Consider the following 64,244-nt stretch of genomic DNA (forward strand, 5'->3'; position numbering starts at 1 on the left):
AGCACCAGCAGAGGAGCCACAAAGAAAAAGAGTCATAAAATTCATTTCACTTGCCCTCAAACTTGGTGCTTCACCAGAACCCTGTGGATGGGAGACTGCAGCTCTTGCTGTGCCTGTCAGCTGGTGGCTCAGGCAACTGCTGCTGCTCCTCTTCCTCTTCCTCCCCGCTTCATGCCTGCCCTGCTCCCCATCCACAAAACCTTCCCACCCAGCAGCGCCAACCCCAGCTGCTGAGACCACGGAGTCCAACGATTCCTCAGCTCTGCCAAGGCCACCCGCGCTGTCCCATGTCCCCAAGTGCTGTGTCAGACACAGCGGCAGCACCCAGGGACACAGAGCTGCATCAGCACCCGGTGGGTTCCTCAAATGACTCACCAGAAGCCCTGGGGCAGCCCCAGGCGGGGTCCCTCCCCCGCTGCGGCCCGGACCCGTCCCATGTCCCCGTTCCCATGGCCCCGCCGCCCCAGCCCGGCCCCGGGGGCTGGCAGCGCAGGGGACAACGGGACACGGATCACTCCCATCCCACCTGCAGCCAGAGCGACCCTGCAGCTGCCCGGCCACAGAGGTTTGTTTGTTTTAGAGAGAATCTCGGCCTGAAGGGGAAAAAATACCTCTAAAAAAAAAAAAAAAAACCAGACAAGAAAAAGAAGCCACGGCCACATCCTGCCTGAACTGTCACCCGTGCTGGGTGCGTGCCGAGAGGGTGCTCGGGCAGCAGCGCTGGGGGCGGGGGCTCTGCTCCACCTGCCCAGGGACCCCTCAGCTCTGAGTCACGGCACCGGAGCCACAAATCCACTTGATGTGAGCAGGAAACCACAGCAGCCCCTGGTGCTGCTCAGGGCCACGTGTGCCACCACCTGCTGCCACGAGGAGCTCTCTGGTGGCCAGCGGGACACTGCAGGGACCATGGGGGAGCTCTGAGGTGACCAGGGGTCTGCAGAGCACCCTGTGAGCCAATCCTGGAGCTCCTCTGGGCTGGGACCACGAGGTGTGACGGGGGCTGAGCCCTCCCAGCACAGGCTGCAGGGCTGGAGCACTGCTGTGAGCAAGGTGGGAGCAGAAAACTGGAAAATCATGGAATCACAGAGTGGCTTGGGCTGGAAGGGACTCCAAAGGCAACCTAGATCCAGGCCCTTTCCCAGCCCATCTCTGCCACGGCATCCCTGTGAGCAGCCTGGGCTCCCTGACCCATCCCCATGGCCATGCCCGGCAGTGGCACAGGGATCTCACCTGTACCAGGTGCCAGCCCACGCCCCCAAGCCCCCCAGTGACAGGCACAGTCGGGCCCTGCACCCCTTGGAGAGGGGCTGGGTGGGGGGAGGCTCCTGGAACGAAGCTTTGGAATGTGGGTGCTTTTCCCTGTGGGGTCAGAGACGCTTGATGTGGGTGGCTCTGGCTCCTGGGCCCTGCTGCAGCCCCATGGGTGCTGCTGGTGAGGGGAAATCCAGCAGAGGAGAAATCCAGAGGTGCTGGAAAACAGAGAGCAGTTAGGGGCTGCAACCACTGGCCAGCTGGGACCCCGGGAGGGGCTCTGGAGTCCCCCTCGGTGTGACAGTGGGGGGACACAAACACCCCAGCAAACAGCCCCAGCTCCACTCATCCACCCCGGCCACCCCTGGCCCCTCGAGCAATGCCAGCAGGGCAGGGGCCCCCAGGCCACTGCAGAGTGACCCCCAGGGCTGCTCACGGCGGGGCACAGCCATCAAACCCCCCGGCCAACCCCTGTCACCACGGGAGCTCTGTCCCCAGGAGGGCTCCTCGCAGTCAGGGCAGGGCCTGGGTGGCTTTGGGCACCACAGCCATGCCAGGCTCAAGCACTGGCACTGCAAATCTTCCCCTAATAACACCTGGGGGTTGTGGGAAGGGCTCAGAGACCACACAGGCACCACACAGCCTCCTGCAGGCTGCTCAAACACCCCCACTGCTGCTGTGGGTTGGGAGCCAGGTGCCCCCATGCCCCTGGGCACGGCCCCGCTCCCCGCAGCCAGGATGGCTCAGCTCCCCAAAAGCAGGCCCCGGGCTCACACACGCAGCACCTCCTCCCCCCGAGCCAGCGTTCTGCTCGGCAGCACAATTAGGAAGAGAGGAGTAATTACGCGGTAGAAAAACATGAGAGAGAGAGAGCAAAGCGTGTTTTGGGGGGAGATGTTATCTGTGGAGCAGGATTGTGCTCTCGGGAGCTTTGACAGGTTTGGAATGTTTCACTGGGGCACCACAGCACTGGAATAAACCCTGGATTGTCAGGCAGAGCCACATCCCTGCCACCAGAGAGGCTGGCTCTGCTCCATTCCCAGCCGGACACGCACAGCCTGGGTGGACACTCACAGCCAGGCTGGACACTCCCAACCCGATTGGACACTCCCAGCCCTTCCACAGACACTCACATCCAGCCTTTTTCCACCCAAAACCTCCCCCCAGCAGCAGCAGGAGCAACTGAGCTCTGTCTGTGCAGACCCAGAGCAAACCAACCCATCTCCAAGGGGCCGCCGAGCGCTCCGGGGCAGGAATACCGAGCACCCATCCTGTGCTGTTTCATTAAAGCAGCGCTGCTGGAGCTGCTGGAGCTGCTGCAGCCGCCACGTGCAGCTCTCCCTGCCCAGGGTTTTGCTCCTGGCTCAGGTGATCCAACCTGTGCCCCGAGTTGGCTCAGCAGGAGCAGCACCCACTTCAAAACCCGGGCTGGGCTGGCATTCGCCGCCAGCAGCGCTGCCCCGGGAGGAACACGGAGTCTCTCCCCTCCCTGCCGCCTGCCTTTCTCTTTCTTAACCTTTTTGGCTCCTTTATTAAAGCAACTGAACAGTTTAGAGGGTTTTTTTTCCCTCCCCCCTCCTCCTGTGTGGATCTCGGTGTAATCTGCCTTGAATATTTGATGTGGAATCTCTCGTGAGAGCGAGCAGGGTTTTTATGGGCGCTGGAGGAAAACTCTTGCAAGGCAGAAGTGGTAATGAGCACCCCTGAGTACCCTCTCGCTTTCACAACCGCCTGTCTTTAAAAATGAGCAGGAATTGGGCAAGTGGTTCTCATGTGGGAGCGGCGCAGCCTCGCGCTCCCAGCCCTGCTCTGCCTTCCAGGAGCTCGCAGCAGCCCAGCAACACTTGTTTATTCCAATTGAAGCTGACACCAGCAGCAGGCCAGACCAACCAGATGAGCTCGTGTGTGTCCTGTTTTATTTCCAACTCGGATTAACAGCATCTCTTTAATTCCTAATGGCCCGTTCTGGGATTTGCAGGCGCTGTTCAAACACCAGCCCGGGCTGTGGCACTCGTGTCCCTCCTCTCGTGTGTCCCCTCCATGCCCAGCTCCGTGATTTCACACCCGGAGAGAGCTCCCAGCCCAATTACATGGGATGAACTCCTGGGAAGCTTTTCATCACACCCACACGCGGTTTTTTTTCCACATCCAGGTCTCTGAATTTAACACAGCAGACACGATTCCTCTCCTTTTCAAAGGCAAAATATTCCCTTTCATTTCCAGCCCTCTGTACATCATAACCCTGAGCAAACTCCGCGGGAGCTGCTCGACAACACTGCAGCTCCAGGTCGGGATAAACAGCGAGGAGAGTCCTGGGGGGTCCCTGCTCATCCCGAGAGGAGTTTGCCCCCAAAGCACACACCTGTGGAGCACCTGGCCAGGCTGGCAGGGCTGGGATGCAGGGAGCCAGGGCTGGGCTCTGGCAGGGCCGATGGCCCAGAGGTTGGGGTGATGCTCTGTGGGTGTTGGGGCTCCCTGTGCCTGCAGCAGCTCCCTGCACCCCAACAGGATCACCTACATCCCAACAGCACAGTCTGCACCCCCACAGGATCACCTGCACCCCAACAGGGCCGGCTGCCACATGGGCCCAAAAGAAAGCAGGATCTCGGATCCTTCCAGAGCAGCGGGGTCCCCCCTCACCAGGAAGCCCAGGGAGAGGGGCTGACCAGCAGATGCTGTTCCAGGGCTGTGGCTCATTCACAGGGACAATGGCAAAGCAGCCACCGAGTGGGAGGAGAGGCCAATCCGTGGGACAAATGAGGCCTCGCTGGGATCCTGCCAGAGCCTTGTCCCTGCCCACACCGGCTGCAGGAACTGCTGGAGCCAGGGCTCGGTGCCCACAGGGATGCCCGGCTGGGCAGCCAAGCCCAGCACCGAGTTCTGCAAGGGCCAGGGGTCCCTCTCGGCCAGGCAGGGGCTGATTATCGTAACGAGGATTAACGAGTTGATTAGTGCAGCTTGGGCAGGGCTGGGGGCTCCCGCGGCTGCCGGGCTTTGTGCCGGAGCAGCCCCGGCACCTCGTCCTTCCTGTGCCCCGGGGGGCAGCCACGGCCCCTCACCCAAGCGAGACCCAGGCGGGATTTTCTGGCTGCTCCGGACAAAGCCCGGCTCGGCCATGCCAAGGCTGTCTCCAGGAGCTGGCTGTGTCCAGGAAGCCCCCGCAGAGCCCCGGGGTCACACCCGGTGCCCGCAGCCCCCACACCCTCGGGGACAGGGAAAGGGGCATTTCACAGCCCTGGTCCCCATGAGGGCTCCAGCCTCCCGGAATTGGTTGGAGGGACAACACAGCAGGACATAAGGGATCCAGGATTTTCCTGCGATGTGCTGAGGATAATTTCCTTCTCCAAGTGTCCAAGGCCAGGTTGGACAGGGCTTGGAGCAACCTGGGATAGTGGAAGGGGTCCCTGCCCAAAGGGCAGGGGTTGGAACGGGGTGAGCTTTAAGGTCCATTCTGACCCAAACTATTCCAAGATTTTCTGATTCCATGTCCAGCACCCTCTGTGCCAGCTGCACCCTCCTTGCTCCATGATCCAGACCAAGCTGGGCAGCTGAGGGAACACCAGGCCTCAGCCAGACTCTCAGCTGATCCAGCACGTTGCAGAAACATGGGAAGGAGATTTGGTTTCCCCTGAGCTTGCTCCAGCCCCTCCCTGCTGTGCTGCAGCAGGATCAGAGAACATTATTAAAATAGTGTCATGTTACCTATCAATAATAAATGACCCGAATAAATTCACTGCTCCCTGCTTAATAACCCTGCCAGATTTCCATATAAATATCTGCACAGAAATGGGTCCTCATTCCAGGAGCCCTTCAGATGGACACCAGTGCCGCATCTCGGACACAGCCCAGGAGCACCCAGCCCAGCTTTAATGGGAAAGTGCTTTTTTCTGCTACACAGGGAGGAAGGGGAACTTGGCATTGATGAAGTGAATCCAATATCAGTGATGTGCTCCTGTTCAGATGCAGCCCAAGCATCCCCACTCTCAACTCCCCACCAGGTATTTGCAGTTGGGAAGTGCTACCCCTGCAAATCCCTGGATCCCTTGGCCAGCAGCACCCTCAGGGATTCATTCCCAGGGATGGCATCTGGGGCCAGCAGAGATGGATCTCTCTCATTCTCAGAGATTCAGCAGAATGGCAAAGCTGCCCTAAGGTTCCTCCAGCTCACAAGAGGCTGTGGTAGAGTCCCCAGGGCCCCTAGGGCAAAGGACGGAACGAAGCCCCCAAAGCCCTTTTGACCTGCCCAGCACAAGGAGCAGCAGTGCTGGGAGAGCCTGGTCCGTCCTGCTGCTCCTCAGCCTTGCTGATCCCAAACCCATGGCCCTGGGGATGCTCTGCTCTTTCCCAGGCCTGTTTAGCTCAGATGGCTCTTGGTGTTAACCATGCCCCAGGCCCGAGGGGGCTGTTTGGCAGCTGCAGCTCCTCGAGGGTGATGGAGCCGTACCTGGGTGGGAGGTGCTTTACAGCCCAAGAAATCCCCTTTTCTACCACTGCCAAGTGGGACACAAGCAGGGGCCAGCACAAACAGCCCCCTGGCAAGGCCCAGCCGGCCTCTGGCCTCCTCCTGTGGCACAGCCCATCCCAACCCCGCTGTGCCCTGCACAAGGGTGGCGGGGCAGAGCCAGCGCCCTCCAAGTGCCCACACGGGGCTGTGACCCAGAGACCCCCGGGTGCACAGAAAACCCTGGCTCTTCCTCCCTTCCTAGGAGCACTGAGGGGCAATGCCACACCAGGCAGGGAATGCCCAGCTCAGAATCTGTCCTGCACTGGGACACGTCCAGTCCCAAGAGCAGCAAACACAGGGCTGGAGGGTCAGAGCTGAGCCCCTGATCCCAGCAAACTCCAGCTCGGAGCCGGGTGCTGCCGTGCCGCTCCATCCGTGCAGCCCAGCGTGCCAGGGGGCTCTTGCGTGCCTTTCATTTGGCTTTTTCAACATGTCAAAGCAGACTGCTTCCCTCCCAGCGCTCTCAGATGTGGTCGGATTGTTTTCGCCAAAACTTCCCAAATACAAAGTTTCAACCTAAAGCAGACGCTGCCCACAGAAAGCTTTCCCCCCGAGCTAACTGTGAAGTTATAAGCAAATAAAACTGGATTTAATAATGGGAAATATTCCTCATTCTTGTGCATACGCCTCTGAAGTCAAACCACCCTCGTTGAAGACGTCCTTCTCCAGCAAAGGGGGTCTGTGCTGGATGCTCGCTGCTCTTTGGACCAAAGCACATGGAAAACCGGGTTTGTTTCCCTTCATGTGGGCACAACCTCCTGGCAGTATTTAAATCTCCTTCCCTTACAGTCTCAAAATTACTGAGGGGTTGCTTTGTTGCAACCTTTTTTCCAAGGGCTCCCCAAGCCAGTCTCTCCCAGAAGCTTCCCAGCCCTCGGGTCCGCCAGCATCCCAAATCCCACCGGGCAGCTCATGGACACAGGAGGATCCTCCTCCAGTTTTCAGTTAAAAACCAGGAATGAGGGGTATGAGGGCACCTGACAGCAGCTGCAGGAGGGGGTGGCAGGAGGGCAGTGTGGAAATACCCGGTGGAGCAGGCAAAGAGCATCCCTGGCATGTCCCACCCCACCTCCCCACCACCACTGCCACAGCCAGCAAGATTTGGATTCGCTGTGGTCCTCAGCACCTCTGAGCTCTTTGTTCTTCCCATCTATAACCTAATTAAACCCGACCAACGCTGGGTTTTCCACATTCTCTGCCTTTTTTTATGCTATATATCATGGGAGAAACACCCCTAAGTGCAAAAGCCCAACGCAGAGCCTCAGCAGCCACGCAAACATCCACGGGCAGCTTCTCACGACACGGAGTCGTCAGGCCTTTCCTAAATGCTGTTAATGAAATGGTTGGAATGACAGAGCCTCGTTAATGCCAGGCTCCCACAAGAGCTGGGCGCAGCGCCGGCCCCGGCGGGCAGGATCAGGCAGGAACATGTGTTTGGAGTGGGAGGCTCCGGCCCGGCCCGGGAGCTGCTGCAATTTGTTACGGGGCCTTGCGCAAGCGGCACCATCGGGCTTGTGGCTTTGTCTGGGGGGCCACTGCGCACCCCCTGTGGTGGGGCTGTGGGAAGGGCAGCCCGAGGTGCCCGGGGCACCCGTGGAAGTGCTGCCAGGCTGCTCCGACCCCCAGGCATCCCTGTGCCCCTCCAGTGCCACCCAGGCACTGGGGCGGGACTCGATTTGGGGTTTCACAGCTCGAGGTGTTCACCAGTGTGAGGTTTACCAAGGGGGTTGGAGACGGGAAAATAAGCAGGAAGATAAAAGTCCACTTCAATCAAGCACAGTGTACAGACAAATCTCTCCCAGGACGTGAGAAGGGAGGAAAACCAACAGTGCTCCAGGCTGTTTTTCTCTCCCAGGGATCTGGAGCAATGCAGAGGACCACAGCCAGTCAGAACAGCGCTGCACACACCAGGTGCATTGGAAATTCGGGATGGGAATGGCACTTTGCCATGTCCAATAAAACCTTCAGCTCTTCACCCCTCAGCCCTGGGTCAGTGGGACTGAGCTGAGCCCGTATCTGCTGGAGGTGGCACTGGTGCAGGTCCTCGTGTCCCCAGACCCTGGGGAGGGGACGTGGCGAGGCCAAGGTTCAGCGTGACGGCACATCCCTGCTGAGTGTCCCAAACAGAGCCCTTAGAGACCCCCAGGTCACACCCCCAGGCTCCTTTCACCCCAAAAATAATGCAAGAGGTGAGAAGAGCTCACCTGACACAGGGACAATCTCACCCTCTTTCATCCAGGAGGCCACACGTGCCCGGAGCATGCACACGTGTCCAGCAGGACACACATCCCAGCTGTGGCGAGGAGGAGGAGGACGAGGAGGCTGAGGAAGGACACAGAACACTGCGAGGAGTTCTGCCTCTCTGACACTGTTTGTCTCACTCTTTCCCAATCGCATCCACCACGTGCTCGTGCTCTGCCATCGCAGGGACAGGAGCCTGGGGGAAGGTCGTGCTCCATAACCCCACATCAAGGCACCTCCCCAGCCGGGGAATTCATTATTCTTCCCGATAAGCTATGATCCCCTTAAAGACACTTCCCTGTATCCTTCCATCTTACACAGCTCTTCCCTGCCAGCCTGGGAGGTGCTTTGAGCTGCTGCCTCTGGTTTAAATGGAGGATCACAGGCGCGGGTGGAAACGCAGCGATAGGGAAGTGACAAATCTCCCGTTTCCCCAGGAGCATCCGCAAAGCATGAGCCTCCAAGCAAAGCTCCTCTTCCCTGAAAAGGAAGAGAAGGAAAAGAGCAATGCTTCAAAAATCAGAGCTTCCTTTACAGGGATTTAAAAGGGAAAAGATGCAAAACACCCCATAAATTCCCCTCTGTGTGAGGCAGAGCTGTGAAGGTGAGAGCGCAGTCGCCTGACAAGGGCAGCAGGGCAGAGTCCCCCCTCTGGAACACCTTCTCCCTGGAGCCTGGAGATCCATTCATTTCCACACTAGAGACAGGGATTCTTTGAGAGCATTAGGAAGGACAACATCGGCTTTATCCGAAAATCCTGGATCCCTTTGGAGCTGCCAAAAGCGCTCGCCATGTCCTCCCCTCAGCCCTGCCCATGGCAGTGAGGGGGGTGTGGAGCTGTCAGGAAGGGCCAGGAGGCTGAAGGGACTGGAGGGATTGGGATGAGCTGCTGGGATGAGCTGCTGGGATGCCTGGAGCACATCCAGCCATGAGCTGAGCTCTGGCTCCCGTCACAGCTGTGGTGGTACCTGAGGGATGACTGACACACGCGACACCGGGTCCTGCGGGGCTCTGGTCCCTCCTGGTGCCAAGGGCAGTCCCAGGGATGGGTGACACAGGGAAGAGCCACCAGGACACTGCACAAGCTACCCTGATGCTGGGGGTTGGAAGAGGGAGGAACACGAGGGCCTCTCTGCCCCTTATTGATTTTGCATTCTGAGCCACCACTGCAAAACAAGCCCAAGCCGTGAATCCAGCTGGAACAGGCTGTCCCGTATCCCAGGCACTCCTCTGCAGGGAAGGATTTACAGAAATCAAGAATTCAAGCCTGGGAATAATGTATCAATCTCTTCTTTTGGGCTCACCGAGTGGCATTCAAAGCGCTCAGAAAAAAACCAGTGATTCATCTGTGATGCTATTGTTAAAATCCACACCAAGGTGCTTTTAACAAATATCAAGTGCTCTGAGGAAGAGCATCAGGAATAAAGTCCTTTAAAAAATTAGTATTTCTTTCAAAGGAGAGGTGATTTCTTCCATTTTAATCCTAAAAATCCATAGTCAGAGAGTCCAGAGGAGACCATGGGGAGGCCCTGGCACAGAGTGCTCAGAGAAGCTGCGGCTGCCCCTGGATCGCTGGAATTGTCCAAGGCCAGGTTGGACGGGGCTTGGAGCGCCCTGGGACAGTGGGACAGTGCCCTGGCAGGGTTGGCACTGGATGAGCTCTAAGGATCCCAACCCAATCCATTCCAGGATTCCAAGCAGCGCAGGGGCTCCTGTGAGTGCTGCCCAGCAGATGGGGAGGGATGGAGGGATTGTTCCTGCGCCTCTGGAGCTTCCCACGTGCTGCTGAGCCCCTGGCACAGCACGGCCCGACCAGGAACACCCAGGATCTGGGATCAGGCCCAGAACCAGGCGCTGCACAAGCCCATCATTACCCCTGTCTGGGATCCTGGAGGCCTCTGCCAGCAGAGCCGCTGGGGAGGGGAGCTGAGGGCAAAATGCAGAGGGCTCCAGGATCCCTCCCCCATCCCCTCCCCAGCACGGGCAGCCCCACATGCTAATGCAGATGCCAAACCCGTGTAAAATGCCTGCTGAATTCTGGGGAATTAGGAAATTTCCATTTCAATTCAAATACAAATTAAACTCCAAGTTGTCATCAAAGAAAAGAAGAAGATGAGGATCAAAGTGATGCAACACTCTGGGAAAGGAAAAGATTAAAGAAAGTAAATTGAACAAGATTTTAAAGAGATATTAAAAGGTGTTAATGCAAGCTAATGCGGCTAATGAAGAGAAAGGGAGGCTATTCAATTAACATTTGCAGCAAGGAGAGGAGAGCTTTCTACACCTCCGCTACAACATCAAAGGCTGGATGCTACCTCTTATTAAAAGGGAACATAGAATATTTAAAAGGCAGAATAGATTAAAATAGATTTCAGATAATTACGTCTACCCCCATAATGGCAACAGTTTATCATTATATTCCAAAAACAAATCTAATAATATGTGCCACATACTGCGGTTAGAAACATTCTTTGAAGTGTTCCAGAAAAGCAGCAATTAAACCCGAGCACAGACGGGTCTGTGGTTTCTCTGGGCAATGGGAACCTCGGGATGTCCAGCTGGAGCTGGGAATGGTGCCCTTGGCCGCCCCAGGGCCGGTGCCGGGCAGGATGCTCCGCACGGAGCCGGGATGTTCCCGGGATGGGCTGTGAGCAGGAGCTGAGGGCCTGTGCTGGCACAGCCCAGCCTGCGCTCACGGGGACACTTGGCTGGGATTAGGGGCTGCCTGTTATCCCAAAGGCACCGACTGCTCCGCTCCCACCTCTGAGCCACACGTCCCGCTGCCCTCCCGCTCCGACGGGGCACGGGAAGGGGGGAAAACCCTGGGGAACACCCACAGCCAGAGCCCAGCCTGGCTACCCACCGGGGACAAGCCAAAGCCTCCTCCTGACAGCCCCTGCGGGTTCTGGTGCTGCCGGCAGCGGGAAGCTCCCCCTCGCTCCCAGCGCAGCCCGGCACAGGAAGGCAGCGCTGGTTAACCCGGCAGAGGCTGGCTGGGCGGTGTTCTGCAATAATTACAGATAATTTGGGTATTTGCAGACACCTCCAAACCAAACAGTGCGGCCCCAGGACAACCCTGCATCCCTGGCGGGCGGGTGCTCCGTGGGTTGGGATTTTACCTGCAGGGTAAAATCCTCTGCATTCCCGCAGGGATCTGATTGTCACACGACAACACCAGGAAGAGAAATGGCAAGCTTGAGTCCTGGGAAGAGCAGAGAGCCACGGAGCTCCCACTCAGAGGGAGCAACAAAGCTCCAAACCCAGGATGGGAGCAGCCAGGGCAAGGCTGGAGAGCACACGTAGGAAGTGGGGGGTCTGTGCTGGAATCGGCTCCCAGCTGGAATCTCATTGAGAGGCTACAGGTGTGGTTTGTGCAGAAGACAGGCTCTGAAGCCATGCCTTGTTCCCCTGTCCCCCGTCCCCGTGTCTCTCTGCTGCCCATGCCAGGCTGCAGCCAGAAGGAGGCAGGGAGATGCCGAGCTCCAGCCACAGCCCACCCCACCCCACCCCATCCCTCCCACGGCACAGACTTTCCCAGCACACAGCAGACACCAAAGCCTTCCAAAAGTGATTTCCTCTCTGGTTCAGGGGGGAAAGAACAGACACAGCGTTAACCCCCGGGCGAGCTGTCTGGGAAGCAGAATCGATGTGGTTTTAATTTCCACCCGAGAGGCTCAGCTCCATCCTGGCTTCTGGGAGCTGCTCACATGTCCCTGGGTGTGGACACCTGAGCCAGGCAGGACTCGGCAGTTCCAGAGACTTGGACAAACCTGTCACCTGCTCCTGCAGCTGCTGGAGCCCTCGGTGTCTTCAGAGACTCTCAGCATTTCCCCTAATTTAGCTGGAGAGAGGAGCAGGGAAAGGGCCTCCTTGGCTCTGTTTTGGGGTGGGGCTTTGGCTTCATTTGACAGAGAGAACAGAGCAGCACGTGCCGAACTGGAGGTACCTGGCAGACCCCACGCAGAGGCAGTGGTTTAGAGGTGCTCCAGACAGCTGGAAAGTCGCTCTCATGCAGCTCCCTGCTGTCCTTGGGGGCACTTGTTGGCTCCCACAGAGCCCCTCACCTGCACAAAGGTGTCAGAGCCAGGGCAGCGGGATCTGGCACTGGATTGAGGCACCAGCTCCTGCTGCTGGATATGGGCACTGCTGGTGTCTCATCCTCACCCTTCCCCTGGGCCAGCCATGCCTAGAGCAGCTCGGTCCCACGGAGGCACAGGCAGCTCCAGATCCCACAGCAGACCCCCTTTCCCAAGAGCGTTTCTGCCCTCTCCTGCCTTTGAACACTTCCAGCTCATTGCTCTTGCCATGCAGAGGATTCACTTTGTCAAGATCTCCTTTAGCCTTCCCAGGTAATGCTCCTGCCCCCCACTGCTGTCCAGCTTGGAGCTGCCTCCATCCAACAGGGAGAGGAATGGGTGGAGCTGTGGTCCAGACTCAGCAGGACCCCTCAGGGTAGGGACACCAAGGACCAGGCACAGATCTCCATGCTCGGGAAGCTCCTGGTTCTGCTCCTCCTCTGATCCCCTGCACGGAGAGGGAGGTGGCAAAGGGATGGAGCTTCCCCAGCCCTCCCCATCCTGCAGGCACCGCTGGGACCCCGAGCAGGAGAGAATTGCTCCCGGCCCACGCTGGCTCCAGCTGGCACGAGGTGTCAGTCCCCATCTCATCCCGCTCCCTCGCCCTTCCCAGGACCTGCTCCCGCCCGTCACAGCTGCTCAGCCTCAGCCGTGGCCATGCCATGGCCCTGGAGCAGGAGCAAACTGTGCCACGGGAGCGCGGGGGGATGAGGGAACCTCACACGCGGCAGGCGGCGGGGGCGAGAAATCCTCCCCAGCACGTGGGACATCCTGCTCCTTTCTCCCTGCAATCGCCACCGAGTCTGGCTGGAGCCCTGTGGGAGGGACATCCTGCTGCTGCTGCCCAGTGCCCTGTCCTGCCCAGGTGCCCTGCACCAAAGCTCACCTGTGCTCCACAGGACGCAAGCGTTTCCCTGAGATGGAATCAGTGATGCCCAGGCCTGGGGCCAGAGCGCTTGGCCTGGAGGAAAGGCCGGACCTCTCCATCCCAGCAAGGGGGGGAAAATACTGGGAACGAGCAGAGCTCATTATTTCACATGCCAGAGGATCTGGTGGAGATCCTCTCAGCTCCAGCAGCTCAGGAGCTCAGCATCACCCTGTGACCGGCTCAGCTCCACCACAGAGCCTCATCTGACAGCAGCCAGAGTGGCCGGAGCGGGCTTGGCCACCAACACCCCAAGGATCCCCCTCCAAATCCCACCATCACCTGCAGAGCCTGTCCAGACACCACCCTGGAAATCCTTCTCACCCCTGCTTGGAGAAACCCCCCGGTTTTGGGAATCTTTCACAGGCAAATGTCAGCTCTGCTGAAACATTTAAATTTTCCCATGGGAGACGTCTAAACAAAACATTAACATTTTGACTTAAAATGTCATTTCATTCTGGTTCTTCAATTAAAAACAAAATGACATTTCAAGTCAAAACGTTGATTTGAAACGGATTTTTTTTTGTTGTTTTACTTCAGGAACCAAAATTCAACTTCAAGTAAGAGAGACAAGAAAGGCTTGTTCAGAGCTGGTTCCTCCCAGGTTTGCTGAACAAACGCCCTGGGAAACCCAAATTCTGGCAACAACCTGTTTTAAGGGTTTTTTCCATTAAAAAAATCTGCCAGGAAGATGCTGCTTCCTGGGCTAACTCATCCCATGAAGCAAAGCTCAGTGAGGGGGGCTGGGATTGTCCCCATGTCCCCAGGGCTCTGCAGGGATTGAGGCATCACCTGAGCTCCACGGTGCCCTTCCTCCAGAGCCCCTCACCTGCCGCAGCCCCTGCTGTGCCGCTTGTCACCCTTGTCACCCTGGGACCATGGGCAGCCTCGGCTCATTTCCTTGGCACTCAACATTACCAGCACAGCAAGATTTTCCCTCTGGTAAAATCTGAGTCGAGCAAAAATTCCCCGAGCAATTTACTGGAGGAATTTAACATCCTTTCCCTGCCTGTTTTCTTCTCTCTGCACATAAAATATTCTTTTCTGTGCTACAAAAATACTTTGAAACCGCTTTATCCTTAAGTGCTACAAGGCCTTTTCCTTCCAGCTGCAAAAACATCGTCGAGCAGGTTGGGCTGTCCCCTGGGAGGCCGTGGCCTCACTCCATGGCACCTCGTGGCACATTTGGAAAGCCAAGGGAAGGTTGTGGAGCCCATGACAGCGTCCCAGGGAGTATCCAGTGCTGTAATTTAGACACGGAATGAGCAGTTTCCAGAGGAGCAGCTCAAACCTGCTGAAATGTTCACAGTCAGCTTCAAACCCTCCCAAACTCCCTTGGTTTTGGTGCTGGGTGCAGATCCCAGCTCGGGCTGGATCTGCACAGGGGCCTATCTGAGAGCTGGCTCAGCCAGGGGCTTCTACTGTGGGGGAAGATGGTGAGGAATTCCACTGCACAGTTTCACCCGGAATTCAGCCACTGCAGCCACCTTTGGTTGGGGCTCTGGGCCTGTGGGAAGGGGCAGAGCCAGAGCTGTGACCCCACTGCCACCTGTCCTCGGCTCAGCGAGACCTGGCACCAGCACAGAGCTGGGGTGGCTGTAGGAAGTGAGAGGGGTGGGGGATGGGCTTTGGGAACACCTCTGGCTCCTGCTGGGCCATGATTTCGGTTTATGTAGAGCTTCATGATGAGAAACCACATCAGTGTATAGAGCCATGGGGTGACACCACACAGCGTGAGCGTCCTGTGTGGGGCCACTGCAAAGTGGGACCTCTCCAGGCAGGAGACTGAGGGCGCCTCGGGCTGGACTGATGATCCCTGTGGGTCCATCCCAGCACAGGATATCCTATGGCACATCCAGGCTCCAACTGCTCCAGGGCTGTGTTGCAACCCGTGTTTGGTAAGAAGGGACCTTCCACCTTCAGCTGCCCTGGAGGCTGCTCCAGAGGCTGCTCCGGCCCTCATGGATCTGGAGATGGCAGCTGAGGGACACCCAGTCCGTGCACCCCGACGTGGAGGCAGAGCCCAGCTACTGAGCACGTGGAGGGTGAGATCCCACGTGGCTGAGGACTTGCATTTCCCATCTGGATGCTCACAGGAATAGCAAGGCTGGATTTAGATGCCCAAGTCATTTTGGGATGGAGCCTACGTGGCTCCCAGCAGGATCCGAGCCTGCTGCGGATACACAGACGTGGTTTTGCTCCAAGGAGGTCACTTATAAGGCAAGGCTGGCAGAGGAGAGGAAAAGCAGCCCAGGGTTGAGGAGAAATTTGCTCGAGGCCACCCCAAACCAGTGCCAGAACAGGGAACAGCATCCAGGGCTCAGCTCCCACCCCGGGCCCTCGACACACAAACCACATCCAAGGGCTTTCCGGAGAGGAGCCAAACCCAACCACAGACCCGGGCAGTGCTCACAGCTCCCTTTGTCTGAGGCAAACAAAGAGATGGGGAAAGTAAAATCCATCCTTTCCCTCTGATCCTTCCCAAACCTTTCCCCCAAGGAGACACCGCAGCAGAGCCAAGCCCAGAGGAAAGGGAGGATGAGGTTTTGTGGATTCACCACCCCTGGAAGTGTTCTAGACCAGGTTGGATGGGGCTTGGAGCGGCAAGTCGTCCCTGCCCATGGCAGAGGGTGGAACTGGATGGGCTTTAAGGTCCCTTCCGACCCGAACCATTCCATGACTCCCTGGGCTCCAGCCCCCAGCCCTGTGCCGCGCTCCAGGTGCTGCCTGCAGGAGCCTTTGGAAGTTGTTGGCACCGACCTCCTGCTTCCCTCGAGGCTTCCAGCACTGATCCAACACCCACAGCCCCGTTCCCACATTCCCTGTGCTGGCAGGGCAGCCCTCCCGCTGTGCTGGCAGCTCCTGGAGCTCGAGTCCCTGCAGACGGGGCTGAGGAAGGACAGACCCGGCCCCTGTCACCCCCTGTCACCCCCTGTCCCCTGCAGCGCGGGCGCCGGCAGCCGGGAGCTCTGCAGTCACACCGTGTTCCTTCTCCATGCAGGGGAGAAACTGTCACTTCGCTCTAATTAGCCAATTAGGTCCCTTAATTAGCTGATGTAATTACTCCGAGGAAGTGATTTCATTTAAGAAAAACCTTATTCCCGAAAGCAGACGGAGCCAGCCCGGCACCAGCAGGGATGGCCGGTGGTGGCTGTCACCGGGGCGGGGACAGGACGGGCATGGGGACAGGATGGTGTGGGGATGGTGCTCAGGGGGACGGGACAGGGATGGGGACAGAACGGGGATGGGGACGGTGGCCAGGGAGGAGACAGGATGGCGTGGGGATGGTGGACGAAGGGGACAGGACGGGGATGGGGACAGGACGGGGATGCGGACAGGGACCGGGCTGCCCCAGCTGCCCGCGGGGCTGGCGGAAGCGGCTCAGCGTGCGGGGAACAAATGCGGGGACAAACCCAGCGTCATCCCCGCCATCCCCCAGCCCGAGCAGAGTCAGAACTCACAAAGCGCTTCCCACCAACAATTTGTTCTCTCACAAGAGATCAGATAAGCTAATCAGCGTGGCTCCATCTGTCGAAAGGATGGGGGAGGGGGGGGAAATAATACTGCTTATTTACATTTTTTCCTTTTCTTGATGTAACTTCTAGATCTAATCAGCACCAAGCTGTGCTTTAATTGGAATTATGGAGCAGACGTGCACTTCTCTACAGCTCCTTTGTCTCCTCAGCACAAAAAATCCCTAGTCCAGTGCACAAGGCGGCTCTCGGCATCCTCCTACCTGGCCTGGGACAGGTCGATGGGAGCTGAGGGACAGCCCAGCCCCCGCCGGCTCCTTTCCGCAGCCCGCGGGAGCCGGAGGATGGGTGGGAGATGCTGGAAGGGACCCGGTCAGTTGGACAAGCCCTGGGAGCCAAACGCCCTCCCCGAGCTGGAACAGCTATTCCGGTGTGAGGCCGGGAGCAGCTCGGCGCTGCTCTCCCGAATGAGACCCGACAAGCACAAGATCTTCCCCAGCCCTGCAGCAGCCCGAGCTGTAAAAGTCGCTGCAGATATTGTGACCTTTTCAGAAGGCAGAGATCGGGGAGGTTTAAATAGCGCACCACGGCGGCTCCCAGGCGCAGCCGCTGCCGCACAACCCGAACGCGGCAATTTCCAGGTCAGCAGAGCTGGAGCAGCGCGGTGACCCCGCGGCTCCTCGGGCACGCGGCGCTGGAGGCGCCGCCTCTGGAACAGCCCCAGCCCAGGTTGTCGCTGTCACACAAACGAGCACCGCCGGAGTCGCTGCCGACGGGTTTGAGCTGCAAATCAGCAGTCAAAAGCTGTTAAGTGCTTCAATTGAAGCGCGGCAATCAGAAAGGGATGGGGACAGGGACGAGACACCCCGTCTGCTCCCCAAAGCACCCCATCAAGGCAGAATTAATGCGTGTATGCCAGGCGGGTCATTAGAGGACAGGGATGTTTGCATTCCTCCTTTCCCACAGCCCGGCTGGTGGCTAAGCTGGAAAAATCCCCGAGATGGGCACATGCCAACACACTAAACTGCGGTTTATGTCACCTAGAGCATTCCGCAAAGTCTCAGTGATCTGCAAATAATTAAAGGAGAAAGCAATCAATCTTGTTGTTCAAAACAGCGATTAGCCCGGGAGAACCCGGCATTGTAATTCCATCGGCACCCACGGGGGAAGATGCCGCATGCATAATGAGAGCTGCGAGTCCTCACAAGTTCAAGGACCACGGGGTGTTCTCCGCTTGTGATGGGAATTTCCTGTGCGTCTCCGAGGCTGTGTCATCCCGTGTTTCACAAGCTCTTCGCTGGAGGAACAGGGGAGCAGCTCTGCGGCTTGTCAGGCACAGCCCGGCTCTGCTGCCCGGGGCACAGGGCACTTGTCCCTGGGTTTTCCCAGGACACGATCCGGGTGGGATGTAGAGGCCGCGGAGCAGGAGAGCCAGGGCCCCACTCGGCCTCCAGCCAGACAACCCTGAGCTGTCCCTGCGAGGGGGACAAAGTTCTGGGGAGAGGCCAGGAGGCTTCACCTGGACAGTCCTGAGCCTTTTTAGGATAATTTAGCTTGGAAACCGCTCTAAGATCAAATCCAACCGTTCCCCCAGCACTGCCAAGGCCACCGCTAATCCATGTCCCCGAGTGCCACATGCCCACGGCTGTTAAATGCCCACAGGGATGGGGACTCCAGCACTGCCCTGGACAGCCTGTTCCAATGTTCCTTCCTTCCTTCCTTCCTTGAAGTGAAGGAATTTTCCCTAAACTTCCCCTGGCACAGCTGGCAGCCCACCCTCCCTCAGGGCTCGCAGTGACCACAGCCACTAAAGCCATGGCCTGCCCTTGTCCCCCCCACGTGTGACCAAAGCAAAGCTTGTGCAGGAGCAGAGCGGAGAGCAGAACCCAAGCAGCACTGACTCCATCTCCTCGAGCCAGCCTCCCTCCAGCCTCAGCCACACTCCAGCACAGCCAAAAGCCCGGCAGATCCAGGCAGGAACACAACTCTTCCCCCTGATTACTGTGGGAGCAGCAGAGAGAAAAGCCCTCCCCGAGCAGCACAGACACCGTGCAGGGCTGAGCAGCACTTCCCACCCACCTTCTGTGGTGTGTTTGGAGTCAGACTCTGCGTCTGTGGCTGACGCAGCCCCCAGAGAGCTGGGAGGGATCACCCAGAGCCGTGCCGGGCCAGGGGGGCTGGGTTGAGTCGTTCCGGCGGTTTCGCAGCTCCGATCCTGCCTCACCACAAGGCCAAGAGGAAATTGCAATTATTTGTTGATGGTTTTTCAGAGCCCTCATCCAAGCACTCTGCACAGGCAGCTCCCCTGAGCCCATCGCTTCCCAAACGCTGCCACAGGAGCTCCTTGTTTGTGCTTCACCACATACCTGCTTCTTCCCAGCACGGGGAAGCTCCTCTGCCAAGCCAATTCCCAGGGCGGCTGTGGGAAGCCTTGGCTTGGAAAAAAGTAATATTTCACAACCTAAAAGGGAGAAAGGAAGAAAACTTTCCCCTCAGCCCCCCTCCACATTCCAGAGCTGCTGTGGCCATGAGGAGACCCCAGCCCAGAACAAGAAGGCTGTCCCTGCAGGGATGAAGCTTTCTGGGCCCAGAACTGTCCTCCATGGAAGTCAGGGAATTTCCACCTGCTTTTCCAGTACAGAGCCCTGAGTTCCTGTGTCCCCAGCACCCCAGAGTGCTGCCCCAGGAGCAGGGCATGGGATGGAACACGTGGATAATTGCAGTGAACTTGGATCCAGGCCTGGTGTTTCATGTCCCTGTAGGGACTTTCCTCACAGAACTGCAGCGTTTGCTGCTGCTGGACTGTCCCTGCCAGGACGGGAAACAGAGTCAGAGAGTGGTCAGGGTTGGAAAATACCTCTCAGACCATCCAGTCCAGCCATAAACACGGACCCAGCACAGGCAGGGCTGTCTTAGGCATGAGGACCTCTCCACAATGGGTTCCTTCCTCCTGCTGCATGAGGAACACAAAGCCATGAGAGATCCAGACCCAGAGCAGATTTTACCTCCTGAACATCAAGACCCAGATCAAATAAAGGATGGATGGGCTGATGCTCAACTCCACCTGGCCTCTGGAAGGACCTGCAGGTCACTTTCAGCCATCCCTGGAGGTGAGATGGACAGAGCTCACTCCCCATTTAACAAAGCCAGAACATGAGTTTGGACTGGAGCCCAGAGCTTGTGGCTGAAGGCCCTGAGCCCATCACGTGCTCGGGGCTGTTCACACAGAGCCAGAGCCAGCACCCAACACAGGAAACGGTTCTGAGGCAGCAGAGCTCCCACTTAGTGCCGATCTGAGTCAGCTCCACCCCCACCATGAGCTGAGGGCCAATCTCAGAACTGCTCAGCAATCTCAGAACTCTCAGCACCTTCACCCCACAGACCCTCTCGCTTCAGGTTGGACATCAGGAGGAGTTTCTCCATGGAAAGGGTGCTCAGGCCTTGGAAGGGGCTGCCCAGGGAGGTTTGGAGTCCCCATCCCTGGAGGTATCCAAGGAAGGTCTGGGCACGGCACTCAGAGCTCTGGGCTGGGGACAAGGTGGGATCAGGCACAGTTTGGACTGGACGGGCTGTGAGGGCTTTTCCAGCCTGGGTGACCCTGGGATCCTGTAACAGTCCCAAGGTCTGGCTGCAGGGGGGTGCAGGCACCGCTGGCTCTGGGGAACATCCCTCACCCTTCCCCAGATCCAGACTCTGCTCCTGGGCAGGGCGGGTCCGGCCCCGCGGGAGCACGAGGAGGGATTTGCAGGAGAACGAGGAGGGATTTGCATCTACGGCTGAAACCTGTGGGAGCGGCGCTGGAATTTCGCGGGAGGCGATGAGAGGGGCCGTCCCAGCGAGGGAGGCTCGGCTGCAATTAGGAAGCCAATTTGGGTAATGTTTTGATTGGGAGGGGTTTACATGCCGGTGGTCTCCGGAGGCAGAACTCCTGCCTGGGAGGGTTTGCCTCTCAGCCCATCCCTTTGTGTGATACTCAGCCTAAGCTGCATCTGAAAGAATCAGCCTCACTTATTATCAAAGCCACAAACCATCTGGTTCCACTTTGCTGGGGAAAGGCAATGAGTGGAAATCTGGTTTCACTTGGGTTTTCCTTCCCTTGGTCATGGTTTGCTCCATGTTTAATGTTGTTACTGCAATTCGATAGTTGGGCAGTGGGTGGCCCGATTCCCCCATTTGAAACTAATTTACAGCTTTGTCTGGCAAAATTGTTGCTTCCAATCAATTAGCACTGACACCGAAATTAAACCATCCTGGGGTCTCGACACATGGGGAAGCAGGTCCGCACTTTTTGGAAGAAATTTGCTCTTCTGAGGGGAATCTGGTGGCTCACCCTTCCCCCGTGCTAAGCTGGATTTTTATTTTTAAAAAGATCCAGCCTCTGTTTCTTTTCAGGAGGTTTAATAGCCAAGGCTGAGATCCCTCGTGGATGCTATTTTTGTTTTACAGCCATGACCTTGTTAAGGAGATGGACAAACAAGCCAGAAATGGAACATTAATAAATAAAGCCTGAATCCATCAAAACATCCCCAGCCGCCTCCATCAGTCCTGCAGAAACACGCAGTGTTCCCCAGCACCTTCCCCTCCTTTCCTCTGGCCAGGCCGGAGCAGCTCCATCCCATCACACACCACACGGTGCAGGCTCTTCCCAGAGGCTGCAGCTCCACGTGAGCTGGGGATGGCACCCTGGACTCACCCCCTGGGTTTATTGTCCTCCTCTTGTTCTGAGAGCCCCCCATTAACAGAGCTGACTGAGGGTGGGGACACCCCGTGCCAGCCCTGCTGAGCCACGGCCAAAGCTTGGCCAAAGCCCACCCAGGCACGGCTTAACTCCCTCCACAGTCGGCAATCCCAGCTCGGAGAGGCTTGGCTCCAAACGCTGGGATTTCAGAGTCCCAGAGGACAAACAATGTCCTGAGAGAGAGGCAGGGCTCCATGGGGTGCCTGGGAGCCGCAGGATTTGGGCTGGGAGCTGGGAAGGAACAGGACTCACTCACTGTGGTGATGCCACCCTCAGCCCTTCCCTCCCTGCAGTCAGAAATGCGGAGTTCCCTTTGGATGGGGCCAAATGGGGATCAACAATGGGCTGAGATCCAGAGCAGGACTCCAAACCTCCACACAGGGTTCAGTGCTGTGTCCAGGAGCCAAACAAGAGTGGGCTTCCCACTCCAGGAATCCTGTGAGATTCCTTGCTTTGCCCTTCGCTCCCCGGGCAGGGTGTCCAGGGTCACGCGCACGGCGGGGGACAGGTGACCTTGGGCAGGCTCCCTCTCTCGCATCGCTTCTGCAAGGGCTGTGACCTCCCAGCTGTGCCTCCCCTCCTGCCTCCCGGGGCCAGAGGGCTCCTCGGACAGTCTCGCCCAGGGGCAAGGACAGCAGGCTCCGTGCTGCAGGAAACACAGGAGCTCCGGGAAAGCAGCATCGCCGTGGAACCATGGAACGCGCAGAGCCTGCCACGGGCCAGGATTCCAGGGCTGCTCGCTGCTGGCAGAGGCACCAACCCCATTTGCTGCAGCCCAATCGGAGCAAGGCTTGGCCCCAGGTGCTTTGCTGAGCCCCAGCCTTGCCTTGAGCCCTTTGCTCCCTGACCCCTCATCCTTCCCCATGGCACAGGAACCCGAGTACTGCTGCTCTGGGACACGGCACAGACACCTCAGCAAAAACCTGCCCTTTCCAAACCTTCCCTGAGCATGTGGACCCTCAGCAGAGCTGCAGCAGCGTGGGCTGTTCAGAACGAGCAAACACGACACAAAAATGGAACCTCTCTCCCAACAGGAAGAAAAATATTTTTTAAAGCCTTGAAGTTTTTACAGCTGGTGAGAGGCAGCACCGGGAAGGCTGGAGGGCAGCCCTGGACAGCAAATTCCAGCCAAAGTAGGAGCATGGGAGAATACCAAACCAGACAGGAAAAAAGAGATGAAGAAGAAAGGAGATGAAGCAGCTGAGATAAAAATGAGATAGCTGACAGGCTGGTGCCCATGGAGCAGGGCACCAGGGCCTCGTGTCTGAAGATGCACCAGCTAGAGCTGGGAAAATTCCCTGGCTTTGAAGACCAGGTCTTCCTGGAGACAAACAGCTCTAATCCACACTCCTGAGTAATTCTCTCTTTGGCAGCACATCATACCAGCATCGATTTAAACCTCAGGGCAGCTGCACTGGCTTTAATCTGGGTTTTATTTCTGTAAACTCCAGTTTCAAGGAGCTGCTCAGAGAGCGGAGCGGGGCTGGGTGGCAGGAGCAGAGCCAGAATCACTCAGGGCTGCAGTGGAAACACTTGAGCTTCTTCAAGAACAACGACCAAATGTGAAAAGCTTTGATCCTAAAAAGGTAACAGCCCTGTTGGGGGGAAAAGGGGTCAACCTGTTCCACTTCTGCTGGGGCAGCTCCCTCTGCTGCCTTTGCTCCCCAGCTGTTCCTGAGGAGGCAGGGCAGGCCCAGATGGGCTCCCAGCAGTGGCTCAGCCACATGTGCTCATTACTCTCCTCTGTAAAGTTCTCACCTCCCAAGAAACAGAACCCAAACTTGAAAAGGAAAATGCCATCCCTGTGAGCTGCCCCATTCGGGAACCAGCTGGATGGGCCATGGAGAATAAATCACATGCACGAGCCCGGGGGCTCGTGGGGCACGGCAGGAGCCTCCTGGCACACAGGGATCCCTGGGGCTGCCTGGGTCCCACCCAGGACCAGTTCACCCAGTGCCACGGGCAGCAGCCTCTGCTCCCAGCTCCCTGCAAGGGGGCTCCTCCTGGAAATCCATAGAGAGAGTCCTTCTCCTGGGGGACACGGCAGGAGCCTTCACTGCTTTCAGGAGAGAAAGATACAGCCCAACAATCCCAGTTAAAGATCCCAATTAACACTTCCCCTGAGAGGCTGTGCCCAGCTGAGCAGGTGCACTGGTCCCAGCCTGAACACAGCCCTCGCACCAGGCTTTGCTGGAAGCAGCAGGAGGGACCAGGGATTGCTTTTGTCAGAACCTGGAGCTGACCCCAGTTGTAACCAGCTACAAGTGCTTGTAACAGGAAAACAGCCAGTGTGACACCTCTGGAAATGAAGAGATCAGCAGCTCAGCCCTGGATGGCTGTGAACCATGGCAGAGCCACTGCTGCTCTCCAGACAGCCCTGCTTTCTCCAGGAAAGGATAATCCAGTAGCCTGCCTGGCTGTCCTTATGGATTTTTAGCTTGTGTGGAACACTGAGACTGAGAGATTAATGAAAGTGTCTCCAAGGGTATTCCAAACCGGGGGAGATGCTCGTGGAACAGCCAAAATAGACTCACTGAGGGGCTCAGGTTGGAAGAGGTGACCCATGGGGTCCCCTGGTCCGACCTAAACAGACAGGATGGAAAAGGGATCTGGCACGAACCCTCTGGAACACGCTCGGGACAGATTCCTTCCCATTTCCCCTCATTCTCCAGCGCTACCCCCGTGCTCCCCCAGAGCAGCAGCTCTGCAGCGCTGAGCTCTTGTTCCCGTCTCTGGCACCATCTGCAGGTGGCAGCGCCCTCGGCAGCGCAATTCCCTCCCGAAGGATGGATGCGTGGGAAGCAGAAGGCTCTTCCAGCCCGGTGTTTAAACCCAGAATTCCAGCACGGCGGAGCCCTCCCAACCAGACTTGGGAATGACCCCTGCAAACAACTGCGAACCCCTCGGGCTCCTCCAGGGACAAACGAAACAAAATCCTATCCCTGGAAAGGGCAGTGGTGCTTGGGGGTGTCAGCAGAGAGCCCTCCCTCAGCCTGAGCCAGCCCCAGTCTCTCTTACATCCCAAGTTCCACAATTCTCCCTCTTGTTTATCCTCCTGGAGAGCCACAGCCGCGCTTTTATCGGGAGCACACAGGCAGAGACATGGAGACAAGAGAGTTCTGGGGAGCAACCCAAAGCCTGCCTGCAGCCAGGCCAGAAATCTCCCTCCCAGCTTCCCAACAGAGATCCTTTGTGAGAGAGAACCAGGAGAGCCCCTGCAGCTCTTTCAGCAGGGATGAATAAACGTTTTGAGAGCTCCTGAGCTGAAGGGGAGGTGTGGGAGCCACGCAGGATGGGGGATCTGATCCCACACAGCTCCCAGCAAGGCTCAGCAGGAATGGTCACAGCCCAAAGCCTGCCCAGGACACTGCTCCTAAGGCAGGGCTGGAGGACCTCCCACAAGGTTCAGTCAGCACCAGGAACAAGGGATGCACCAGCTGACAGAGCCTCAGGTCCCAAACCCAGCCCAGGATGGTTTTTCCCCTGCCCCAATACCATCCTAATCTCATGTCCAAACTGCAGGTGACCAGAGGAAGGAAGGAAGGAAGGAAGGAAGGAAGGAAGGAAGGAAGGAAGGAAGGAAGGAAGGAAGGAAGGATGCATACATTTCAGGGAGAACATGCCCACTCTGCCCGTCCCTGGGCCCTCCAGCTGCACATCCCATGGCCAAGGCTCTGGGCAGCACCCGGCCCTGAGCACATCCCACACTCCAGCTGTCCCCAGGCCCACTCCACCTTCCCCAGCCTGACAGGTTCACCTGCTCCGGGCCAGATGCAGGGCTCAGCCTGTTCCAGGAAGAAGGGATGAGTTTCCAACGCTGGCTGGAAGCAGGTGGGAAGCACCTTCCCCTCACCGCCCCCTCGCCTGTCACAGCCCCTGCTGACGGCACTTCCAGCAGTGCTCAGCAGCTTGGCCCGAGCTCAGGGAGTTTATTTCTCTTTCTTTGGAGAAGAAAACAGCTGCGAGAGCTCTGGGGAAGGAACTGTGGTGAAAAGGAGCTGCCGGCACAAGGCTGAAGGGTTTGGGAGGTCGGGAGTGCTGCAGGGCCAGGTTTGCTCAGGACAAGGGGGCTTGGGGGACCCAGGGCATGCAGCTCCCGGCCCACCTTGCACAGACCCAAGGATTTGCAGCTCCAGGCACTGATCCAAGCCCACTGTGGAAGGCAGATTGTTCACAGCCACCGGAGCCAGGTCCAGTTCCCATTCCACACTCTGGGTGGGAGTGGGGAATTCTTCCCCTCGCTCCCTGGCACCGGGGCTGGCCGCTCTCCCAGCTCCCTGTCAGACAGCCAGCACCTCCCATCAGGAAAAATAAACAAGCAGGGAGGCTGCTGAGGAGCTTTTGGCTCTGGATTTATCGTGGAATGGGCTGGGGATTGAATGTTCCTCGTTCTGCTGCTCTGAACACCTGGAAGTGGTTCCTCAGGTATCCACTCAGCAGAGCTTAGCTCCGAGGAAATTCCATACCTGAGACCCATTTTGAGCCATCCCTCTCACCCAGAGTCTCCACCACACATCCATGAATCCAGTAATTATCTTTAGCAGCACTGATACTGGGTACCTCAGACAGAACAGACGGAACCCAAGCAAGGAAATGGAAAAAGCCTTCATTCCACAGACTTTATCACCGAAGAGATTCCAAACACAGCATTCCCAGCACGATGAGAGATGCCGCAGGATTGGCATGTTTCCTTCCTGAAGAATTTGCAAAATATCCTTTTTCTTTTTTTTTTTTTTTTTTCCCTGCAGCAAAATCAAAGCCAGACTCAGCCTCAAATGATTAAAGGTTAACAAAGACTTCAAACAATCTCACGCGATGGGTCCTTTTCCCAAGAATGATGGGACATAAACTGGGCTTGGGTTTAATATCTGCCTTTAATTAGGGCCATGTTGGAGGGCGATGAGCAGGAAAAGAGGCTCTGGTGCAGATGGGAGATTTGCTCTGGAAATTCTTCGGAAAGAAAAACATTGCTGCACCTGTTCGGGGCAAAATCCTGCCCTGGGGAAAGCATCCCAAGTTTGGGGTGAAGAGGAATGGGAGTTGCTTTAAAACAAAATTCCACTGAAATGCACTGTGGTTTTATTCTCTGGAAAACAAGGTGTGCTGGCTTGGGATGTGAGGAGGCAAACACAGCCCAGGCTGCAGCGAGCTTCAGGAATCGGTCACATTCCCAAGGCTGCCAGAGCTCCAGGAGCATTTGGACAATGCAGGCACAGGGTGGGATTTTGGGGTGTCTGTGCAGGGCCAGGGGTTAGACTCAATGATCCCGGTGAGTCCCTTCTAGCTCAGGGTATTCCATGATTCTCTGAGGTAGGATTCTTCTCGAGAATTGGCCTCTGGAAAGCAGGAGCAGCGAAGAGAGGAACACAAACCCCGCACTGGGAACCAGCAGCTGCTCCAGGCACCACCTCCTCACAACCCTCCCCAGCCCTCGCTGCAGCCCAGTCCCAGCAGCACTTTAATTAAAAGAGGTGGCTCCGTGCACCTTTTTCCTATTGATCTGCAGTCAACAAGAGCCCATAAACCCCGAAATTAAAGCCATAATTTACAGCCCTTGGCCGGGCTGCCTGCGAGCTCTGGTTGCCACATTGTACACGATGGTTTCCTGCCTCTGCCAGGACATAAACTTGATACAACTGCTCCAAAAAGAAAAAACCTACCCGTAACGCCCCCAGCCTTACAAGGCTTCCTCCAGGAACCAGCTCCAGGATGGTTTTCAGCTCCTTGTGTCTGATCTGGGGCCAAGCCGTGGTTCCAATCAGAGCAGAGAGCTGCAGATGAAAGGCCAGGCCCTGGTTCTCCCTGGCCCGAGCCAGGTGTGCAGCTGGCACCGGGAGCCTCCCGGGGAACTGCTCCAGTGCAGACATGTTAAAGTAATAAAAAGAAAATGAGGAACATGTGGCTAAAACCAGCAACTCATTTCACTGATTTCTATAAATGAGTTTTCCCAGGGCGCAGTTTGGGGTTTTCTTTAACACGAGTGTGACAGGGATTCCAGCACTTCAATCCCTGGGAGAGGTTGGAAATGCCGTGGAGCAGCTCTCCTCCAAACAGCCTCTTATTTACAGTTGTGAGGGCTCAAAGAGCTGACTGAAACCTTCAAATGACAACAATTCCTCCGAGGCAAGATGCCAGAGTTGAGCAAACAATTTGTACGGAATGTTAAGTGCAGGGGGAAGCCACGGAGCTTGTAATGAAGCCGTGGTGGTGTTTCCAATCAGGACTGAACCCGGCACGGCAAAGCTGCCGAGGGATCCGACAAACCACGGCCGGGGGGGAGGAGAGGGGGAAGCAGGGCTGGGGTAAAATATCCTTTTCTGTGGCTTGTTGAACAACGTGACGTGGTTGCTGCCTGGTGGTGCTGGCAGAGAGCACAGAACCAGCTGCTGCTCCGCACATTCCAGGGCAAATTCCAGAATCCAGGTGTTTTGAGGACTAAAGAAAGATTTTTAAATAAAATCGCTTTCATGGCCTTTATGCCACCTTGAGGCATTACATGTGTACAAGTGACAGGACAAGGGGGAATGGCCTTAAGCTGCAGGAGAGGAGGTTTAGATTGGACAGCAGGAAGACACAGGGAGAGGAGATAAGGTTGCTCCAAGCCCCATCCAATCTGGCCTTGGACACTCCCAGGGATCCAGGGGCAATCACAGCTTCTCTGGGCACCCTGTGCCAGGGCTTCACACCCTCCCAGGGAACAATTCCTTCCCAATATCCCATCCATCCCTGCCCTCTGGCAGTGGGAAGCCATTCCCCGTGTTCTGGCACTCAAAGCTCCACACTTTGCCCCCGGAGGCATCCAGCTGACACAGGTAATGTTACACCTTCTTGTAGCCCAAGGAAAATCCCTGAGCAGCGTTTTTAACCTCTCCTGGGCATCTCGATTTCATCAGGAACACGAGGCTCCTGCCCGAGCTGGGAACACACCAGATAAGCACATTCCTGGGGAGTGTTTTGGGGGCAGAGCCAGAACCCGGTGCTCCCTCCCCTCCCCTGGTGCGGTTCCCCACTCGCTGCAGAGCAAGCTCTGGCACTCAGGGAAGGCAGCTGGGAGCGCCGGAGCCACAGGGCAGAAGAGCAGCTCTGGCAGAGCCTGCAGGCAGGAGCTGGTGCGTACCTGGCAATTAAATGCATCAGAAACCACCAGGGCAACGTGCAGCTTCCCGAGGCGGCTCTGACAGGAGCTGGGATGAGCCAGATACCTTCTCCCCCCCACAGCCCAGCAGGCACTGCTGAGGAGCAGCTTTGCTAGGCCAGGTCTAGCCCCCGCTAGTTTTGCTTTTTCCTAGAAGACCACAGAGCCTTCCTGCCCCCTGGGACCCTCCTAGCCCCAGAAAGGATCTGGAGACAATGGACACCCGAATGCCCCAAACCTGCAAAGACACATCACCTCGAAGGGCTGAGAGCAGAAATGAAACCAGTTTGTGACACAACAGCCAGAGAGGCACGAGCCTGGAGACCCTTTTTCAGTGTTTTCATCACCTTTCAGCTCTGAGGTGCCTGATCCAGGATGGAAATGCTGGAAGCGGAGCCCAGAAGTGCTGATCAGTCAAACTCCCTGAGCCAGTTCAAACACATTCCCAAGCGTTGGCACATCAACTTTGCCCTGGCAGGCCCCGTGCCAGGGCAGTGCCCTCTGTCCTCACCTCCGTCCTCACCCTGCTCCAGCCAAGCAGGGACCACCTCTGTCCCCACGGGCACTGCCCCTTCCAGCTGCTCCCACAAAGGCACTGACAGGATCCCGCTGGAGGCAGAGGGATTTGAACCCAGGTGATCCCATGACACATGGGAATGTTGTCAATGATCCCAAACTCAGAGCCAGAAACCCCTGGAACACAGCCCACAGTGCACAGCCCTGGCTGGGAGCTCTGCCTAATCCCAGGAGACAGGAACAGGACAAGGCACACTGGGACGAGCAGAAGCAGTTGTTCAGCCTGGAGAACAGAGGGCTCTGGGGAGACCTGAGAGCTCTTCCAGGGCCTAAAGGGGCTCCAGGAGAGCTGGAGAGGGACTGGGGACAAGGGACGGGGGACAGGACACAGGGAATGGCTTCCCAGTGCCAGAGGGCAGGGATGGATGGGATACTGGGAAGGAATTCCTCCCTGGGAGGGTGTGAGGCCCTGGCACAGGGTGCCCAGAGAAGCTGTGGCTGTCCCTGGATCCCTGGCAGTGTCCAAGGCCAGGCTGGATGGAGCTTGGAGCAGGGGACAAGTGCCCAAAGTGGCTCCGAAGTGACTTTTCCTTGCTTGCTCTGGGCCTGGGACACAGCCCTTCTCCAGCTGATCTGGGGGCACCAGAGCCTTTTCCAAGGAGTATTTGGAATGTCCCCCCTCTGCAGCTGCAGGGATTGAGAACACACTCTCCCAAGCAGACCCCACTGCTGGATGGGGTTTGTTCATTTAACTTTAAAAAATGAAAGGTAACAACTCAATCAGAATGGATAAAAATACCCTTCAAAACCCCCAGCAGTCAGCCAGGGTTGGTGTTTTCAAAGGCACACGAGCACTTTAGGAACAGATTGGTTTATTTTTTCCATGTAATTTACTTCCAAATGTGTCCCTGGATTCCCCATTGCATTGGAGATATTGCAAAGGTGACCGGGGAAGGTTTTGTTCCTTCCCAATATCCTATCTAACCCTGCCCTCTGGCAGTGGAACCCCAGGGGGGGAGCAGTGGTGTGTCCTTTCTCCCCCCAGCCCCCCCGGTTGAGGATTCCCCTGTGGATGCACCACCAGGGGATCTCCAGAGCCCTCTCCCTGCACCATCTTCCTCAGGCCTGTTTATATCCTCACTCAGGAGAGGAAAAAGAAAAAAGCAGACTGCCAGAATTCTTCAAAGCTGCCCAAATTACTGCATTTTTGTACCCATCCCTCTCTCCAGGTGAAGCTGAAACCGCAGGAAAATCCTGCCAGCCTTTCCTCAGGTCCTGCTCTCTGTCCCCACACCCTCCTGCAAGGCTCTGCTGCTTGCCAAGTAACTCCCTCTCATCCCAGCAAGTCCCTGCTTCAGTGCCCACTGATTTCTCTCCTTTTTTACCTTTTAGCAGGAGTGGGATGTGAGAGTCGTCACAGCCTAGGGCTGGAGGCGACACAGCAGCAGGGGCACGGGATTTCTGTGCTTTCTTGTCAGAACCACGCAGGAGCACCAAAGGTCCCATGCTTCCCAGTGCACACTCCCACTCCGTGTTTGTGTGCAGGATTCAGCACAGCACCTCCAAAAACCTCAGACAGCTCGAGGGTGGCAGCCTGACGAGCCGAGATCCACACACAGAGCTGCCTTTTATCCGGATTTTCAGGAATTTGACAGCTCCAGGGAGCTGCAGCTCAGAGCAGCTAACAGCCAGGAGAGGAGATGGGGTCATTCCCTTCCAGGCAAGGAGAACATGGGTATCACCCCTGGGAAATCCACAGTCCATGCTGGAACTCCTGGCTGCTGTAAAATCAGCTGCTGAAGGCCTTGCAGGATCACCTGCACTTTAACTCTGCAGCCAAACGCTTCCCTGCAGCCCCTGCCAGAGCCCCCAATCCCCCATTTCTCCCCCAGCACCCGGAGGTGCTGCCCAGGCTGGAGCCGTTTCCAGCACCAGCAGGAGAAATTACTCCTGAATGTCCAACTTCTGTCCCTCCTCTGAGCAGGAGCTGAGATTCTGCAGCATTCCTCGCTTGTTTGTCATTGGGACAGAAGTCAAAACCTTCCAGAACTCCAGCAAGTTGTTCAGTGAGACAAGGACAAGCAGAAGTATCTCTGAATTCAAACTAATTCTTATCCCAGTCCTAATCCTCCTCAGAGAGATCCCATCTCCCTCTGAAATTCCTGATTACATTATAAAATTGTAACTTGATGCCCTGCTGAGAATTTTTAAATCTTCTCCACTGTATTCTTAAAGTATATAAGCAAAACCCCCAACACTTAATGAAGTGTAAAACTAATTATTATGAAATAAAACTAGCTGTTCACCAAGTGGAAAACCAGCTCATTTTCATGTCCTATTTTCCTTTGCAATGTACTCCCTCCCCTGCTCTGCAAATGTAAAAATAAATATCCCTCGCAGCGTCGTGCTGCCTCGGAGGCTGCAGCCCACCAATGAAAACCTGCACAATTTAATGGCCCTTAAATGCTCAACATCTTTTTCCCTTCCTGTAAAATCCATCTGACCTAATGGCTGTGACAATTACGTGTATGGCTTTCCTATTAAAAGGTAATTTTCTGAGTTGGCAGAGCAACACAGGCACGAGATGACAAAAGCAGTAAACTCCAACTTCCCAGCTTTCTGAGCCATTTCCAAGTCAGCTCCTCAAGACAAAAAGGCAAAATTCCCTTTCCAAAGAGCTGTTACACAACAGAACCTCGTGCCAACACCCAGCTCCAGGCTCCATTACCTCGTTAATGTGGCGCTGCTGTTCCAGGGGACAGTGGAGCCTCTCCGGTTGCATTTGACATTCTGCTGACCTCCCACTTCCTCCTCTCACTCCTCAGCATTGTTCATTCCCCAAGCCTGGAGACACCCCCATTTTTCCAGGATTTACACAATCCACACCTATTAAAGCTCCAAAATCTACTGATATTTCTTGACCTTAAACAGAATTGACCACTACCATGCAAAAAAAAAGAAGAAACCATTTTATTGATGTTATAATATGGGAGAGATTTAGAAAAACATACCTAGAACTCCCTGGATAAGGAAACACAATATCAAAATAGGCCAGTTAGTACAACAAAACAAATCCTCTCCAATAAGTTTCAAGTAATGCAATCATAAAAGAATTTGGCTAAAAAGTAACTCTTTACTCTGAGATGTTTTCTGTAATAGTCCTCTAAGAAACTAAAGGAAAGCAGCAGCAGATCTGTTTAACTACAGACATGTATTTAGTAAATATATTAAAGGTGTTTCTATATAAAAACTGCCCTGCACATCCATCACTGTCTGCAGCCTCCACGTGGCCTCTTCAGTCCTACAAGACTCTGCCCAAAAAGGGAGGAAAAAGGAGATAAACATAACTCTACTGTAAAAAAAGGAGCCCAAGGCCTGGAGGGGCAGCTGGGGGAGCCCAAACAACACAAAGCAGAGAACTCTGACTTCAGCCCTCATTTTTCAGGAATATGGAGAGGAAGTTTGGCTTTTCTGCATCAGGATGCCACATTCCCACTTGGTGGTTATCAGCAAAGGCTTTTAACAAGGAAACTGAGGTCAGCACTCACCGGTGCTCAATTTAAACAGCCCCATTCGTTATCAGGCTCATTTTTCAATGGCTTCCCTTGAACAGTACCAAATTTCATGGGTTTTTTTAATAAAGCTTCCTTTTGGAAATCATCCTTCAGTTAAAAATGAAGCCTTGTTTCATGGGAGATTCCAGCAATTAAAAATTCTCCTTTCATTAATCCTCACTATTGGCATCTTCCCCCACAAAGAAGATTAAAGTACATTGCTTACAGCTCAGACTTCATGAGCTGGCGTTTGAAAATCCAATACCTGAAGTGCCTCGTGTGCAGCTCAATGAGCTGCTCAGTCACACCCTAATGAAGGCCTAATGAGGAATGAAATTATGCAGCAGCAGCACCATGGCACTGGGATCAAACTGCTGCTCCTCAAACCAGGCCACTCCAGTCCCACTCTTCCAGCCTGCAGGAGTCAGGCTTAAAGCATTCAGGAACAATTTGGGGGAAGGGAGTGTTAGTGTTTGGATGGAAAACCTGTTTTTTTAAGTCTTGTAAAAGCAAAGGCACTAAATCTTAAGCTTATATATTAAATAAAGGCTGTAACTTGGCCAGCCAAGTTACAAGAGACACCTAAACACCTTCCTCTGCGTGTCACAGCACATCCTGCTCAGCCAGTGTGACAAATTAGCCACTTTCTCTTAATCATTAAGGGACATCCACAGCTACAACACTCAGCCACACTCCTCTGCACAGTTTATTTTTAACCATCCCATGAGAGTTCAAGTTCAAGGATCAACTGGAGCTTCTGGGTATAGGTCCTGCTTTAATAAGTGGTCAATCAGACATTAAAATAATTTAAACCTCTATGTCATCATTTTGACCGTTTTAAAAGATGTTCTACACCTTTTATCTATCTCATGAAAAAAGTGTCAGGCCTGAAAAGCCATTGCCCTGGCTTAGTGTTTTATGAGAAGAAAATGTTTCAGCTTTGTGAGTTGCTTCATATTTGGAGGCTGTAATTGCAGCTTTATCACCATCACTCATTTAATATCAACATAAAGCCCCTGAAGGTTCTCACTCCCACAGCCACAGCACCCAGACACAGCAGCCCTCAGGAGCACATCAGCAAACCAGGCCCTGCCTCATCCGGATGATCTGGAGCAGAGCAGCCTGGACATCTTCATCCATGTGACCCTGGAGGAGCAAACATCAGTCACAAACATCTAAAATCCCTCCAAGCATCAACCACCCACTCCCAGCATTAGGAGATTCTTCAACATCACCCAAAAGTCCTAACTCGTGGCTGTGTTTTCACCACTCTGGGACAATCTGAAATACTTGAGGGATCCTGTGGTTTTTTCCTCATGGACCTCTCAGACACAGCATTTTCCTTTATGAAAACATGATGTGGGAAAAAATGACTGTCCCAAACCATTCCTGGATTCCCTGACTGCCTGGGCTGAAGCAGAATCAAGAACATGCTCACCCCAGTAAGACACAGCCACAGTAGAGGCTGGGTTTCTGCTTGGACCAGTCCATTCTAAATCAAAACTCTCCACATGAAAACAGGTACTTGATGCTGGTTTCAGGTTTATTTGAGGTCACAGAATCACAGAATATCCTGAGCTGGGAGGGACCCATCAGGGTCACCCAGTCCAGCCCCTGGCCCTGCACAGACACCCCAACAATCCCACCCTGTGCATCCCTGGGAGCAGTGTCCAAACGCTCCTGGAGCTCTGGCAGCCTTGGGGCCCTGCCCATTCCCTGGGGAGCCTGGGCAGTGCCCCAGCACTCTCTGGGGGAGGAATCTTTTCTTGATATCCAACCTAAACCTCCCCTGACACAGCTCCAGCCATTCCCTGGGTCCTGCCCCTGATCCCAGAGCAGACATCGGAGCTGCCCCTCGGGAGGAGCTGCAGCCCCTGGTGAGTCCCCCCTAAGGCTCCTCTGAGCTGAACACTCCAAGAGCCCTCGGCCACCCAACCAGTGCCCAGTCAGAAACGTGTCCCAGGAACCCTCACACCGAGACAGGAGAGCAGAACAATCTGCCCTGGCACAGCCATACCTGGACAGCACTGAGCAGATGTGTCCGATACACCGAAACCACCTCCTGGTGCTGCCGTTTGGCATCCTAGGAGAGAGAACAGGGACAGGAGGTGAAGCCCTCACATTTTTAACATCTGCTCCTTGCCTTTTCCAGCCCTGTGCACTGGGTTTTAGGCACTGCCAGACCAACCAACGCTGAATTTCCAGGTTAAAGTTTTATCCCCTCCACTAATCAAGGAAAAAAATTCACTGCTCTTTTGCTGAAAGGCTGCCAGAGCCAGCCCAGGAGCTGAATTCACAGAATCACAGAATATCCTGAGCTGGAAAGGACCATCAGAGCCCAACTCCTGGCCCTGCACATTTATTTCAACACCAGCATCAGCTATTTTGTTAGAACCACCCCATTTAAGAACATTTTGCCTTGTAAGAATCAACCCTACAAACACTCTGATAGGTGTACTTGTAAATCTGTGCAGGAGTAGAAGAACTCACTTTGCTCAGACCCAGCTTTAATAATGAGCTTTACTGAAGCCACAGGGGCCACAGAAGTGTGCACAAAATCCCAACACTCAGGACGTGTCCCCTGCTCTGTCAGTGCTTCATGATAAACAACACACTCCAAAGCAAAGGAACACTACTCACAGCCATGAAGAAATTACCACCTCACCCTTCCAAGGTGAGAAAAAATACATGGTCGGGTTTCTGTAAGAAATTACTAAAGCTGAGCCTGCATTCAGAAATGGTCTTGGCAGGACTAAACCTCAGTATCTCATAAGCACAAGTTCTCCTACTTTGCTTATATCCTTTTCATCTGGAAAAGCTGCCAAGTCTTGCAACTCAAACTGCAGAAGAAAGCAGAAAGATTTACAGAGAAGCAAGAACTCAGGGGAAAAAACCCCAAAATAATGGCTACTGTACTTGTGAAGCATCAGGCTGCAGTCACACCCCCTGCTCCAGCAGGCACATCCAGATTTCCCTGTTTATACAAGGAATTAAGCAATGCTACTGCACGTCAGACAACACCTTGTGTGAGCACTTACAGCCAGCTGCTGCTGGAGTGTTTTCACTTGGCTCTGGAGCAGTTCCACCTGCTGGTTGTGCCTCTTGGAGGGGATCCCAGTGGTGTATGTCAGCTGGGACAAGCCATTGAGAGCCTGCTTCAACCGCTCCACGTCATTCAGCAGCTCTGTTATCTTTAAAAAAAACAACCCACAGAAAATACCATTTAAGGATGTCTCACTGAAAACTGTTCTTTAACATTCTTTCAAGTCTGATGAAGCCCAGCAAGCACTGAAGGGTCTTTGTCCCAGCTTGCTAAGAGAGGACTTTATTTTCCTGACATGCTGTCAGGTTCCCATTGTGCCTCCGGGCACTGGGACGAGTCAGGTACAGACCCTGCAGGTCAGCAGTGATGTGACTGAAAAAAGGGAGGATCTGAGGATATTCCAGGTCTAACTTCTAGGAAGAACAGTGAACCTTTAGCTAAGGCAAGTCAGTGATGCCCCACAAACACAGCTCCAGTGGAAGGAGGAGTTGATACCCCCAAAAGTCTGAAGTTTTAACAATTTAAATACTGCACCATGTCCAAAACATACCTGGGACTGGAAAAACTTTGCATAATGCAAAACCAGGACTTCAGCTGCTTTGGGCCAGCCCTGGGTACCCAATGCTCAGCACACAGTGGTGCTGGAACACCTCAGGAGCTGTGTTTGCAGCCTAGCCCCTGAATGCCGAGCTGAGAGCATCAGGAGCATGAACCCCAGATCTCACCTTGTTGTCCTTGGCTTCCACCTGCTTTGCAGACTCCTGGATTCTCTTCTGCAGGTCAATAATGGTTGTCAGTGATTTGTCACACCTTTCCTTCTGGTCCTTGATCTCCTGCTCAATGCTGCAGCTCCGCAGCTGGAGCAGCTCCTTCTCATCCTTGAGGGACAGCTCGCTCCTCCTGGCCTGCAGAGCCTCCTCACAGGCCTGCTCATACTTCTGGTTCATGCTGGACAAGTGGCCAGCCATGCTGCTGACCTGGGCCTCCAGGGCACTCTTCATGGAGCTGTACTCTGCCATGGACACCAGCTCCTTGCTCTGCAGCTCTGCCAAGGCCTGCTGGCTCAGCTGCAGCTCCGCCTGCAGCCTCAGCACCTCCTCATTCTTCACTTGCATTTCTGCCTCCTTTTCATTCAGGCTGGTTTTGATGGCTGTGATTTCTCCTTCCAGCATTTCCTTCAGCTGGGTATATTCCACCAGAGGCACTGAGGACTTCTTCAGATCAGCCAGTTCCTGCTGCAGCTCCCCTACTCGGAGTGTTTCCTTGTTGTAACCTTCCTCCTTCCTGCTGAGGGCTTCCTTCAGCTCCTCCACTGTGTGACCAAGAGCCTCCCTCAGGGCCTCCATGTGCTGTGCTGGGAGCTGCTGAGCCAGGGGCTGGCTGGCCCTGTCCTGCTGCTCTTCCTGCCCCTCCTGCCCCATGTGTTTCCTCAGCAGTGCCCTCAGCTGCTGGTTGAGCTCCTCCATCCTGCTGGCGCACAGCCGCTCCAGCTCGTGGGATTTCTCTGCCAGGATGTAGTTCTGCTGAAGGTCATTCTGGATGGACAGAACCCCACTCCTGAGCTTCTCGTTCTCCTCTTTGCACTTCTGGGCTTCCTCCTCACTTTCTCTGCACTTCTGCTCCTGTTCCTGCAGCTTTGCCCTTAACTCCTTCACTGTGGCTTCAAAGCTCTGCTCTCTGTCCTCAAAGGAGGCAACTGGGGCATATTTTGACTTGATGCACTCTTGAATTGTGTCCAGTTCCTTCTTCTGGGCTTCAATTTCTGCATGCAACTGTAAGATTTCATCTTGCCCCCTCTTATGCTCAGCCCTAATGGCAGCATTATTCTCCTGCAGCTCTTGCACGCTTTTATTTAAAGTATTTACTGTGGTTTCATGATCTTTTAAACTTATATACTCAGTTTTTATTTGGTTCTGTAAGAGTTTCACCTTACTTTTCAAAGCTCCATTTTCCTCATTCACCCTCAAGAACTCTTGCTTTATCTCTCCAATTTTCCCCTTCAGATCTGACAGCTCCCCATTGGTCTTTTCCAGGGTGCTGTTCAGGACAGTTTTAACCTCCTCGTGTGTGGTTGCCAGCACGTACTGATCCCTCAGGGTCTCCCTCAAGCCCGTGTTCTCCGTCACCAGTTTGCCCACTTTTGCTTGCTCCTCATCATATTTCTTCTGAAGCTCAGCAAGCTGCTTTTCAAGCTCAATCCCATTAGATTTTAAAGCTTCCACCTCTTTCTTGTGCTGCTCTGGAGACAGGTACACAGCTTGGAAGTGGCTGATATTCTCACTTAAGTTGTTCCTCTCTGCCAGCAACTTTTCAGCTTCTGCTTTGCTTTCATTGTACTTCTTTGTCATTTCAAAAAGCTTTTTTGTCAGATCTCCCACAGCCAGATCGTTTGTTTTCTTCAACTCCTCATGAATTTTTAAAGGCACATTCTGGCTTTTAATTTCAGTTTTTAGCATTTGGACTTGCTGCTTCAGCACCTTGTTATCAGCCTGCAATCTTTCAAGTTCCTTCTGCAGGGTCTCATTCTTCTGTGATAGCTCAGAAATTGCCTTCCCCAGTTCCTCTTTCCTTTGCTCAAACCCACTCCTCATTTGCTCGTGCTCTTCTGGCTTCACATGCTGAGCCAGCTGAGCTCTCTGACTCTCAGATTCCCTCTGTAAAAGCACAACCTCTGCTTGCAGCTTCTCTCGCTCCCCTTCCACCTCTGCTAATTTCCTTGCTTTCTCATTCACCTCGTTTGACAGCAAACTCTTCATGTTCTCAAACTTCTCTGCGCTCACGGACTGGGCCAATTTGGCTGCTGTCTCTTTGAGCTGCCCTTCCAACTCCATGACATTCCTGCCCCTTTTATCTCGCTCCATCTCCAACTTCACAAGTTCCTTCTGCAACCTTTTATTTTCCTCCACCAGCCTTCCCTCGTCCCTCTGGAACTCTGCCACCAGCAATTCATTCTGCTTAATCTGGTTCCTCAGTTTCCCCACCTCAGCAGAGGCTCCCTCGTACTTGGTTTTCATCTCTCGGAGCTGCTCCTTGAGCTCCTCTGTCACCTTGGTGCTTCCCGAGGCCACTTCGTTGGTCAAGTGATCCTTCAGAGCAAGGAAGTGGCTCTGCATTTGCTTCACTTTGCCTTCAGAGTCAAACATTCTCTTCTGAACATCCTTTAAAGCATCCTCCAGCTGTTTTATCTGTCCGTCAGACTCCGCCTTGGTTCTCTCGCACTCTGATGCCAGAGCTTTACATTCCGAGGCCTTCAGAGACAGCTCCCTCTGCAGTTTGCTGATCTCTTCCTTGGCTGCACCAAAGCAGCTCCTCAGGTTGTCAAGTTCTTTCTTTGAAGTTTCCTTCTCTGAACTGGGTGATTGGGTAGGCAGGGAGAGCTCCAGGGGCCTCAGCATAGACCGGGACTGAAAGGAAATTGGCACAAAAATACACGTTCACAACTCTGACAAGTCACAGACACGTGTTTAGTACTTATCATTTAATATGGGAACTTTCACCCAGGGAACTGTCTAAAATCCAGTTGATCTGAACATAACTCATACAAGAGATTTCTTTTGCTTTCTTAAAACCACAGAAAGTTATTCCTGCCCATAGTAGAGAAACAGGTATTTCAGCTTTTAACAGCAAAAATCTTGAATATAGCTCTACATTACTGCTTCCCAGTCATGGAATGGTTTGGATTGGAAAGGATCTTAAAGCCCAGCCAGTGCTATGGGCAGGGACACCTCCCACTATCCCAGCCTGCTCCAAGCCCCATCCAATCTGGTCTTGGACACTTCCAGGGATCCAGGGACAGCCACAGCTTCTCTGGGCACCCTGTGCCAGGGCCTCCCCACCCTCCCAGGGAACAATTCCTTCCCAATACCCCATCTAAACCTTAACCTAGAGGGGCAGGTATATTTCATTAATTCTACTTCCCTTGTTCTGCATTCATATTTAATCACTCATCTTCTAGAACAAATTAAATTTATTAAGATATTGCTCCCATCCCTCAAGCGTATGACAACAATTTTTCAGGAAGCAGAACAGAAAATGTCATGGTTAACAGACCCCTCTTGCTGAGAAGGGTGAGGAATGCAGTCATTTGGAATTCTAGAAGGGTTTGGGCTGGAAGGGACCTTAAAGACCATCTCATTCCACCCCCAAGGGTCTGGTGGACCTTATTTACACCCAAAATGTAGCTTTAAAAGGTTGATATATTATCATATAGCAGGCAGGAAAATGAAATCTTCTGAATATTAGCTGAATTTAAATTAGAAAAATATTATGGAGATGAACCCCAGTTTACACTGTGACTTCGTAAAACACATTTAGGAGAACTCATGACAGACCCAGCAGTTCCCAGCATTTACAGCCCTGTCACAGACAGGACTCTAGAGGGCACCCACAGTTAAAAAGAAACATGGAAAAGCACGAATCCCTCAAAACCGTGGGTTCAGAAGCAATGCTCAATAAACACACATTTATAAGCACGTTTAGCTTTCTCAGCACGACTATCTCACAGTTCCTTCCAGTGGTAAAATATTTATTACCTGGGATTCCACTGCAAACGCTTGGCCTTGTTTAAGTAATAAATCTTCTTTTCCTGCATTTTCAAAGCAAACAGTGATTAGGCTCTGGTTAAAAACAGTAACACAATCACAAGAACACTGATTTTCCTCCCTAGCTTTATTCTGGTCACTGGGGCCATGCTAGGCTGAAGGTTGGTGTTTAAGTGCTTGTTATTAAAACAAACTTCTACTTAATTAATCCCCACAGGAAGCCTGGCCAAAGTCCTCCTAAGGAGGAGGGGAAAAGTGGTTTGCCAGGCTGGGTTCTGGTCCTGCACAAGGGTCACAGCTGGCAGCTTGCCCAGCTCATGTCTGCACATGACCACAGCAGGAAAAGCATCCCCTGCACTCCACATCCATGACTCCTCCTGCCAGGCAGCCAAACACTCAAAATATCATTTAATCTGTCAAGAGCCCTTATGTTACACAAGTGCAAGGCAGGTCTGCAGCTGGGCTGGATGCAGGAGACTCCAGTTCCTGGAAATGGGATCATTTCTCACACAAGTGTGAGCTCAGGTCGCGTGCTGAAAGTCAAACCTGCTCCACTCCAGCTCTGACACTGACACAGCTGCTGCCCCTCAGCCAGGCAGGAGCATTGTTCAGCTTGGAAGGATGGAAAGGGCAGCTCCATTGGGAGCGTGGATCATGCTCAGCTCCTTTTTCACATTATCAAAGGACACAGTAGAGTCCTCAGGCACATTTCCCAAGGCCAGGCACTCCTGGGAGATTGATCAATGGTGCCCTGGCAGCACCTACAAACACAGCTCTGCTTGGAGGGCTCAGGGGTGGACACAAGGCCTGGCTGCATTTCAGACCACCAATAGGAAGAGATGACCAAAACTCCCTTGATCTCTGTATTCTAACACTGCATCAGGCACAGCAAGCTTTAACAATTAACTGCACTTACTATTTCCAAAGTTACCGCCAGACCCCGCAGAGTCACCCTAAAATCAAACAGCAAGAACAAAAATAAAGCTGAAAATTCATTTCAAATTTCTGCTCTGTGTTAAACTAGGGGTGAAGGGGCAGGGAAAGCTTTTACAGTGAGATAACCATTCAACACTTCCAGCAATTTAAAATGCTGAAGTATTTCCTACTGTAAATATCAATTGCTGTATCACATTTCAGATCACTCAACATACTTCATAATACTTGAGTTTAGCTTTGAGAGCTTCAATAGTCCTTAAACTTTCTTCCTGCTGCTTTTCCTTGGTAGTCAGGATTTTCTTCAACTCATCTTTCTGAAAGAGAAGGAGTGTCACATAGCCAAAGCCACAAGAATGGACAAGTTTATAAGACCTCGAGCACCTTTTCCAGGAGTTTAGACAGAACTTCAACCAAGATCAGCACCGAAAGAATCCCTAATTTTTTGCTTCTGAAGTTCTTCTTCAAGACTGCTCCTCTACAGGAGGAGTCTTGAAGAATGAATCAAGAATATGCACCAACATAATCTGCTACTGTTTAATTAATTCATATTTGTTAGTCTTGCATTACTGAAAGCCACTGAAGAGATGCTTAATATTATCAGTGTGCTGAATATCCTAAGTGTGCTTTAAAGGAGCCATGGGAACCACACATTATTTGTAGTAACAGAAATGCTGTGGAGCTGCATAAACTGATCCAGAGCATTAGATGCTTCATTTAGCATTTTTAGGTAGCTTTTAAGTAATGTGTTTAAAACTGTAGAGGAAATAAAAGAGAGAGAGTTGCTTCCCCTACTCCCCAGTCCTGTTACACCTGCAGGTGACACATCCTACCTCATTCTCAAGATCATCTGCAAACATTTGCTCCTGCAAAAATAACAAAAAAATCCCCCCAAATCATTTCCTCAATTATGTTTAAGGGGCTCACACAGAGATCATCAGCTGACAAATCCACCCCAGTTTCTAATGCTCCCCTTCCAGTTTCCATCCAGCTTTATTGCTCTAGTTTCTATTTCTCTTGCCGGGAGTTAAGGATGTCTGACAGAGCAATGTCTCTGGAAACTGGAATATCTCCTCAGTTTTCTAGCACAGACACTACTGAGGCAGCAGAGTACAGCTTTTCAGAAGAAGTTTGCTGATTTGGGGACGTGACTATTAAGAAGTTTGTTTTATAAAGGCAATGCTTGAACAGGAGTTCAGACAAGCCAGTGACTGCACTCAAAAATATTCTCTCTATCCATGGGCTACACTTAGGAAAAGCTGCATAAACATACCTCTACAAAAATACAGCAAAGAAACAGCCCTCACAAAGCAAAAACCCAGCAAAAAATCTTCTTTATATTTTCTTTCTACTGGTCATACTTAGCCCTCCAAAAAGAGGGAAATTTTTTTTTTGAATCAACGTTTCAAATCTGGGTGAGAAACTTCTATTAAAAACCTTTGGCTTTGTTTTCTTGCCAATTGAAGACTTTTTTCTCCATGCTTCCACTTCCAGAAACAGCTGGAAAACCAGCTGATGACAAAGTAGTGCCACACACCACTGACATTTAATGGAGAGATGAAGCTCAATCTCCAAATCCCAACACTCCAGAGCAGCCCATGGCTCAGCTGCACTGGGAGGCAGAGCCACAAATGGTATTGCTCCAATTTCTGGGTGTCAGGGAAGGACATTGCATCAGTCTCCTCACAATTTAACTACAAGACCAAAGCTTTTCCAGCAGAAAATGAGTGACACACGTTGCAGTAATTCCCAGGAAAGCAATGGACACCACATCCTAATTCCATGTGCCTTCCTTGCTACTTCTCCTGTCAGCACCAGCTGGTTATCCCAGATTTCCAGCCAGGTATTCCACGTCTTGGTTTACCTCACTCAGCTGCAGCTGTAGCCCACTGATTCTGTCCAGCAGCAGCCTCTGCTCCTCCTGCACTTCTCTCATTCGATCTTTCAAATCTTGGTTTTCCAACTCCAAGTCCTTAAAAGTGAAATATGAAATTTTAAATAAATAATGAAGATCCCCCCTACTACACACACATTGGGAAAGGTGAAGACTCTGAACCAACCAATAGTTTTAACAGCCACTGAAGAATCCAGGCCTTGCCTAATCTTTTGAAAATGGCAATGACATTTCCATGTCATTGCCATTTTCAAAAATTAATGCTGGTTAGTAGAACAATTAGGACACAGATTATTTTTAGTATGACACAAACATACATCTCTTGACAATGTTAAAAAGAAATCTTCCTGGTTTGTGACTCTGATTTTACTGCAGAGGCAGAAGGTTAAGAGATAGGAAAGGTACACTTCCAACTATTTATTACACAAAAAAGTGCCCTTTTTTCCTGAAAAAGTTTACAGCTCATCTGCATAATTGCCACACTCCACATCATGCAATTAGTTTTTGTAAGTAAACAGCAATATATGACCTTTGTTGATGGGATCATTAGTGCTCACTTCACCAGCTCAGCTTGTCTTTAGTGCCTCTGGCTCATTATCCCAGTGGGAATCCACAGGGCCCAGGATCCTCCCCACCCACCTGAGCGTGTGGTTCCTTTTGGAACAGTTTGACACTGAGCTCCTCCTGTGCTCCACAGCCCCGGCCCCGCTTCTGGGACATGCTGGTGACCTGTCAGTACAGCAGGAAAACATTCCTTTATATCCCTGTTGTGTCCTGTGCCCATCCCAGCCTCCCTCCCAGCCTCCCCAGGGCCCAATCCTCCCCAATTCCCACTGGGACAGGGGTTACCCATGACTTCACCCTCACACAAATGGGAGGCCTGTCCAAACTCCAATCCTGAACAAGCCCATCATGGAATATCTTCCAACCAGAACCAGCCACACCATCTGATTACAGAGGGGACCTTCTCAGCCACAGAGGGAGTTAATTCAGAAAATACTGATGTTGTTTTGTGTCACAGCACAATCCTGATCCCCCTCTCAACACCCCAGTGATAAATGGCCTCAGGAAGTACCTTTCGCTCAGCCTGCCCTCTCTTCATGCTGTCTCTTCCTAAAAAAGCACCACAAAAATAGGAAGTTACAAAAGGCATTTCATTCAGGTTCATGCAACAATGCAACACATTCAGCTAATTCTACCCCCTTTCAACCCCGGGAGGGCATTTCAAAAAATAGCTCACCACGCCCCCAATTAATCAAACATGGAAACATTCACAAGCTTTTCTATAAAATACAGGCTATTTATTTCTATGAAATAAAGGCTATTACTACCAAAAAAAAGGCTATTTATTTCTATAAAATAAAGGCTATTTCTGTAAAATAAGGGTAAATAACTTCCATAATCAATACTGTTAAGCCCTCAAGGCATCAGAGCCTGCATCCCCCTTAAAAGCTTTAGTAAAACCAAACAACCCCAAAAAACTGTCCTTCTCCTCCCAACCAGGCAGTTTATGACCTTTGTGGTCAAAGGACCACAGCTGCCCTCCAGAAGAGTTTGTGGAGACACAGGAGTAGGGACACAATTCCACCCAAAGGAAAAGTGTTGTAGGTTCCTCCTACCTCTGCCAGAGTCCTCAACGGCAGCTTTTATTAAAGCCAAAATGTCAATATTGTCCCCAATCCTGGCATAGTAAGCACAGTCATGCCCAAGGCCATCAGTCAAACCAACATCAGCACCATTTCTGAGCAACACCTCCACGGCATCCTTGCAGCCATATTCACAGCCTAACATTAGGGCAGTCCTGGGATGGGGAGAGAGATGGGATTGAGAGATCCAGGGATCCCACAGTGCATCATTTACAGAGCTAACCCCTGGTACATTCATGTTTAATCACAGAAACTTCAGCCAAGGCACCCTTCCTCTGTCCAGAGAGGAAACAGCTTTCAAAAGTCACTTGGGCAATGTTTAAATATTTGTGAAAAAGCAAACAAACCCCCCATAATAGCAGTATTTCCATGAAACCAGCACAGACGTCTGCCTTTGAGAGTCAGCCACTGTCTGGAGAACTCCTATGACTTTGGTTTCCTCTATAAGACACAAATCTCAACAGACACAACAAACACCAGGCAAGGAGTTTAGACAAGGTTTGGAGAGGGGAGTGTCTGGGAGCCCTGGCAGTGCTTCCCAAAGACTTCCCAACTGCAGGACATGCAGTGCAAGTAGCCAGGCTTTGTCCCACGGCAGCCTCATGCCATGCAGGAGTCCTCTAAGAAATAACTGGCAAAAGCAGCAGCTACAAATAGAACCCTCCTCCCCTGACCCCAGGAATAAACAGCTCAAGGTCCCTTGGGAGCTCCAACGGACTCAGGACTTCTTGCCAGAGCACCACTTTTGCCATGGCCCATTTTGTAAATTGACCCCAAGGGCTGCTTTGGACAGACAGACCCTTCAAACAACCAAGTGCAGGTTCCCTGCTGGCAGGAACAAGCCTGGAGTATTTTGGATGCAAGCAGGAGCAGTAAAAAAGGCCAGGTTTACCTGCAGCGTTGAATTTCGGAACTAAATCCCAGCTTCTCTTCCCCCAGGTTTAGCACATTTATTCTGCTAAGGGGCAGCTTCCCTTCACATGCCAGCAGGAATTCCAGTACTCCTCTGCAGGCCTTACCTGCTCTGTTTGTCCCTGGCATTGACATCGGCCCCCCTGTCTATGAGCAGCTGGCAGACCGTGGGGCGACACATCTGAGTGGCCAGCACCAGTGGTGTCCTCCCGTCCTGAGGGAGGAAGGGCAGAGGGTGAGGGAAGGGGGAGGAAGCAGAGGAGGCCAAGAGCTGCAGCAGGTTTGTGCAGGAGGAGGGGGAGGGCAGCCCCTTACCCCGTCCTTGGAGTTGACGGCGGCGCCGTGGTCGCAGAGCAGCTGGATGCTGGCAGAGCAGTCAGACATGGCTGTGGAGAGAGCAGGGAGGGGAGGTTACACTGAGAGCAGCCTGGGGAGGCCCAAGGCACAGCCCTGGGCCTATTTGCTCCACCAAAATCCCCACAGCTGAGTTAAAGCCTGACAAGGATGCAGGGCTCAGCTCTCACACCACCCAAAGTAGCCAAAGGAAATCCAACACTCCTGTGCCAGACACTCTGCAGCATTAAGGAGGGTGCAGAAAACCCAGAGTAAAGGTGTCTTAAACTACTCGAGGCACTGCCCTAAAACTCTGCTCATGATATCTGAAGATTTTACTCAATTTCATCTCAGACCTACAAGCCCCCTAAGACTTAAGTTCATTATCGAGGACAAATGCCACGACAATATAAAACACTCTCTCCTATTACAGTCACCAAAATTGAAAGAGAAGAATTCAGCCCATCTGGAAGTAAATCCATTAATTAAATCTTCATTTCTATACAGTTACCAGCAAAGCCAAGCCATTCACCTGCATCATGAAGAGCAGTTCTTCCCTGGAGATCCACATTCTCCGTTGGACAGTTGTACTGTTAAAATAAACAAGCCCAGTTATCAATTAGAATTCAGACTGCATTGACAACATGAAGTGTTTGAGGTTTGAATTAAAGCAATAACATGCAATTTAAGCAAAAAATATGCAAGTTTGAAGCTACAAATATAGTGATAGACATGAAGGAATGAAATCTGGGTCTGTGCAATTTAGGCCTCTGAACACACTGACCAAAAGGCGTAAAAAAAGTTAAGACTGTGCAAAGAAATTGCACAATTCATTAGACTTTTTACAGATAATGGGCCATTTATATCTGCATTGAGACATGCAGCAAATAAACAAGAGTTTAAAAAAAAAAAAACAAAAAACCATTAAAAATTACCAAAAAATCAAATAATCATGAATGGAATAAATGAAGAAAAAAAAGAATAAACATCACACAAACCTAAGACAACTCTCCAATGTTGTTTCATTAATGAGAGTTTGTGGATATAAATGCCCAGCTTTTGAAGCAAACACTACTCTGGAGCAGACAGTGTTACTGCTCCTAAATGCAACTGCATTCAGACAGGGAACATCAGTCTTTAAAAGACACTCAGCCCCATTTTCTTCAAGAAGCACAAACTACAACTTGATTTGGCTGTCTATGAAAAGAGTAACACCAAAAAGTTTATTCTCTTTATTTTAGCACTCTTTCTGTCCCAACCCTGTTACTTAACATGAAAGTCTTTTCCCCATGACTCTTAGTTTTAAAAAAGAATCTGATTGGTTAAGAAAGAAATCACATACCCCAATTTTGAATCAGTGTATTTAAAACCACGTTTTTCCCCTCAATATAAGAGCTGTAGAGACAAGCTGTATTTTCAGTACCTGCAAGAGCTTCTGCAAACACAAAGCATGGCCATACTTTGCAGCCAAATGCAGGGCGTTTCTGCCTAAAAAGAGAGCAACAGCAGTTCAGGGTTTGGCTTGAATGAATTTCTGATGGATATTCCCACCTGAGATACAACAGTTCCTGTGGGTCAATCCCCCCAGATCTGTCTGTGCTGTGACATCTCCTGTATACACCTCACTTTGTTACAGTCTTTTCTTATTTTAGTGACTCTTCATTCAACAATGAGAGTTCATTTCTGAAATTAATGTCAAAATACTGCAGCTGACTCCACACAAGCATTTAAAAAATAAGCTCTCCCACAGGAGGAGGAGGCCAAGTTATCTCTAAAATTCTCTTGTTTTCAGCTTCATATTAAACATGTTAAATTCTGAGGCAAACAATCTGAAAATTAGCACCTGTTTTTAACTGTCTCTTTATAAGACCTTCCACAAACTCTGCTATCACACAAGGAAATCTGGAAGGTACAGATGAACTCTGAGCTTCTGAGGCCCAGTTGGGCACACAAACACCTCCCACAACATTCCATTTGAATCCTCACCTCGAGTTCATTTAAAACTGTTCTTATCCTGTTGCTGTCACCCAGAAATGCTGATGTCACCAGTGTGTCTGGAGCACATTATAAACACAATTACAGCAGCACAAACTCACATTCCTTAAGTTCTGCTGCATTCGTGAACTCCATGACAGGACACAACCAGTTTCCTCAAGACCAGCAACAAGTCACACAAATAATTCATTTTTTACCAACTACAAAAAGAAGGAAGAGCTATCTTGTGGTTCAGCTTAACTTTATTCCAGAATGAAACCCATCTGAGAGCATTTTCAGGTTGGCCCTGGGCCAGCGAGGAAACCCACCTGCAGCATCAGTGGCTGTGATATCAACTCCATGCACGAGGATGGTGTTCAAGCAATCCAGGTTTCCCTTTGATGCAACAACATGGAATCTAAAAAGAGAGAAAAGCTTGCTTAGGTGCAGCTGGCTTGTACACAGAAATGGTAATATTGGCCAGGAAAGCCAAAGCCAACAGCTGTATAAGGAAAGTGTTACAGGGGCCAGCTCTGGACAGCATCCAAAGTTAAGGGTTCTGTAGATGTTACTTCATGGAATAAGGCAACTTTCTTGAGCAACAATCACTGTTTACCTGGATCAGTGAACCAGGTGAAATACCAGTGTGGTTTCAGTTTCTCTTTAATATTCAAACCTGGCAAGATCAAGACTTTAAACACTGATCTTCACTTGGAAGTGAAGATTGTTTCTTTCCCATTCCAGCCAGCTGGATTCCAGCTTAGTGAAGCTAGATTTAGATGAAGTATTACAGAGATCTCTGTATTCAAAAAGGCTTCTAGAGCAGCAGGAGTATGTTTTTCAGCAGCTTCCCACCACCATTCCCAGAGCTCTGGAAGTCACTTACGCAGATCTCCCTTCCACATCCAACTTTGTAGGACTGACTCCTTTCTTGGCCAGGATGGATGAAACCTTCTCCACATCGCCCCTTTCAGCTGCCTTCATTAACCTGTCATCATACTTGTTCCAGTCTGGGTTCAGCTGGGAGACAGAATGAGAGAAGTGAGCTTATGGTGCACTGTGGATCCACCAAGGGCTGAGCCATGATGCAAATGGGACACAACAAAATCCACCTTGGTTTACAAACACCGCTGTACCCACTGGATCTTTGGAGTTATTTGTGCCACATCCCTGTGACATGGCTGTTGGTATTGAATGTACAGAGCTCTGGGACAGCCTGGTTAGGCCACTTTGGTCCTAAAGGAGACCTTTAGGATCAAACTTTTTTGGTGTTCCTCATTCTGCTTCTGTGTGTCTTGTTCAGTCTTCGTATTTCAACAACAAATGGATGCACTAAAAATATGCTCCAGGACATGGCTTTTCCTGGCTGTGCCAGACTGTTCAGTGGGTCGTAAATTAGCTAAGTGTGATATTCAAGGGAAGACCATCTACTGAGCTGCAGAAGACAGAAAGTCAAAGTTGATAGTTTTGAATTGCCTGCAATTCCCAAAGCACTGCAGAGGACAGAGAAAGGACAAGTCAGTTATAAATAAACCACCACCCATTCAGCCCCAGACAGTCCTCACCCCCTACTCTTCCCTTGTTTACTTCAAACTTAGAATTTCAGGCCCCAGGCCAAGCCTCCCACCCCAAAATGCACAGCTTGTTCTCTTCCCTGCCAAACCATCCCTTCTGAATGGCTCTGGGCTTTTCAGGAAACTGGTCTGTGACAGAAATGTCACATCCAAGCCGGACACCGACAACTTGTTATTCAAGGAGCTTTTAACAGAAGAATAAGGCTTCCAAAGGAGTATTATAATCAAAATAGGAGTAATACATTCAAATCAAACTCTGCACAGCAAAATAACCTGCTGGTAAGGGTGAGACACAAGCAGCCTGTGGGTGTATGAAGGTACTCATCACTGCGGGTCAGAAATTCCTCAGCACAAAAAGAACATTAAACCAGGTAACCCCAGCCCAGGGTTTGTTTTAAGTAAAAGAGGGTACACAAAAAAGAACAACCCCAAAAATCCACTGCCACCACCTGGCATCTGTAGTGATCTGTAAAAGGGAACTGCAATCATGTCCAGAGGAGACAGAGGGGGGGATCCCATCAACCCATATAAATATCCCCAAGGGGTGTCAGAGGATGATTCCGCACTGCTCAGTGGTACCCAGGACAAGGAGCAATGGCCAGAAACCAAAACACAAGAACTTCTACCTCAACATAAGGAAGAATTTCTTTCCACGGAGGTGGCAGAGCCCTGGAGCAGCTGCCCAGGGAGGGCCTGGCATCCCCCTTTCTGGAGACATCCCAAACCCAGCTGGAAACATTCCTGTGTCACCTGCTCCAGGTGACCCTGCCTGTGCAGGGGGTTGGCCTGGAGGATCTCCAGAGGGCTCTTCCAGCCCTAACGACTTCGGGCGATTATCTTTACCCCGCTTTCTCACAATAAACAAGATTACAGTAATCATGAAGGCTTAGCAGCAGCTAACCCAGGCCAACCCTCCTAGAAGTGACAGGAGTAATAAAAATAGAGCACTAATGAAATTAGCACCAGTGCTGCCCGGCTGAGGTGCAGCACTGACTCATCAATCAATTAACACATCCATTAGCCTGAAAGCCACAGCAGCCTGGCCTGAGAGGTCACTGCACTGGTGACATCACCAGTGCCATGTCCCTCCCCAGCTTGGACACACCGCCCAGCAAAGCCACCTCCTCATGCAAGGCTTAGCTCTTCACATCAAATACCTTAGAGACTGTACATACACAGCATCAAGCTCTATGCTCCCTAAATTTTCCTGGCACCTTCCCATCCTTACAGGACAGAGATTTTACCTTGGGTGTTCACACTGGGGTGGGATTGCCGGGTTGTGCCTTTGCAGCTGATACCTGCCAGCACAACTCACCCAGATCTACAGAAAATCCTCCCAAATCCTCCCCAGCGAGTCCTCGCTCCCATTTCATAAAACTTCTGATTAACAGCAGCATTACTTAAAAAAACCCAACCAAATCCATCATCTTCATATTTTCTCCTTGTGATTATAACACTTCAGTAACTTGTATCTACCACCTATGATGTACTAAGTTTAAAAGAGGATGGAGGGACAGGACACTGGGAATGGCTTCCCAGTGCCAGAGGGCAGGGATAGACGGGATATTGGGAAGGAATTGTTCCCTGGGAGGGTGGGGAGACCCAGGCACAAGTTGCCCAGAGAAGCTGTGGCTGCCCCTGGATCCCTGGAAGTGTCCAAGGCCAGGCTGGACAGGGCTTGGAGCATGCTGGGATAGCGGAAGGTGTCCCTGCCCATGGCAGGTGTGGAATGGGATGAGCTTTAAGATCCCTTCCCACCCAAATGATTCTATGATTAAATCATTTTACATTTAACAAATGCATTTCACATTTAAGGAAAGTTCCTTGCAGGAAGAGTTGCTGAGGAGATACAACACTCATTAACTAAACAGAACTACTACAGCACATTTGCACAATCCAAGCTTTCACATTTTTGCAGCTGTAAATTACTGCCAGGATATGAAATCTCAGATAGAGCTATAAGACCTGCGATACCTACTGTGTCTTTGGCTGCACAAGAGAACCAACAAATCATGCTGAACTCGCAGCTTGTGCTGCCAGGAGAGATCAGTTCCCGTCACATCAGCTCACAGCGCCCTGAGCCCGAGCTCACAGCGAGGAACGGCTGCTCTGCACCGCCCGGGGCTCCTCCTGCTCCATCCTTCACTTAGCTCGGCTCCCCGAGGATATTTTCCCCATCTTCAGCATCATCTTCAGCCTTCATAACTCTGGGAAATGTCGCTGGCCAGAGGAGCCGTGTGTGCGGCCGCGCTGCCCGGAGCCCGGCCAGAGCCACGGTCTGTGCCGGACAGACGGACTGGGCTCCCAGGGAAATACTGCCCAGACCCCGAGAATCTTGTAAACAATACGTAGCCAGTCTCATCAGCCCGATCTATTTTCTGATAAGGCAGTACTTGATAGGCAGGCGATAGAAAGCAATAGCTATTAATACATTCCCGGCGTGCCCGTGCCCTGAGTCATGGTGTCAGGGTGTGTGAACTCAGGGGACAGGCACGTCCCCAGCCCCGCCGTGGTTGTTGTGCTCTGCAGACAGGCAAGCACTCATTTAAAATAACAAACATGCTCCTCACATTCACTGTGCACCGACATGAAGGAAGGTCACACTCAGCACCACTAATAACACACGAGGACTGAAATACTCCTAGGAGTAATTTTTTCCCCATTCCACCGCGTCACAAAGCCAAAACCAGACTCAGGCTCAGACTTCAGACAGTCACAACTGCGGAGCAGATGGAATGCGTGATCCTATTTTGACAGAAATGTAACCCATTTTAAATTAGAAAACACACATGCCTCTGCTTTAAAAAAATTCCCCTTTTACAGCACTGAAACCCTTTCTGAATAGAACCTGGTTTCAGCTTACTGCTGCTGCCAGTCTGTCTCCCAACATGTGAAACGAGAGGAGTCACAGAGGCTGTGAAAACATTAAATAGACAGCACAATGATTAACAGGAGGGAGATGGAGAGTCCTCTTTCACAAGTTTTAAATTTAAATGGAGATCTCCCAAGTGTCATATTTAGAGGAGTAGGTCAACATGACAAGCAATGCACTGTTTTGTCTGCAGGAGAGAAACCTGGTCCAGGGCCAGGAAAACCACTTACACACACCCTGGAGGACACACATGAGAGGCTGCAAATAACCTCATACATGGATCTTCTTAGGAGAGAATTTTAAAATCACTCACTCAGATTGGGACAAATTCTCTCTTTCCCAGTCAGTTCTGAACTATCCCCCACCCCCCATGTGAGCACCAGCCTTTGCCCCACAGCATCAACATTCCCCAAAGAATGTTCCAAGACCTTTCTGCAATTAGCATCCATGTGACAAAGCCACTCCAAAAAAGTGCAGTGACTGAGTTGTCTTCTGACCACAACCAAGTCTGTCTCCTCAAGCTAAAAATGGATTTTTTTGGGGGGGGGGAAATAAATACACCTCCCAAGTGGCAGCAACAGAAAAGCCCCACTTAACCAAAATAAGTTTGGTGAGAAATGTAGGTAAGACTGTGGCTTCCAGGTGTACAGTCTTCTCTGAAGTATTCATCCCAAAGGTTTTCCTTGTCTCCACTTCAGCTGCCTGCAGAGATTCCTTGTGCCCCGTGAGCTGCACTCATCCTGCAGCCCTGCAGATCTGTGCTGCAGATCCTCCTGAGACAGCCTTGACCACAAGATTTAGGATTGCTAAACCACATTCCCCAGCCCTGCCCAGCTCCAGCCAGGCACAGAGCAGCTTCCATGGTTCCATCAGCACTAAGCAGCTTCAGGAAACACGGCCCAGCTACAAACCCCACTGATTAAATGTTCTCCAAAGCAGCCGAATCCAGAGACCTCAAAGGGTAAAACCGACTTAAACGTGCTCTTTTAGAGTAACCAAAGTGTGGAGCCTAATTCAGACTTTTTTTCCAAAATTAAGACCAGAAACATCATCAGGCCCCAACAGTGCAGATCTCTGGAGGTGCTACATCAACCTCCACACCACAGATGCCTGGCCAAGGCTGATATTGCCCATTTTGTGTTAACACAGAGCACCTGTTTTCCTAAGCTCAGCCTGCCAGGAATTCTTCCCAACTCCAGCTCTCCAAAGATAAGGAGTACCCCACCTCCACCCTGGGCTAGGATCAGAAGCAGCCTCGTTGCCAGCAGCTTGTGTGTGGTGTGCTGTCAGTGTGAGGCTCTCTCCGGAGCAGACAGGCCGGGTGTGTGCAGGCTCTGCGCATCCATCTGGGATCAACGCCCCCAGCAGCCTGCTCAGAGGCAGAACACAAACTGACTGCTCCAAGTGCCCTCCTGGCTCTCAGCGAATGACAAACTTCCTGGGCTGAAAGAATTGCACTATCCATTTCCCCAGTTACTCCTCAAGTCCAGGCAAGCTTTGTGCATCCTCAACACCCTCCGGTAAGAAATTGTACAGCTTCAGAGCATGGAGTGACAGGACAAGGGGGAATGGTGTCCCACAGAAAGAGAGGAGCTTTAGGTTGGTTTGAAGGAAATTCTTCCCTGGGAGGGTGGGGAAGCCCTGGCACAGGTTGCACAGAGAAGCTGTGGCTGCCCCTGGATCCCTGGAATGTCCAAGGCCAGGTTGGACAGGGCTTGGAGCACCCTGGGATAGTGGAAGGTGTTCCTGCCATAGCAGGGGTGGCACTGGATAAGCTCTAAGGTCACCTAACCCAGCTCAGAAATATCAGCTGTAAGTCAAAGCAGCTCCTAAGCCCTTCACAGAGAGCTGGCATAAAGCTGTGAAAGTGAGCCCGGCTCCTGTCACCACGAGGCCAGGCTGATCCTGTCCCCAGCAAAGCCCAGGGGGGACACAGCCCCTGTAATGCCATTAGCAGGTGACATAAACACATGGGAGAGCAGGGAGCTCTGGTGACACTGCCAGCACCAACACAGCACAGCTCACAGACTCTCAATGGCCCTTCAGAGAACCCCAGAACGGCTTGGAAGGAAGCTTAAAGCCCATCCAGTGCCAGCCCTGCCATGGGCAGGGACACCTTCCACTGTCCCAGGTTGCTCCAAGCCCCAGTGTCCAACCTGGCCTTCCAGGCCACTTCCAGGGATCCAGGAGCAGCCACAGCTTCTCTGGGCACCCTGTGCCAGGGCCTCCCCACCCTCACAGGGAGGAAATTTCCTCCCAACATCCAATCTGAACCTCCTCTTCCAGAGCCAGGGGCAGGCTCACACATCTCTCCAGCTGCACTCTGATTCCCTGCCCTTTCTCCAGAGGTCAGAGTACATTTGTCACCAAAACCAACATGTGGACAGACACACCCTGCCATTTCAATGGCACAAAGTGACAAATGCTTTTGAAGTGCTTTAATTTGTTTTAAAAGTGCATAGACAGAATGGAAGGGTTAGATTAGAAAACTATTTTTAAAAATGCTCCCCAGGTGCAGCTTCTCCTGCAGGGCAGGGGCACTTCACTAAACCCATCTCTCCTGAAGATTTTGGCTTACCTGTCTAAAAAAATACTGCACATACTGGGTTAAACCCCATTGGGGCAAACGGAAATGGCATTTTATATTTTACAAGCATATCATACTTCCCAGGATATGTCTGTCTCCACATGTAAATGCTCTGGAGTGTCAGACTGCAGGAGTGAGATGTGGGGTTTAGTCTGTGCAAGGGAAAACCAGACACAGCCTGAACACAGGGTTCTTGTTTCACCCAGCACCTTCCCACAGGCAGCACTTTGTGTTACCACCTCATTCACTAAAAATCCTTCAAAATAAAAAAGCCATTGAATGCCACAAAGCAGACAAGGCTTAGTCCAAACAGGCATCAAAAACAGAGTTCCCTTAAGCCTGCTCTGGTTTGGCATCGTGCTGAAAACACTCCTGTCAAAACCTCACCTGAACAGCTGTGCTGTGCCTGGTGTTTAAATGTAACTGCAGCCTGTCATTAATGAAAGTTAACAGTGTCCTAACGAACAGCTTAAAGCAAAGCAAGCAACTACATCACATCCTGATTTTACTCTATTCTGAAGGCATTTTCCTCCCAAGTCAGCATATCCCATCAAGATCAATTTATTAAGTATCAAGAAACAATTCAAATTGACTTCTAGTTTTGTTATGTGTCAAAAAATCCTCTCAAAATTAACATCTCCCCCTACAAGGGGTTAGAGGTCCCTGAGGTCCCTTGCAGCAGTGCCAGTTTCTCTTTTCCAGGCTGGGCCAGGGGAAAAATCCACCAGCCACAAGAGCTCACAGGCTACACTGGAAGTGTCAACAGATTCTGCCTACAACCCCTGCAGGAGGCAAAGCCTGCTCAAAGAATTAAAAACAGTCCCAGCTTTGTTTTGAAACAACTTTCTCATGTCTCATGGCCAACATGCAACTGAAGAGCCCTTTATTGATAGAACAGCCTCAGATTGCCAGCCTTGAGGCACAGCCTGACTTGGACACCAATAAAAGTGATCAGAGCTGCTGGGGCACTCTGGACACAAAGCAGTGGCTTTGCAGCTGCATTTCCAAACTCTGCTAAGGACATTTTATGGTAACTGGGGCCAGACTCACACATACACAAAGAACATCACACCCTCCTGAAGCTGGGAGCACCACAGCTCCCACCTCCCTGAGCCCTGCAATCCCAGGTCCTGCTGCTGCCTGGCTTCATCCCACAGGTGCCCAGGAGAAATAGTTCCCCTTTAAACAGGGAGAAACAGGAGCAGGGTCAGAGTCCAGCTGCCTGTGCCACCAGTGGGAGCAGCACAGCTCCTGCCTTCCCAGGACTCCAGGCACAGCATTAGTTGGAATTTCTAAGCTCTCAGGCAAGGCCCCATTGATTTGTGTACTTCCATTTATTAAAGCATCAGGAAATATCAGGGGTGATGAAACCTGACGTGACTGTTGCACACAGGGACCAGCCCTGAGCACATGGGGAAGAGAGCAACAAATCTCAGCCGTGGCCAGTCACCAGTAAGAGGTGAGAACAGGAGCAGTGTCAGATGTTCAAGCATGTGCTCGCTAATATTAATATTTAAATACTGACAAAGTACTCCGTAAGTTGCTTCTACACAAAAGGTCGTATGAACTCCAACCAGAAAAGCACAGAGCTTATCTGTATAATTACATCTGCAAATCAGCTCAGGATATTGAACTCCCAGGCCCCCACTGAACCTGCACTCTTTTAAATATTTTTAATTGCTACATTCCAAAGTGATAAAGCATTAATACTCCTTTCTATGGAGCCTGAAAATTACAATGCACCTGTAAACAGGCTGCACCACAAAGCTTATGCTGCACCACAAATTGCCCGTTGTGCTTCTGCAGCTTCACCCCAAATATCACACAAACAAGCACTAATTACAGTTAACTAAATGCAAATGAATCACAAAGAGATTTTTCCAAGAACAAACACATTAGCACGAGCCTGAATAAAGCTTCCTGGAACCAAACATGCTCCAAGGAAAAACCCCAGCCAGGCCAGGAATGACATTAGAATATTAGAATGCTGTGGGTGCTTGGCTGCAGTGCCTGAAGATGCCACAGCAAAGTCACCTCAGGCTGCCCCAGGGAGGAGGGACGGGACAGAACTGCTCCAGCCAACAGCAGCAACACTGGAAAAATTCTGCTGATGGGTCAGGGCACTGGGATCAGCCTGGCTGACAGACTGGTCTGTTCTTGCACAGGGCAGAGTCAGGACAAAATGCCACAAAATCTTGTTTGTGTACAAACTCTTGTGTTCCCCCAGCAGCACCAGGTTTTTCTTCTGTAAGTGATCTTGAATCTTTAAAGGGTTAAAATTAGCTTATCAAACACCTATTTTTCACTTCACCCATTCAGCTACTAATGTGCATTGGACAGCACACTGGGGCTACAAATCACTGTTAACATTTATGCTGCTGCACATACAACAAGGAGGTGTTGCTGATGAATTAGCAAATTCAAGCAGCATTCTTCATTCCCATAATAAAATGGGTCAGCCCAGAACAGGAGGTGGTACCTGCTCTCTCTGCTGCTGAAAGGGCAGAAGCAGATGTTTAGTGGTGTATTGGGTCACCCCACAAAGCTTCTCTCCTTTCCCAGAGGAAAACTCATCCATTTAACAGAGCTGGGCAGCATCCACAGGGAAAGAAGTGTTGACACAACCTTGAACAAGCTCAGCTGTCACTAACTCCAGAGCTGGTTCAGATATTCATTTAATAATCACAGCTCATCATACCAGGGCAAGTGCTCAGGTGTCCCTTTGTTCCTTGCACAAAGATTTCCGCTAATTATATGGCAGGTTTGATTTCTCTTAATTAAACAAAATGCAGCACCACTTTTCCCAGAGGAGAAAGGATTGGTAGGAGTTTTCACATGGTTTCATATCTGCCCATTCCCACCACTGCAGGTGATTCCCATCTCCTGCAGGTGCTCCAGGTAGTGCTGGTGGTTCCTGAACCGTGGGGATCCCTCACCTGGGGATGCAGCTCAGTGGCAGCTCCAGCTCTGCTCAGAGCACCACCAGGAACCCCACGTTTCCCAGTAACTCCAAGTCCCCCTTCCCTAAATTCCAGGCTTCATCATAAGGGACAGCAAGGTTAAAACCCCACCTAAGGAGATAACACACCTGAGATTTAACAGAGCCACCTCCCCAGCTGTCTCCCCAGAGTTACAGAAACAAGCAGGTCCTTTTCCCCTGCAGAGGCCACAGTCAGAACTCACCACTGAAAGTCCATTTGCAAAGGTCTGACCCAAAGACAACTTTGCAGAACAACAAACCAACCCCTCCCCAATCAGCTTCTCAAGCAAAACCAAACAGTGAGCATCTCATCGGGACTGACACAATTTCTAACTCTGCTGGAAGAACACATTTCCTTATCACAATCCAGATCCCAGACACACACTTATAGGGTCAGGATGTATTGTGGAATCTCAGAAGCACAGGCAGTGGGAGCTGCTGTGGTCCCAATGGGATTGAGGACCATTAATTAAGATCTTTCTTGTAAATGCTGGTGAATGAGGCACCTCCTCTGACCTTAAGGCTTCGTTCTCCACGGAAGCCCACATCCAACTTTCCAGCCTGCACTCCTGCTAATGGCAGGCATTTGTCTCACTATGCAGAGCACTGAACAGGCTGCTCAGATGATTTTCCAAGCACCATCAGCCAGCTGGAGTTGGCAAAACCAGGTAATTCCACTTTCAGGCACAGCATTCTGGATAATCGTGGAATTGGTAATAACTAATATGGTTTTTACCTTCTGCTTTTTGTGGCTTCCCTCCATCAAAAATCAGTAATAAAGCCATTTCCAACAGCTCCCCATCAGAAGGCACATAACTATTACCTTCACCTGGAGGAAAGTTTCCAAAAGCAGGCTGGATTAGGTTTCTCTCCACCCCCCCAGGAAATAGCACTGGGTGGGGAGAGGAGAGAGGGATGAAGTTTCTCAAACAGGCAACTCTTGTACACTCCTTTCAAGCAGGATCTCTAAAGCTGCCGCTGGCAGGATTCCCACCCACTTCCCCTCCTTCCCAGAAGGAGAACAGAGACCCAGCTTCATCCCATCGCCCCCTGCTGCGAACATCCACCCATGGGGATGGATTTTTCCCCCCTCAGAAAAGATTAAAAGTTGCTATTTGATGAGATGGTGGAGTGATCACATAACCAAACTATGTAATAAACAGGGGAAATAAGTTTATCATGGACAAAAATCCCTGCTTTTAAAGGATCCTGCTGAAAGTAATTTCCCTTCACGTATTTTAGAGTCATTTCAGCTCTGAAAGGTATCAAGAAAGGTGCTCAAACCTCCTCTGAAGAGAAGGTTTATTGGAAGTGAAAAATCTCCATGTCTATTCAAAACCAAACACAGGTGCTGTCAGTCTTTGTTTGAATTTAATTACTGGGCTAATTTGAGAATAACAAACAACTCTAAAGTACAGGACAACTAATGAACACAGAGCAGTGCCAGCCCACACATGACAAATCCTCATAACAGCCTCATGAATCACTGCTGTGCTCCGTGGATCCTCGGGCACAGGGATGGGAGCTGTCATTTGCCAGGGAGTTCCATCAGCACCTTAGAGGAGCTCCAGCTCTTTCCCCACAAGCTGTTATTGTCAGGTAACAGCTTCAGACCCAAGGCAAATGCACAGAAGGATTTTAGAGATAGCCAATATCTCAAAGGACAACTGATAAAAGCCAGTGTCTCACATTCACCTCCCTGGCCCGCTATTCCACATAGCAAGCGGTAAGCTCAGCAAAGGAACACAGGGATAAGGTCAGGATGGATTCCCGGGGAAGCATTTACTGAATAGGCACAATTAAAGATGATTTACCGCGGGAAGCAATTTCCAAACACAGCTTTCTCCAGTTACAAAGACCTCCTCCCTCAACAAAAGTCATCTGCAGGGATGAATGAAGTAAAAAGAAAGACCAAGAAAGCCAGTTAAAGCCAGCTAAAACCAGCCTAAATTTTGGAAGTCAGACAAGAAGGCACAGACAACTGCACCATCACAAAGGTGCATTTCCAGAGGTTCTGCCTCCCCCAGCTCTGCATTCCAGACTGGATGATCAGCAATCACAGCTGCGTGGTCACCAGCCACCCTGAAAGCTTTCTGCCCACTTTCTAAGCAAATCCTCTTCCAAAAGCGCTCCGATTTTGCTACATTAATTCCTAGTGCAGAAGCAGCTCCTGCCGATGCCCTCCACACGGACTGAGCGAGCCCCCGGGGCGGCGGCCAGCCGGGGCTCCGCACCGGCTCCCAAGGCTCCCAGGGAAAAGAAGAGCGTTAGTTTGTGCTGGAGGCAGGAAGCAGCAGCCAAGGCACAGGTAACCCGTTCGGTGCTCCGAGCGCCGGACAGCCGCAGCCAGAGGCCAGGTGCCGCTCAGGCAGGGAGCGTCCTCACCCCGCTGCTGCCCTCGCTCAGCCCCGCTCCTCCAGCCCATCCCAGCTCCCTGAACACCCTTCCCACAGATCCCGGGATCTCCTCCCCCCGCGTTACCGCAGCTCCCCTCGCTCTCTGCTCCCAGCGGAGTCCCCGTTCCCCGGGGAGCCGGAATCCTCCGTGCTCTGCCCCTCCAGGAGCCGGGACACGCGGGCTCTGCGCCCCCAGGAGCCGGGACCCTCCGTTCTCCACCCATCCAAACGCCGGGACCCCCATGCTCTGCCCCTCCAGGAGCCGGGACACTCCGTGCTCTGCCCGTCCACGAACCGGGACCTCCGTGCTCTGCCCCACCCCAAGAACCCCCGGCCCCGCGGGGGTCCTGCCGCGGCACCCACCGCGCTGCCCCCGATGACCGCTTCGTGTTTCTTCAGGCGGGACTTGAGGCTCTTCATGGCGCGGCCTCGGGCGGGGAGCGCGAACCGGCCCCGCCGCGCTCCCGCCGCCGCCGCCACGGCCGGGACGCGGCAGCCCCGCCCCGCTCCGCCCACCTCCCGCCGCAGCCAATCGCCGCCCGCCCTGGCGGGAGCTGCAACCAATCAGCGAGCGGGGCGGAGGGGAGGGACTTCCTCGTGTTCAAGGCGTGCTGCCCGGCGCGGAACCGCCCGGCCGGCAGGGGGCGCGCTGCGGGCGGGGCGGCGCTCTGGCACGGGGCGGACCCTCAGGGCACCACAGAGAGGGCGGGTCTGCGGCTTCTGAGGGAGCGGGATAACGACCGGGATAAGGATCGGGATGGGAAGCGGGGAAAGGACCGAGACAGGTGTATTTGGTGCCGGGGGAACCCCGCCTCCATCCGTGCAAGTGCAGAGCTCCCCATGGCTGACAAGGAAGCTCAGAGGCCTCCCGCTCACCTGCAGCGGGCGGTACAAATCAGTGGCCGCCGTGCAAACAGCCCCTACAATAAACATGACATTTGTGCACAAAGGAGTGAAGAGGTCACACAGCAGAGGCCCGAGCTGGGCATAGGCAGTGTGTTAAACAACACAATTAACTCTAGCCTCGGCGTGAGCACTGTCAGAGTTCGAGTTCAGTTCTGCTCATCCCAAGTCTTATTTACTGTCCCCTTCTCACCCCATTTTCCTCACAGCCCCATCACACTGCACTGATGACAGAAGGTTTTAAAACTTATTTGAGACTTAGTTAATTATGGCCCATGGATTGGGTTTAGGACCTTGCTTATTAGAGCTGGAAAGGGGCTGTTTGATCAATGGATCTCTAATATAAGCAAGGCCGGAGGTAAATGTCACTGCCTTTTAATCAATCCAGCCAAACCCTGTTCAAACACTTGGGTTACTCTATAGGTGGCCTGTTTGGAAGGAAAGAAAATGGTGCCTTTAAATATGAACTCATTTTGTGCACAGCAGGGTGGCTGGAGAATCCAGCGAGCTCCAAAATGGAAATCTTCCCCTGGGCACTCTGACCCCTCATCCAGCACAGATTAATCCCAGATTTGGGCTTTCTGGGGACACACTGTTCATGCCCCAAATGCTGTTTAAAGTTTGTGGTGTTTTTCTCCCTAAAGAGCCATGTTTCAGGCAGTATTTCTCCTTTCATTCCCCCACAGAAGCCTCCGCACTTCCAGGGCACCGACAGAACTCCAGCATGTCCTGGAGCAGAAGGCACAGCTCCAGACACCTCTCACTCGCTGGGCAGCCCCACACCAGCTCTCCCAGGCCATCAGTCCCTTGGAACCCCTGTTCCCACCACTCCAGCCTGGCACTGCCACCCTGCCACCGCTGGCACAGGCCATCTGCCCCTGCCTGGCACAAAGCGAAGGGACAGCAGCACCTGGAAACTGGGGAGATCAGGATTCCCTGGTTGTTTTCTACCCGTGGCAACCAAATGGTTTCCTTTGGTCTTTCCTTCCTCTTTCCAATAGCTCTGAAGGGACAGGATTGGAAACGCAAATTCCTCGAGCATACCCAAGGTGCTGCACGTCAAAGGGGTATTTGCCCAGGGATGTGCACAAACATGAGGCAGCAACATTCATGTCCAATCAGGAATTCAAGGAAAACGCTCAGCCCCAGCACCAGCAGAACCTGGGGCAGATGAACTGGTTTGAATTGCTCGGATCAGAACCATTGTCTGTCAAGTTGTCACAGTAAATAGTTGTTTCATTAAAAATAAGCTTTTATTACCAAAAGTTTCAGCTTTACAAAAATATTGTCACATTCCCAGGACCAAGCTAACAGCAGTAGCTTTCCCCCTTTCCCACCAAATCTGTGCTGTTTAAAGGAAGCTCCTTCTGAGTCATTCCAGTACGAGGGAAAGCAGAATCTTAAAAATAACTCCTTACTCTCAACAGTGCCGAGAAGCTGCACAGAGCAGTTCCAAGTGCTCGGCCAATTTCGGCACCGTTCCCTGATAATTGCACACATCCACGCGCTTGCCCCAGCCAGCAGAGCCTCTGCTCTGCTGAGGGCTCAGCAGATGCTGCACTGAGAGGATGGCATCCAGCCTTGTGATCCAGCTCTGTCCCACTGGAGCCGATCCCAGGGGAAGCGTGTCCCAGGCACACCACAGTTCTCACTGGCCAGCTCTGTGCAGGGTAGAGCCTTCAGCCAGAGCAGCTGGAGCAGAGCCTTCCCATTTTTCCCCTGCTGTCAAAGCAGGAAGTTCCCTATCTGAACACCATCTCCCAGCCGATGTGTCAGCACCAGAACAAGATGTTTCATGTTGAATTACTGGAGCCTGACTTGTCGGTGTGAGTGGCAGCCCCAGGAGCCCAGCTAACCAACATCACCTCACAGTCCCCAGGCCAAGCCGGGCCGTTCCGGTGCGGTCCAGGCAGATTCCATGTCTGGCCCTTCCCTGACCACGCTGCCAGAACTATTCCCTCATTCTGGACACTTCTACAGGCTTTTTCTCCGGAGTTCTCACTTCGCTCTTCAAATTAATTCAGGCTGCTGCTGTTAAGATTCTTGGCATGTAGTTCCCACTACATCACCCCTCTGCACGTCCCATCCCCTCTTTGCCTGTTAGCTAGATGATATATCATGGAATCGTAAAATCCTGGAATGCTTTGGGTTGGAGGAGACCTTAAAGCCCATCCAGTTCCAGCCCCTGCCGTGGGCAGGGACACCTTCCACAGGGCAGGTTGCTCCAAGCCCCATTTTTGTTCCTAGTCCCTGTTTTTGTTCTGCTCTCACCCTCACTCCATTCCTGGTTCCTGGCTCGTGTCCCTCATTGTCTGGCCAGACGTTCTCCCAGCTCTCTTGGAAGTGAGACGAGCTGGGACAAGCCAGCCTGGTGTGGTTTGTGTTCCCAGTGCGTGGGCACCGAGAGCAGAGCGCAACCTGAGGCTGGTGAGATAAGGTCACTTCATGCTTTCCCAAACAGAAATCTGGAGCTCCTGCTCCCTGCTCTCCCCAGCTCCATGATTTCTCTGTCTGTGATTTTACCCTTCAAAGCACAGGTTTCCTTGGAGCAGTGGCTGAGACTGCACATCTCTGTGCACTGACTCAGGGCTTGGTGGATGTTGTGCCTCAGCAGTTCCGTGAGCAGTTCCGAGGGCCGCTGGGAGCTGCGGGCACGGCTGCCTGCACTGACACACACTTAGTGCCGTCCCAGTGACCAGGGCTGGCGTCCGAGCTCAGCAAGCAGCTTATGCAGCTCCCAAACCATCACCCTGTGTCTGCTCAAACGGCTCATTTTTGTGACAACCTTCGCTTACAGCAGCACAACAAAGGGGAGATTTATCCTGACAATGTTTGCCTGATAAGTGCCGAGTTAATGGCACACGAAATGTGCTGGCTGGTCCTCTGCAGTCCTGGGATCTAATTAATCTCTGGCAAGTCCCCCTGAAATAGAAGCAGTATTGGCCTGCACATGTAGCAGTCGAGACCAACTGATTGGAGCCAAACTGTACAGCGAGGCAGGAGGAAGGAATTGCTGCAGCACGGTGGGATTTCCAGAGTTACAGTGCCAGAGCCTGTGCTTCTGCTCCATTGGAAGAGCATTTGGGCCATTCTCTTACCCCAGTCAGAGCTCAGAAAGCTTTTGAGTCAGTCACAAAAGCACAGAACTAGGTGGTCACACACTCCAAAAAATGAGGTGGTACCGACTGTCTCAGAGGGTGAGGCCCATTTCCATAGGGATGTGACTCCGGGACCTCCACCTGC

At 52.3% G+C, this 64,244-nt stretch overlaps 1 protein-coding gene across 3 annotated transcripts; it reads right to left on the reverse strand.

Annotated features, from left to right (window-relative positions):
* Positions 1-31,811: 31,811 nt before the first annotated feature.
* On the reverse strand, positions 31,812-60,588 carry UACA (uveal autoantigen with coiled-coil domains and ankyrin repeats). 3 transcript variants are annotated; one of them, XM_069025347.1, is made up of 19 exons: positions 60,462-60,588; positions 48,576-48,709; positions 48,019-48,107; positions 47,139-47,203; positions 46,248-46,305; positions 45,698-45,768; positions 45,490-45,596; positions 44,444-44,625; positions 43,900-43,937; positions 43,464-43,553; positions 42,795-42,902; positions 41,764-41,796; positions 41,149-41,247; positions 40,914-40,950; positions 39,989-40,041; positions 36,182-38,860; positions 35,452-35,604; positions 34,431-34,496; positions 31,812-33,559 (listed from the first exon to the last, which is right to left on the reverse strand). In XM_069025347.1, exons 1-19 carry the CDS (start codon positions 60,516-60,518, stop codon positions 33,488-33,490), a joined length of 4,191 nt encoding a protein of 1,396 aa, XP_068881448.1. In that variant the 5' UTR covers positions 60,519-60,588; the 3' UTR covers positions 31,812-33,487. The 3 variants fall into 3 exon arrangements, with proteins under 3 accessions (XP_068881448.1, XP_068881449.1, XP_068881450.1); XM_069025348.1 differs by lacking the exon at positions 60,462-60,588 and adding an exon at positions 51,242-51,444; XM_069025349.1 differs by lacking the exon at positions 41,764-41,796.
* Positions 60,589-64,244: the final 3,656 nt, after the last annotated feature.

The sequence above is a fragment of the Aphelocoma coerulescens genome, chromosome 10 (genome assembly GCF_041296385.1).
Source record: "Aphelocoma coerulescens isolate FSJ_1873_10779 chromosome 10, UR_Acoe_1.0, whole genome shotgun sequence".
Lineage (NCBI taxonomy): Eukaryota > Metazoa > Chordata > Aves > Passeriformes > Corvidae > Aphelocoma > Aphelocoma coerulescens.

What these genes read in the sequence shown, in the direction of transcription:
- UACA (XM_069025347.1), bottom strand. Translation starts at nt 60,518, where the DNA reads ATGAAGAGCCTCAAGTCCCGCCTGAAGAAACACGAAGCGGTCATCGGG. An exon ending in GAGGGCAGGCTGAGCGAAAG is followed by an intron (nt 43,554 to 43,899) that starts GTACTTCCTGAG and finishes CTGTACTGACAG; the next exon opens with GTCACCAGCATGTCCCAGAA. An exon ending in TGGAAGCCAAGGACAACAAG is followed by an intron (nt 35,605 to 36,181) that starts GTGAGATCTGGG and finishes TTTTTTTTAAAG; the next exon opens with ATAACAGAGCTGCTGAATGA.